This window comes from Hevea brasiliensis, chromosome 18 (assembly GCF_030052815.1).
Source record: "Hevea brasiliensis isolate MT/VB/25A 57/8 chromosome 18, ASM3005281v1, whole genome shotgun sequence".
Lineage (NCBI taxonomy): Eukaryota > Viridiplantae > Streptophyta > Magnoliopsida > Malpighiales > Euphorbiaceae > Hevea > Hevea brasiliensis.
Window position 1 is genome coordinate 3,386,394 of NC_079510.1, and position 72,089 is coordinate 3,458,482.

The 72,089-nt window shown below is 33.5% G+C and overlaps 2 protein-coding genes and 1 non-coding gene across 3 annotated transcripts; 1 reads left to right on the forward strand and 2 right to left on the reverse strand.

The window, feature by feature from the left end:
- Positions 1-14,423: 14,423 nt before the first annotated feature.
- On the reverse strand, positions 14,424-14,530 carry LOC131176199 (small nucleolar RNA R71). The gene has a single exon (XR_009146324.1). It is a non-coding gene; the product is annotated as a small nucleolar RNA R71 (small nucleolar RNA).
- A 14,033-nt stretch (positions 14,531-28,563) lies between these two features.
- LOC110657621 (uncharacterized) lies at positions 28,564-29,730 on the reverse strand. The gene has a single exon (XM_058141098.1). It carries the CDS (start codon positions 29,551-29,553, stop codon positions 28,654-28,656), a length of 900 nt encoding a protein of 299 aa, XP_057997081.1. The 5' UTR covers positions 29,554-29,730; the 3' UTR covers positions 28,564-28,653.
- Positions 29,731-32,096: 2,366 nt separating this feature from the next.
- On the forward strand, positions 32,097-33,528 carry LOC110657650 (tetraspanin-8-like). Its single transcript, XM_021814957.2, has 2 exons — positions 32,097-32,609; positions 33,217-33,528. The coding sequence occupies exons 1-2, from the start codon at positions 32,097-32,099 to the stop codon at positions 33,526-33,528; spliced, it is 825 nt and encodes a 274-aa protein (XP_021670649.2).
- The last annotated feature ends 38,561 nt before the right edge of the window (positions 33,529-72,089 follow it).

A 72,089-nucleotide genomic window follows, 5' to 3' on the forward strand; every position in this document is an offset into this window, starting at 1 on the left:
AATTATATGGTATTTTGACAATAAAAATATGGATGTGAAATGGTCGGTTTAATTTAAAATTGAATTCACAAATTAAGTTTTATTATATAAAAATTGAATCAAATTAAAGACATTAACCAAATTAAATCAGATCGAAACAAATTAATCTAACCATATTGATTTTGCAGTTCTATCGGTCGGTTCTGCAATCCGAAAAAGAACAGCCATTCTAGTGCTCCTCCTCAGTACATGAAAGATGAAACTCTTGCCCGCCATCCATATCATCACTAGCTATGAATTTTTTACTCATATCTACATATAAGTGAACCTAGGTAAATAATTAAATTCAACACAAAAATAATTGAAGACACGAGCAACAGTTTGTAATAATAATAATAATAATAATAATAATAATAATAATATAAGTGTGCATTCTTTTGGGGTTTAATGTTAAATTAGCAAGGGGTTTTAGCACATAGGTGTCTATGTTGTGTTGGAGAACTATAGGCAAGGCCTTCAACATCATATGGATGGTTGTGAGTAAATAATTTTGTCATGCCACATCGATGCTCGAATGTGGTGCAAAATAGGCAAGAGTTCCTGCATCTTTGATGGACTAGTGCAGGCATAAAGGCTGGTCCAAGAAAATATGGTTCATCTAGATAGTTGGAATATTGGATCATTGACTGGAAGTCAATAGAGCTCGTGGATGCTATGATGAAGAGCAAGAGAGTTGACATGGCTTGTCTTTAAGAAAATAAGTAGATAGGGGAAAAGACAAGAGAGAAATGGTAACAGGAGTTATAAGTTGTGGTACTTCGGTGTTGAGAAGAATCAAAATGGATTAGGCATCATATTAGAACCAGGACTCAAAAGATAATGTAGTGAAAATGAAGAGAATTAGAAATAGGACTATCTCTTTAAAATTAGTATAAGAAAATGAAACTATTATCATCATTGCTGCAGATGAACCTAAAACAGGCTTGGATGATAAAGCTAAAAGTAAATTTTGGGAAGATATCATCATCGGTCCTCATATATTGCTACTATTTCAAGTTTCATCCCTTCTTATTTCTCTCTCTCTCTCTCTCTCTCTCTCTCTCTCTCTCTCTCTCTCTCTCTCTCTCTCTCTCTCCATATTCGTGTCTCTTTCCTTCTTTTTCCTTCCCCCTCTCTCCCTCCCGACTTGTTTCTTAAGACTCTATCTCTCCTTACATTTCTTAAAGAAATTCCTAAAATCCAAATTAAATTGTAGAATTTACAAATTCAAAATAAATTCATAATTCCAACAAAAAAAATTTCAATTTTCCAACAAATTACAGATTTCAATCAATAATACATAAACAAATTCACAATAAAAAAAATTCTCATGGACACCAAAGTTAGTCCATTGGAAACTAAAAAAGCAAAACAGAAGCTCAAAAAAAAAAGATGTAGAATCTTAAGCTACTTCTTAGATGGATTGGAGGAAAGAAATGCAATTGGGATTGAATTAGAGGAGGAAAGTGATTATACACACTTATTTTTAGTACCCTTGAGCATGTGCATATGTGGAGTCATTGAGAAGCCATATGATGATAAATTAATAGATTCAAAGGCATTCTAAGATACCTTAAAGACATCTAGAATAGTTGCAAACTTATTTAAAATTATTTAATGTGAAAATGAGTAAAAATATAGTTAAAATGCTTTAAAAAAAAATAAATAGAAGAGTGGACTTAGACCAAGACCTGGAGCCTGAGCCATTTGATTAGGCCACGGACATAGTCACTGAACAATAGGCAGCACTAGCTTCTCCAAAATAATTGAATCTCTTCTCAAAACTAGTAGAACCCAAATCTATTCCAGAATTTTAGAATCCTAGAAAAACTCACAATACTTTCAAAACCCACGATCTATATGCAATCAAGTCACCAGTATAGCATTAGAAAAACCAAAGCCAAATTAAAACTCAAAATGATGAGATTACAAAGGCCCCACAAAGGTCCAACATCTTGAACAAAACATATAATCCCACCATCAATTAGCAAAGCACAGATGTGAGAAGCTAGAAAGATTAACACAAAAAGCAGTAATACCAAACCAAAAGCTCAATTATGAACAAGATTATTTAGAAAAATAAATCAAGAAAATGAACCAAATTTCTTTCCCCAAAAGCGATAACATGACAAGGCCAGAGCAGGATGCAAACTGCTAAAGACAAAATGGCCCAACTTGTCACATGTCAATACCAAACAAATTGATGAGACCCAACTTGTGCCACCTGTATAACACCCCAATTTAATGATCCTGCTCTCCCATATACACATTAATGCAACTCTAATAAAATATGATTTGAGCAATAAAGACACTTTCAACAACCAGTTTCATGAATAAATCCATATCGACTTCAATTTGTTCTATAAAGAATTTCACCATAGTGTTATCATCCTTAGAAAAAGTAAGGCCTAGTTGTTTACCTATTAATAGAGTTTGCAAGGCCTCCTCCTTGGCATAGAAAGGATAGTACACTAATTTATTTGTGACTTTCTCTTGCAAATTCAATGGCGTGATTGGTATATTGACATAGGCAGGTCTCTTCAAATCCAGAGCATTCATTCTTCTAATATCACTATCCAAAGGTTTAATGATCTTTCCCCCCCTTTTTTTTGGTTCTTTTACCTCCTATTTCGAATTTTACAGAAAGATATGAGAAAACCCCAATCAATTTGCTCTTAGTTCTTCGCTTGAGGAGTCTAGTGGACTTAATATGATGTCATAGACTTACTGGATAGCTCAAGTATATTACCCCCCTTTTGAAATTTCCCCAAATATTTCCATTCTATCAAACTTCGACTACTGAAATCAGTGAAGTTTGGCTGAACTTCATGAGTCAGACCAATATAATAAGAGGGTGAGAAACATTCCTCCCATCAACCTTTTTTTATTTTGTAATATAAAAGAAATTGCAATTTACTATTATATTAAATAACTATTTATATGAATTGTATGAGTTTTAAATGAGTTTGCTATGGGTTCTGGTGGCCTTATGCCTTCTAGTGCCCTAGCACTAATAGCAATTCAGATTCAGGTTATTACATTAAGGATACTAGGTAAACACTATTTATGGGTACAATTGTCAAAGGGTTCACCTTAAGTGGGGGAGAAAGGATATTATGGTCTGAAATTAGGTTAGACGGAGGATTAGGCTCAAATGAGTTAATTGAGTAATCTCATGGCGAACACTATTGAGGGGTACAATTGCTAAAAGGATTACCTTAAAATGGGGGAGAAGGGATATTAAGGTCTAAAATTGGGCTAGGCAGAAGACTACGCTCAAATTGGCTTAACTGAGTAATCTCATTGGTAGGAATAATGTCTGTGGTGGACAATACCAAAAAGCTAATATCGACAATTATTCTATGGATTCCATGTCTCCAAATTTGAGCATAGTAGGTTGGGGTGGGGCTGGATCTCTCAGAAACATTTTAATTTCAAATACTTGCTCTTTAGTGGAATAGGCATCAAGCATGCAACTATCACTCCTATTTTCCGAAACTACTAGTGAGCCTTGGAGATTAAAATTCAGCATTAAGGTGGGTGGCGTTCAGCTATGAACTTGATTTCTAGTGATTGAAGCTATTTCATGATTACAGTAATAATTAGATACAGGAGTTTCAAGCGCGATGTGTGGGTTTACCAACTGATTCATTCCTTCAATGGTTGTGCCTTCAATTTGTTGTTGTGGTTCAAGAGGGCTAGGGACTAAAGAAAGTTGGTTCTCAAGTAGATTGGGAGATTCAAAATTTTGATCATGCAATGGTATAGAGTGATCTAGACGAATGGAATGCCACTTGCTAAGGAGATGCCACCTATGGGTCTACTAAGTGCCACATCAGCTAGCAAATCTTCTCTATGGCTAATTGTAGTTTTGTCAACCTTTTTCAAGCTTTAGGTTGAAGCTCTTTGAGCCACATACTGAGATTATAGAGGTTTGAAGAGGTCAAGGCAAGGTTCTTTAACAATAGGAAATTTTATACCTTATGCTATCCATATCAACAGCCACTACCTGATTCACTAGACTAGTGGAATCAATAATCAACAAAATTCTTGCAAAGTGGAACCTCACCTTATTATGGGTATTAAAGCACAATAATAACAAGTTACCTAGCCATTGGAAGAAATCTTCTAACCATACATGGAGAGGAACTCCATATATTCTAAGCCAAATGATTATTTGAGTTGGAGATAGTAAGGCATCCCAAGGTTTCATATCAGCAAGTACTTTCAAACAAAAATCTATCTATGATCTCCTTAGTTTCGATAGTTAGCAGCACTAATTATCCCCCCAAAAGGCGAGACCTTGATTGTGAAGATGCCTGCAGCTAAGAAGTGGTCCTCTAGGTTGGTAATGGAGCAGATCGTTTAAAGAGTGGCCACTGTTGATCTTGAGAGCAAGATCTTGTTAACCTCGGCCACTTACTCTAGAGTTCTGTAACAACCACCCATCATAAAGTAATCAAACTGAGGATGTTCATGGGGCCCGCCTAGACAAATATCGAATCCTTCCATGCTATGAGTATTCGTTGTAGTGTGATTGGAAAGGCATTGTGATAATTGACTACGAAAGTTTGGACCTATGGGTATTCACTGTATTATCCATCCTATTTTGCATGAACATTATAGACCTGAAAGCATTACGATTAGGATTCTCACAAAGGTCTCCAACTTTACCTTTTTGTTTAACACCACCTATTGCTATGCTGTTTTGCTTGAACTCATTAACAAGTGATCCTCATTGTCTTGAGTTTCTTGAGATAAAGGCATGTAATTTATAGGATCCAATCCAAGGCTTATTAATGCCTTCCAAAATTAGTTGTAATTGCTACAATGATGTGGTTTTAACAAATCAATATCTTTGACCTCTGTGATCAATCTTCTAGGAATGAAGATGTTGACTATCTCCCTAAGCTGAGAAAAAGGCTTACAAAAAGACTTGGAATCTCAACTTTGAGGAAAATTCTCAAAATAAATTGTTAGAGGATTCTTATTCGTACTTAAACGTTAAGGTAGGAAAGGTTTAGTGTGATGATCTTAGCACTGGTATACGGTAGGGGTATTGGTTGAAAGGTGATGTGGATAGGGGTTGGATCATTTCTTTGGGGTAAATGTTTTCTCCATATGCATGCTATTTAATCATTTTAGGTCAATTTTAATTTTCATGATGTAGACATCCCTTTTAGCATCTGTAATATTTTTTTAATTACCTTTTTTAGGCTGTTTTCATATGGTTTAACCTTTTAAATCACTAAAAATATATTTCATTAGTAAGTTTAGGAGACGATTTTTACAAAGATTTTTAAGCAGAAGGGGTTACATCACCATCATCCCACTGCCCATCACCACCACCATATCTCCCCAAGGCCTCCTCGCCCTCATCGCCCTCGAGCGCATCAACCCCGGAGAAGTCATCCCTTGTGTAGCATTTTTCAAGCTCAACAATATTGTCATTTTGGGCTTTGACATAAATGTTTGCCATCTGGTTATCAGAGGCGACAAGCTCATTCTCTAATTCTTTAATTTTCTACTTACGCTCAGCTGCATCAACTAAGTGACTTTCCTTTTAAGTAGTAAGCTTGAACTCTAAAAGCTTTGATTTCTCCTTCTCAGACTGCAGCTTACCCTCAAAATCCTTTATTTTCGCTCCAATTTAGGAGACAGCATTGGTTAGTAGAGAAATTTTGATCTCCTGAACATTAACATGTCCCCTTAAAGATATAACTTTTTCCTTCAAAAGTTGGGTACAGGCAATCTGCTCCATTTGCAAGCTAAAGTCTTGGAGGGCAAGGTCTTTGTCATGCTCATGCTCTAGTCTAGCTCGAGCTAAGGAAAGAGTATATTTCTTACCGAACCAACTAGTAAGATTGTAATTATCAAAGAAGGATTGAATGGCGAGCAATTAGTCGGGGATTTGTATGGTCGATTGTGATGCAAGAACAATCTCTATAACAATCTCTATCTCTCTCTTTCTTCCCTTCCCTATATTTGGAATCAGTTAGATCAGCCACAGTTTATCTCTTACTGAAGATAGACGGGGTCAGTGGAGTTGCACTTTTAGCCCTTTTGGTGGTAGGACATCAGTCTCCTTTGTGCCAAAAACTCAGCTCGCCCTTTTCTTCTGCTTGATAAGCTTCTCGATATTCTTCGCTCAGCTTACCATATCTGCACAAATGAAAAAATCTTAGTAAGTAAAAAAAGATACAAGGTTAATTAAAAATTCTTACCCTCTAGCAAATTGTCGTTATAATGCTCGGTCACTACAGGATCCGTAGTCATGTGGGTGGCATTCCACCAATTGGACTCTGATTTAATTGGCTCCTTGATTGAAATTTTTTACTCCCCGATTGAAATTTTTTACTTAGTGAGCTATAGCTTTCGGTTCTTTTATCACAGCTTTCTCTTCAGCAGTCAGTTCTAATCTGCTTTTCCTCTTGTCCACGAAGCAATTCCAGTGTGTTTCCATTCACCACCACAACCCCCCCCCCCCCCCCCCCCCCCCAATGTTTGCCCAACTTATTTTCTATAAGGAAAAATTTGTCTTTCCACTTCTTCAAGGACAAGGGGAGATGTGTAAAAAGTCCTATTTGCTTCTGAGCATGAAACTACAAGTTCTCCTTAGTTTCCCTAGTTTTTAGCTTGAAGAAGCTCGTAAATACACAAGGAAAGGCAAACAAGTTCCTTCTTCTGCACAATGCTCGGAAAAGTAGAGAGCATACTCCGTGAGTTTGGATGAAGCTAAGGATAGAAAGCCAGTAATAACATAGAACCTCCTCATCAAAAGGGTTAAGTGGTAGTCTCAGCCCAGCTTTCAACTGTTTCTCATAAACGGCAACATAGACGGGGCAAAGAAAAGTCCCATTGGCACGTCCATGCTAGCCCCCAAGGGACAGTTGGAAATTGTTCATATTGACGCCTTATTGTTTGCTTATCCTCAAAATTTCCCAGTTTTTCAAATGAGATATGATATCACTCATACCAGTTGGAACTTTCGAAATGGACACGCTCACCTGCATGCCATTTGTAGTGCCAGCACCACCCTTATCTCCTGCACCAATATGATATCACTCATACCAGTTGGAACTTTCGAAATGGACACGCTCACCTGCATGCCATTTGTAGTGCCAGCACCACCCTTATCTCCTGCACCAATAGTTTCATTGCCAACCCCAACATCAACACCTAAGGGCCCCACCATGTCAATGACATCTTCATAAATATTGTCAAGGTCACTAGAGACAGAAATTACAAGATCCTTACTTGTATCACCATTGTAAACCACCAGTAGCACCTCTATCCTCACTATTTTCACTTATTATGCAAGAGAAAGGAAGAAAAAGAGAAGAAATGAAAAATTACTTGGAAATGGAAACTGGAAACACCCACTGGAGATGCAGAAAGTAGTCATAGAAGAAACTCAACTCAACTCAACTAAGCCTTTATCCAAAAAATTTGGGGTCGGTTATATGGATTCGCTTTTTCCACTCTGAACGATTTTGGGTTAAATCCTCAGAAATGTGTAATACTTCTAAGTCATGTTGTACTACTCTCCTCCAAGTCAATTTAGGTCTACCTCTTTTTTTCTTTCTATCCTCTAACCTAATGTGCTCTACTTGTCTAACTGGAGCCTCCGTATGTCTACGCTTCACATGACCAAACCACCTTAATCTCCCTTCTCTCAATTTATCTTCAATTGGCACCACTCCTACTTTTTCTTTAATATTTTCATTACGGACTCTATCTAGTCTAGTATGAGCACTCATCCACCTTAACATTCTCATCTCTGCAACTCTTAACTTAGATGCATACGACTCTTTCAGTGCCAAACACTCACTACCATATAACATAGCCGGTCGTATGGCTGTACGGTAAAATTTTCCTTTTAATTTATTGGGAATCTTACGATCACATAAAACTCCCGTGGCACGTCTCCACTTCAACCATCCAGCTTTAATCCTATGACTAACATCCTCCTCACATCCCCCATCTACTTTAAGGACTGAGCCTAGACATTTAAAGTGATTACTTTGGAACAGTACCACTCCATTCAAACTAACTCCTTCCCTATCACCAGTTTGGCCTTCACTGAACTTGCAATGCATGTATTCTGTCTTCGTTCTACTTAACTTAAAACCCTTTGACTCTAGAGTACTTCTCCAAAGTTCTAGCTTCCTATTGACTCCTTCTCGTGTCTCATCTATCAGAACAATATCATCCGCAAACATCATGCACCAAGGAATACTCCCTTGTATATATTTCGTCAGTTCATCTAAAACTAATATAAAAAGGTAAGGGCTTATGGCTAATCCTTGGTGTAATCCAATTAAGATCGGAAAATCTCTTGTGTCCCCTCCCACTGTGCGCACAATAGTACTTGCTCCTTCATACATATCTTTCAATACTTGTATGTACTTAATAGATACCCTCTTTTGTTCTAGCACATTCCATAAGACCTCTCTTAGAACACTATCATAAGCCTTCTCCAAATTAATAAAAACCATGTGTAGATCTTTCTTCACATCTCTATATTTCTCCATCAAGCTTCTAATGAGAAAGATCGCTTCCATAGTTGAACGACCGGGCATGAAACCAAATTGATTGAGAGAGATAGAAGTATCATGACGTAGTCGATGCTCCACAACTTTCTCCCACAACTTCATAGTATGGCTCATGAGTTTAATTCCCCTATAGTTTGAGCAACTCTGTATGTTTCCCTTATTTTAAAAATATGTACTAAAATACTCTTCCTCCATTCATCAGGCATTTTCTTTGAGTTTAGAATCTTATTAAATAATTTAGTTAACCATGCCACTCCCATATCTCCCAAATACTTCCACACTTCAATTGGTATTTCATCGGGTCCACAGGCTTTACCCACTTTCATTCTCTTAAGTGCTTCATTTACTTCTAAAGATCTAATCCTTCTAGTATAATTTACATTCTTTTTTATTGTTCTAAAATCTATATTTACGCTATTTCCATTTTGACTATTATTAAAGAGATCATTAAAATAATTTCTCCATCTTTCTTTAATGTCCTCATCTTTCACCAACACTTTTCCTTCTTTATCCTTAATGCACCTAACTTGATTGAGATCTTGACATTTCCTTTCTCTACTCCTTGCTAATCTATAAATATCTTTCTCCCCTTCTTTAGTTCCAAGTTTCTCATATAACTTTTCAAAGGCCTGTGCTCTTGCTTGACTAACTGCCTTTTTTGCCTCTTTCTTTGCTATCTTGTACTGTTCATATGCCTCATTATTATCACATTTAGGTAATTTCTTATACCATTCTCTTTTTCTCTTCACTGCCTTTTGTACTTCCTCATTCCACCACCATCTCTCTTTTGAGGGTGGTCCATGTCCTTTAGACTCTCCCAGTACTTTTCTAGCTACTTCTCTAATCTTTGATGCCATCTGTATCCACATATCATTGGCCTCCATATCTAGCTTCAATACTTCGGACTCGAGAAGCTCATTTTTGAACTTCACTTGCTTTACTCCTTTGAACTCCCACCACTTTGTTCGAGCTACACTATTTCTTCTGACCTTACTTGAATTGTTCCTAAACTTGACATCCAAGACCACCAACTTATGTTGATTTGTTAAAGCCTCTCCTGGAATGACCTTGCAATCCTTGCATAGAGCTCTATTTGTCTTCCTGGTTAAGAGGAAGTCGATTTGGCTTCTATGTTGCCCACTTTTGAAAGTCACTAAATGTGACTCTCTTTTTATAAAGTAGGTATTTGCTAGTATTAGGTCGTATGCCATAGCAAAATCCAGGATGCTTTTTCCCTCCTCATTTCGACTGCCAAAATCAAAACCTCCATGAACATTCTCATAACCTTGCCTATCACTTCCTACATGTCCATTCAAATCTCCACCAATGAAAACATTCTTTTCATTCGGTATGCTTTGCATTAAATCATTCATATCTTCCCAAAACCTTTGTTTACTCTCACTGTCTAGTCCTATTTGTGGGGCATAAGCACTAACTATATTTATTGTTTCTCCTTCTAGTACTAGCTTTACTAGTATAATTCTATCTCCTACTCTTTTCACAGCTACTACTGCGTCTTTCAATGTTCTGTCTATGATTATACCCACTCCGTTCTTGTTCCTCTCCTTTCCAGTAAACCACAGTTTGTACCCTGAATTACCCACTTCCTTACTTTTCTCTCCTACCCATTTAGTCTCCTGAATGCAAGCAATATTCACCCTTCTCCTTTCCAAGGTATCCACAAGCTCCATTAATTTTCCTGTAAGTGATCCAACATTCCAAGTACCAACCCTAATCCTCCTCCTATCCTGCTCCTTCCTAATTGGTCTCCTTCTATGATATTTTCTATTATTTTCTATATATGTATATCTTTCTACATATACCATATATAGAGAAGCAAATTTGAGTATTAAATGCCTAAATTTTGAAATGAGGCCACCAAAATCATACTGTCTAAAAGGAGTACGCGTGATCAAGGCATGAATTCAATGCATGCCATTTAAATCAAGGTGAGTCTTTGGTGTGACTATGCCAAACAGCTATTCTTTCTAGCCCCATGGACATTTAATACATGCCACATGATGCAATGAAATCCTGACACAGAGATAGAGCATCCAGACATCACGAACCTAAAGATTCAAAGGAGTCAAAGGGGGACTAATGATATAGCCTACCAAAAACTGAGTCAAATGGTCAACAGACTTGGTCAAAGAGTCAATGTAGTGGTTAGAGAATCAATCTGTTAGAGGGCTCGATTAAAAAGTCAATTAGCAACGACGATTAGTGAAAAAAGACAACATAATGAATAAAGGGATCATAAAAGTCTCAACCTAAATATTAGATGGCTCAGACTGCATAATGAGCATTCCAAGCTATTTGATGATCCGATGCTTAGACTTGTCGCCCCAACAACAATAAACCGAATGCCATTAGCCAACAAAAAGGGCAAGTTTATAAGGAACATGCATCTAGTAGTAGTCATGCTCACTGAGAATCTTAGGATCACAACCGAACAGCCTAAAATTTTAAGAGCTAATTCCAACAGTTATCTAGGGTTTTGATGCATGCATTTTAGATCATCATTTAGGAGTAATTTTTGCACATAATTTACCCTTGTTCATAGCTATTATTATAGATATTAGCATATATTTAGTCAATTTTATAATTTTCACACTTCTTAGTTTAATTTTTGGAATTTATTTGTTTTGTAGGTTAAATTTGGAGAAATTTAGTGTATTTTGATCAGAGTAGCCATTTGGAGGAGATTAGAGTTGAATTGCAAAAATTTTTGAAATTGAGTAAAAAATGGCCGAGAGTTACACAACCTGCAACACAACCAATTTAGCTTATATCGCAGGTTGTGTCGAGCGTCAGATATTCAGGCAGATTGTTACACAACCCGCGACATAACCGATTCAGCTTATGTCATTTTTACTGGAAATGGCTGACGTGGCATTTCCGTTACTCTGATTTTATACCTCACTTTCTCTGGAATCTTTCACTTTTTTACCCATTCTAGGGCAAACCCTTAACCCATATAAAGTCTCATTTATCATTTTCTTTCCATAAGGAGGAAGGGAGGCAATTTTGGCAAGAAAAGAAGGAAAGAAAGAGGGGAGCACGTCTGTCCATTTTCCAGCAGCTGCAGAACCCATTTTCTGCACTCTCCAGCAGCAGATTCTTCTGCATTTTTTTGGGTTTTTCTATTCCTTAACTTATATTTCCATTATTTCTTCATTTATACATTTGGGTTTGTCTTTAAACTATGATTAGTGAGTAGTTGTTGGAGATTCTAGAGATGGGTTTGTAAATATTGCTTTGTAATATGGTTTATCTCTAATTTAGCTAAACACATGAGAATTGCAATTTTGAGGGAAATCAATTCTTAAATTTTTGAAACCTTTTTCAAGCATCTCAAAGTTGGTTTTCATTAAATCAAACCCTGTTTTCACGGTATTTCAAACCTAACAAAAACCCAATTAAAGCTCTAATTGATTTTGGAAAGTCCCCTTAATCCTCTTAGCTTATCTCTAACACCAAGAAAACTAAGTTTATTGCAAGATTATCTATCCTAAATATTCACTTTTTAGTCCATCTATTAGGGATTAAAGCTTAACTTAATGAGGGCCCATTCATCAAGCAAGGCAACAAGCTCACAAGCAATAAATCAAAATGTAACAAACCTCATTTAAATGACTAAATTAGTTCAAAACCACAATACAAAGCAATATTTACAAACCCATCTCTAGAATCTCCAACAACTACTCACTAATCATAGTTTAAAGACAAACCCAAATGTATAAATGAAGAAATAATGGAAATCTAAGTTAAGGAATAGAAAAACCCAGAAAAATGCAGAAGAATCTGCTGCTGGAAAGTGCAGAAAATGGGTTCTGCAGCTGCTGGAAAATGGACAGATGTGCTCCCCTCTTTCTTTCCTTCTTTTCTTGCCAAAATTGCCTCCCTTCCTCCTTATGGAAAGAAAATGATAAAGGAGACTTTATATGGGTTAAGGGTCTGCCCTAGAATGGGTAAAAAAGTGTAAGATTCTAGAGAAAATGAGGTATAAAATCAGAGTAACGGAAATGCCACATCAGCCATTTCCAGTAAAAATGACATAAGCTGAATCGGTTATGTCGCGGGTTGTGTAACAATCTGCCTGAATATCTGACGCTCGACACAACCTGCGACATAAGCTAAATTGGTTGTGCTGCAGGTTGCGTAACTCTCGGCCATTTTTTACTCAATTTCAAAAATTTTTGCAATTCAACTCTAATCTCCTCCAAATGGCTACTCTGATCAAAATACACCAAATTTCTCCAAATTTAACCTACAAAACAAATAAATTCCAAAAATTAAACTAAGAAGTGTGAAAATTATAAAATTGACTAAATATATGCTAATATCTATAATAATAGCTATGAACAAGGGTAAATTATGTGCAAAAATTACTCCTAAATGATGATCTAAAATGCATGCATCAAATTCCCCCATACTCAAACTCTTGCTTGTCCTCAAGCAAAATTTCATTAAAACTCATTTGGAAGGGAACAGAATCAGTTTTTGAAAACACAAAAATCACTAATCCAAACTACCAACTTACCTCTAGCCACCAACATTCCAAATTCCCACCAGCGAAGCACAAAGAATGAAGCAATCACTCTCAACAATTACAAAATAGCTAAGAATTAACCAATCAACCCAAGCAACAAATACCAACCAGCTACAAGAGTCAATTGTGCCTAAACAAACCTAAATGAAATAGATAGCCAATGTGTCTCGAATAGATGGTGAGTAATGTATGGAAGATTATATTGTCAAACCCATATGCAAGCATAAAAGATCTAACTCCACTAATGTAACAAGCATTTTTCAAAGAATCATTAGGTCTTTTTAAGGGTTGTAATGGGGTCAAATAGGGTAAAATTGTGGTTAAACAAGAAAGGGAATAAGGTAAACAAAATATGAGAATATTAATCATGAAACTCAAAGTGCATCCAATACTTTTTTTTTTATATATATATATCAAGAGGAAAGAAATTCATGATGAATCTCAAGTGCTATCACAATGATTATATAAAGGGACTACTTTTATACCCTTTTTTTTATTTTTTATTTTTTATTTTGTATGTGTCCCTATTTCATGTTACACCCAAAATTACCTTTGGGATATTTTGGTGACCTCTTTTTTTTATTATTATTATTTTGTTTTTAAGTTGGATTTTAATTGTTTTAAGCTAATTAGAATTTTTATTTTGTTTTATTTTCACTATTGTTCCTTGTGTTTTTCAGGTACTTTTCTTGTTTATGAGACGATCGAAAAGCACAAGTGATACTAAATTGTTGTTCAATCCTGAAATTGAAAAATTCTGTCGAGCCAACAAAAAGGAATACAAGAGAAGAAAGGAAGCAGAAAAAGAAGAACAACAAAGATTTGAGCAAGAGGAGACAATTGAAAATATGGAGAATCAAAATAGAGCTATTGGTGGAGATAATGGAGGAAATGAGCAAAATAGGCAAAATGAAGTTGTTAATCAAAATGATCCTCAGAGAAGATCCATGTTAGATTATGCTTTTCCTAGATGTGCTGATGTGAGAGATAACAGACCTATTATTGGAGCTAATCAATTTGAGTTAAAGACTGGTCTCATTCAAATGGTTCAGAATTCACAATTTGGAGGTAGTCCACTTGAAAATCCTCATTCTCATTTGAAGAAATTTTTGATGATATGTGGTACACAAAGACAACCTGGAGTTTCAGATGAAGTGATTCGGCTCACCTTATTTCCATTCTCTCTTCGGGATTCAGCATTGGAGTGGTATGACTCACTTCCACAAGCTACTATAGCTACTTGGGAGCAGCTATCTCAAGCTTTTCTATCTTAATTTTTCCCACCTGGGAAGACTACTCATTTGAGGAATTTGATGGTAGCTTTTAAGCCAAGGGATGATGAAACTTTGTATGAATCTTGGATGAGATTTAAGGAGCTTGAAAGGCAATGTCCTCATCATGAAATACCCAAATGGATGATTGTTCAGAATTTTTACACCAGAGTTACTCCAGCCATAAGAAACAGAATTGATTCACAAGCAGGAGGAGATTTCATGAGAATGACAAGTGAAGAATGCTATGATTTATTAGAGAAGATTGCTCATAATACCCATTTGTGGGGAAATCCTAGAGCACTTGAGCCAAAGAAGGCTGGGATTTATGAACTTGACTCAGTTAGCTACATGAATGCAAGATTTGATCAGTTGACTCAGCTTCTTAGTGATTTTTGCACAAAGGCAACAACCTCAACTCCTACAACTATGCAACAAGTTGCCTACACAGATGGAACCCAAAGTTGTGGAGTTGATTACTCTTCTTATGGTGATGATTATTTACAAGAACAAGCTGCTTATGCAGAAGGTTATCAACAGAAACCTATGGGAAATTCTTACTCTAATGTGAATAACTCAACATGGAGACCACAAGCAACTTTTGCTCAACAAGGTCAAAGCTCAAATTATCCTCATAACCAGCAGTATATGCAGCAGAATAGGCCTCAATTTCAGCCTCAATTTCAGCCCACAAGGCAGCCACAACCTGGATATCAAGCAAGAGCACAACAATCCCTTCCACCTCATGAACCGAAGCCAACCTTGGAAAGTATGATGGAGAAATTTTTTGCTGAACAAAGTAAGATGAATAGCAAATTGGAGGAAGAAATGCAAGACATGAGATAAACCATGGATCAATTACAAGTCCACAGCCGCATGTTGGAGACTCAATTGGCTCAACAAGCAAGCTCATCGGGAAGCAAATCCTATGGCAAGCTACCTAGCCAACCACAAAACCCTTATGAACAATGTAAAGTTGTGACCTTGAGAAATGGTAAGAAAGTTGGTCAAGAGAGTGAAAACAAGAGAGAAGAAAAAGAGAGCACAAAAGAAAAAAATTCAATTGAGAGCAAGAAAAATGAAAAAGAAGAAGAAAGCAAAAGTGAGCAAGATGAGGGAGAGAAACCATACATCCCACCTGAACCTTACAAGCCCACCCTTCCCTACCCTCAAAGATTCATCAAGCACAAGCTAGACAAACAATTTGGCAAATTCCTTGAAGTACTAAAGAAGTTGTATATCAATGTGCCATTCACTGAGGCACTATCCCAAATGCCAAGTTATGCCAAGTTTTTGAAAGAGATTCTTACCAACAAGAGAAGGCTAGAAGATTATGACACCATCAACTTGGGAGAGCAATGCAGTGCTATAATTCAGAAGAAGTTACCTCCCAAACTCAAAGATCCGGGTGTGTTTTCCATTCCTTGTCATATAGGTGATAATTGTGTGGCAAATGCCTTATGTGACCTTGGAGCTAGTGTTAGCCTAATGCCTCTTTCAATATATGAGAAGTTGAATATGGGAGAGTTGAAGCCCACAAACATGTATCTTTCATTGGCTGGCCGTTCAATTAAGTATCCAGAAGGCATTCTAGAAAATGTGCCTATCAAGGTTGGGAAATTCTACATTCCGGTGGACTTTGTCATTTTAGATATAGAAGAAGACACAAAAGTTCCTATCTTATTGGGAAGACCCTTTTTGGCAACAGCTGGTGCATTAATTGATGTGAAGGGTGAGAAATTGACACTTAGAGTGGGAGATAATCAAATGATATTCAACATCAATCCAGCCATGAAAAGGAAACATGAAGAAGTTGAGTCTTGTTTGTGGGTAGACATTATTGATGAGATTGTTCAAGAGCATTTTAGAAAAAGCTATCCACAAGACCCTTTTGAAAATTGCTTAGTCCATGGTGGGAGCATTGATCATGACAATCACAATATAGCTGCTTTTGCACAACACTTGGAGAGCTCTCCACCACATCCTGAAGCCACAAATTTTCAACTTGAAGAAGTGCAAAATTTGGAGATTAAACCACCATCATTAAAGGTAGAGGATGCCCCAAAGGTAGATCTTAAACTCTTCCTTCCAACCTCAGGTATGCTTTTCTTGGACCCAATGGAACATATCATGTTTTAATTAATGCATCTTTGACTGATATTGAGAATGAAAAATTGTTGAGAGTTTTGAGAGAATATAGAAGAGTTTTGGGTTACGCAATTGATGATATAAAGGGAATTAGTCCAACAGTTTGTATGCATAGGATTTTCCTAGAGCCAAACAGTAGACCTTCTATTGAACACCAAAGAAGATTAAATCCTACAATGAAGGATGTTGTGAAAAAGAAAATCCTAAAATTACTAGCTGCTGGAATTATTTACCCCATTTCTGACAGTGAGTGGGTTAGTCCTGTGCATGTTGTACCAAAAAAAGGTGGGATGACAGTTGTTAAAAATGAGAATAATGAATTGATACCCACTAGAACTGTTACAGGTTGGAGAATGTGCATAGACTATAGGAAGTTGAATAATGCTACAAGAAAAGACCATTTTCCCCTTCCTTTTATGGATCAAATGTTAGAGAGATTAGCCAATCATTCATTCTTTTGTTACTTAGATGGATATTCTGGTTTCTTTCAAATTCCAATCCACCCTGATGACCAAGAAAAAACTAACTTTACATGTCCTTATGGCACCTTTGCCTATCGAAGGATGCCATTCGGATTGTGTAATGCGCCTGGAACATTTCAAAGGTGCATGATGGCCATTTTTTCTGATTTTATTGAAGAAATTATGGAGGTCTTCATGGATGACTTTTCAGTATATGGCACTAATTTTGATTCATGCTTGACTAATTTGTCTAAAATCTTGCAGAGATGTGCTGAAAATGATCTAGTGTTGAATTGGGAGAAATGCCACTTTATGGTCCAAGAGGGGATCATTTCAGGGCATTTTATCTCAAATAGGGGAATTAAAGTGGATAGAGCTAAAATAGAAATTATTGAAAAAATGCCCCCTCCAACCACTGTCAAAGGAGTGCGGAGTTTTCTTGGACATGCTAGGTTTTACCGGCGATTTATTCAGGATTTTTCTAAACTTGCTAAACCCTTAACAAATCTTTTGAATCATGATGTTAAATTTGATTTTAATCAAGATTGTATGGTTGCTTTTTGCAGGTTGAAGACGGCCTTAACAACAGCTCCTATCATGCAACCCCCAGATTGGACTTTGCCATTCGAAATCATGTGTGATGCAAGCGAGTTTCTTTGTTGGAGCCGCCTTGGCAGTGAAAGATAGAAAACCTTATGCCATTTACTATGCAAGCCGAACCCTTGATGAAGCTCAAGTTAATTATGCTACAACTGAAAAGGAGTTTCTTGCGGTAGTATTTGCACTCAATAAATTTCATTCTTATTTGGTCAACTCAAAGGTAATAGTTTTCACTGATCATGTAGCAATAAGGTATTTAATGAGCAAGAAAGAAGCTAAATCTAGGCTGATTAGATGGATTTTGTTACTTCAAGAATTTGATTTAGAAATAAGAGATAAAAAAGGTATTGAGAATGTGGTGGCTGATCACCTTTCTAGGATAAAAACTGAAAATAAAGATGATGAAATTGTGCCAATTGATGAGTTTTTCATGAATGAGCAGTTGTATGTGTTGAATTCTGCACTTCCATGGTTTGCTGATATTGTGAATTTCTTGTCTTATGGTGTCTTGCCACCTGATTTCTCTTGGCAGCAAAAGAAAAGATTCTTGCATGATGTTAAATTTTATTCTTGGAAAGAACCTCTTTTGTTTAGGAGATGTAATGATGGAATAATTAGGAGATGTATACTAGAGGAAGAAATAAATGATGTTCTTTGCCATTATCATTCTTCTGAATATGGTGGTCATTTTAGTGTCTCAAAAATTGTTGAAAAAGTCTTGACATCAGGTTTCTATTGGCCAAATATGTTTAAACATGTGAGAAAATTTGTAAGCAAGTGTGATAGGTGCCAAAGGGTAGGCAACATTTCCAAGAGAGATGAGATGCCCCAACAGTCCATATTAGAAGTCGAATTATTTGATTTGTGGGGAATTGATTTCATGGGGCCATTTCCATCTTCTTATGGGAATAAATATATCTTGGTAGGGGTGGATTATGTATCTAAATGGGTAGAAGCTATTGCTTCACCTACCAATGATGCAAAAGTTGTGGTGAAATTTCTGAAAAAATTTGTTTTAACTAGATTTGGTGCCCCACGTGCCATAATCAGTGATGGTGGTAGCCATTTTTGCAACCACCAATTTGAAAAATTGATGAGAAAATATGGGGTAAAGCATAGGATTGCCACACCATATCACCCTCAAACAAATGGCCAAGTAGAAATCACAAATAGAGAAATCAAGCAAATCTTGGAGAAAACTGTCAATAAGTCCAGAAAAGATTGGTCCCTTAAATTAGATGACACTCTTTGGGCATATAGAACAACCTTTAAAACCCACATAGGAACTACACCTTATAGGTTAGTTTTTGGGAAATCATGCCATTTGCCCGTAGAGTTAGAACATAAAGCTTATTGGGCCATAAGAGCAATCAATTTTGATTTACAAGCTGTTGGACATAAAAGACTTTTGCAACTTGATGAATTAGAAGAATTGAGACTTGATGCTTATGAAAATGCTAGGATCTATAAAGAAAGAACTAAAAAATGGCATGATAAGCATATCAAGAAAAAGGACTTTAAAGAAGGAGATTTGGTTCTCTTATTCAATTCAAGGTTAAAATTTTTTCCAGGAAAATTAAAATCAAGGTGGTCCGGTCCATTCAAAATTGTGAAAGTTTTACCTCATGGTGCTGTGGAAATTTTTGGTGAAAAATCGAGTAATTTCAAGGTAAATGGAAAAAGGTTGAGGCACTATTCAGTCGGTGAACCAATTGAGAAGATAGCAACCTGCTATCTTTCTCATTCTCCATAAAATCTTGAGTGAGTATGGTCAAGCTAAAGACCTAAACTTAGCATTTTTATGCATAACTCATAATTTTTCATTGATTCTTTATTTCTTTCATATATATATATATATATATATATATATATATATATATATATATATATATATATATTTTTGTTTTAGGTTTTTCTATACTCCTTATTTAGAGTTTAACATTGTTCTAATTTCCTTGTGCAGATGGGATGCAATGCATTACAAGCAAATGAGCATAAAAATTTTTTTTTTTGTTTTAGTTCTAGTTTTAAATTTTAGTTTTAAACTTGTTCACTTATAATTTTCATCTTTCTTTTGTCGATTATTTGCTGTTGCATATTGCTGGATTCATTGCCCTTTTTGTTAATTTTAAGAGAAAATTTTTCCAAACCTTGTCATCTTGGTCTAAAAAAAAGAAAATTATTTGAATGTGGATGTGTGAATTGGTGCTTTGAAAAATTATTTTTTATGAGTATTTGATGAACATAACAAGTTGAACAATTAGAATTCATGTTATGAAGGTTTAATCATTTGAAATCTAATTTGTTTCAATTTTTTAGGTGCTATGAAATTTGGTCAAATTTGGGCAGCAGATTACACAACCTGCGACATAACCAGTTTTGCTTGTGTTGTCGCTTGTGTTCGCTGGGCACATTTTGGGCAGATTGTTACACAATCTGTGACATAACTGGTTTTGCTTGTGTCGTTGCTTGTGTTCGCTGGGCACATTTTGGGCAGATTGTTACACAACCTGCGACATAACCGGTTTTGCTTGTGTCGTTGCTTGTGTTACACAACTTCTGACACAACCCCTCTATCCTTATGTTCTAACTTGTGTCGCCTGTTTGTTTTGCAGGATAAGGACTCACTTCACCAGAATGGGCCAGCAGCTACCCCAAGCCCAAAAACCCATTAACCCATTTTGATATAAAAAAAATAAATAATAATAATAAACCAAATCCAAAGCCCAAAAACCATACCCCATAAGCCCAAGCCCGAAACCCAAAACCTAAAAAACCAAACCCATAGCCCATGCCTTCACCTTCTTCCTCTCGGCTTAGCCCCGACACGACCCCCTCTTCACCGTCACCTTCGTCCTCACAGTCACCTCCACCATAGACATTTTTCTTCGACTTCTTCCCATTCTTCTTCTTTCTTAGTCCCTTCCCTCCATTTCGCCATGCCCGACTCCCCACTCTCTTTCAAAAACTCCCCTCCCCATTCCTCACAGCCGCTGCAGCCCCAAACCACTCCACCCATGAATGCCGATTCACTGGAAGCCCATTCTGGTAACGCCCCCATCGCTTCATACAAGAAGAAAAAGGCCAAAAGCATTAAGCTGCACAAATCAACAAGCGGCTTCAAGAGGAAGCGACTCGAACCGGCCACACAACAACTCTCAGTCCCGCCCCCAATGCCTGCTGCACCTGATGTCCAACGTAGCATCCCAAAATCGGCGGTCAAGCGCCCAGGTATATCAAAAGGTAACTTCGCAATTCCCTCCTCTTTGCCTGCTGCTAGACATTGGGTATTACCTACTGCCGAAATGAAAGAAATAAGGCAAGAGTCGACGCTCGAAAAATGGTTCAAACTCAGTATTTGGATGTGTTTACACTTAAATCCTTGAAGATATATGATGAAATGCAGACTCTGTTAGATGCTTTAGGTTGGGTGCGATTTGCACATAAACAAGAACTGGTTTACCCCATTTTAGTGCAGAATTTATGGCATCCCTGTCCACTAGTAAGCATAAAAATGCCTTGGATAATGACTTGACAATCAATTTTAGATGCCTTGGTCAAGATAGGGTGCTGTCTATGGATAATTTTCATCATATATTCGGCTTTCCACCTGATGGTTTGTTCAAAATACCTACTAGCCAAAGGGACTATAATGGGTATGAATTTTGGCAGCAAATTGCACCTTCAGCAGGTACTTTCAAACCGGGGCACAGTAAGGCCTCTAAGATTGAGAGTCATGCCTTGAGATTGCTTCAGAGATTAATTGCAAATACAATTTTAGGAAGAGGAACTAGTGTTGGCACAATGTCTCAGTATGATTTATTCTTTTTGTGGTGTGCAAAAACTAGTAAAAAAGCTTAACCTGGTTATTATTTTTGCCGTCATGTGATCCGCCAGACTACTAGGGGTACTGGTAACATTGTGTTTGGAGGTTTGGTCACACCCATTGCACATTATTTTGGCTTTAATCCTCAAGTTCACAAGTGTGCTGCTGTTCCAACTGGTTTGCTACTTTTGGATGGACCTCATTTGGCCAACCAAAAATTTTGTATTAAAAATGAGGCTACCAAGCTGTATGAGATTCCTACACCAACCGCACCACCACCTGGCTCTCCCACTGCAATTAGCTCCTCCTCCGCATCTGAGAAACCATCCGAGCAGCCTTTTACACAACCTCCACGCCAGGCTCCACCAGCTGCCCAACCTGCTTCATCAACAGCTTCTGGACCATCCATGGCAACCCTTCTGACATTCATGGAGAATTTCAGTGATGAGATCTATTCTTTTCGGCAAATGACGGATGTCTCTTTTCAAACATTAAGGGATTTAGCTGATATATATTTGGATAGAAGTGCTGAAATGCAAGACGAGTTGAAAGTCATGCGAGCTAAGCTGGAGCAGATCGAAACAAACCAGGCACTGATTTTGAGCATCATCTCTCCACAGCCACCACCAAAAGCACCACCACCTCCACAAGATGGCAAGGGCAAAGAAATTCTCATACCAGACTGACCAGCTTTTATTCTCAATTTACATTTCATGTCTTTATTTTCGTTGCTTAATTAATTAGTGTTTTGAACTTATTTAGTTAATATTTTGCTTGTGTTGTTTTTCTTTTACTTGAACCATTTACTTATTCAGTTTTTTTTTTAGTTCCTCATAAAATACATTTTTCTTTTATATCTTTAGTACTTTGCTCACTTGCTTTGATTTGCTACTTCGGATTTACACTTGATGGCTATATTTTTGAGCTTAACTTCCCTATTCCAAATTTTTGAGTTTAATTGATTTAATGGATTCCATTGCACTGTTTCTTTTGCAATGAGTGCAGCAGCTATCCAAATTTTATTTAATTAAATTGGCTGCACTTCAATGAGGTAACAATTCTCATCTCCGCTTATGTCATTTTCAACACAAGTTGTGCTATCGCTTATGCAACAGGGTAATAATTCTTTATGCACATATGAGCCACCCATTTTCTGCACATATAGCCAAATTATCCCATTCCTCGCAATCTTTTAACATTGAGGACAATGTTCATTCTGAGTATGGGGGAGAGGGTAAACTTTTTGCAAAAATTATTTTTCCTTTTTCATTCGCATATAGTGAAATACTCATTCATTACTTCATACTTGTACATATTCACATATATACACTTGCATATAGCTTCATACACTTAGTTATGCATACTTAGTTACATATAAGTTGACTATACATTTATACACTCATGCATTTCATTAGTTCATTTAAAATTTTTGGATCTTTAAACCAGTCTTTGAATTCCATAAGCCACTTATTCAAGCAATCCAACTTGTCTTTAGATGGTTAGTGGAATGAAAGTTCCAGCTCGGTACAAAGTCTTAAGCACTATTCTTTCTCTTACTTAATAGCTGAAAATTAATATATTTATCTAGGTATGCAGATTCTGATTAGTTATTTTGAGTTTTGAGTGTCTGAATAAGCCTTTAAGGAAGAAAATGGTCATTGTCGTCTCACCATTCCTAGAACAAGCATCTTAGATTTTTGAAAGCGAAATTTTTAACTTGCATTTGATAAGAATATGATTTAGGTATTCCTTCATATTTTAAACCTCGCATTTAGCCTTAACCTACCTTAATTTCATTTCAACCCTTGCAAACCCTCTTGAACCTTAATTCCCTAATTTCTTTGGAACCAAAATCATTTACCTAGCCATTAAACCTAAACACTACCACCTATTAATGAGAATAATATTTTAGCAATTAAGTGCATAAAAAAATAATAAAATAAATAATGATTTAAAAAAAATAAAAAAAATAAAAAAAAGAGGTCACCAAAGTATCCCAAAGGTAATTTTGGGTGTGACATGAAATAGGGACACATACAAAATAAAAAAAAATAAAAAATAAAAAAAGGGTATAAAAGTAGTCCCTTTATATAATTATTGTGATAGCACTTGAGATTCATCATGAATTTCTTTCCTCTTGATATAAAAAAAAAAAAAGTATTGGATGCACTTTGAGTTTCATGATTAATATTCTCATATTTTGTTTACCTTATTCCCTTTCTTTGTTAACCACAATTTTACCCTATTTGACCCCATTACAACCCTTAAAAAGACCTAATGATTCTTTGAAAAATGCTTGTTACATTAGTAAAGTTAGATCTTTTATGCTTGCATATGGGTTTGGCAATATAATCTTCCAGACATTACTCACCATCTATTCGAGACACATTGGCTATCTATTTCATTTAGGTTTGTTTTGGCACAATTGACTCTTGTAGCTGGTTAGTATTTGTTGCTTGGGTTGATTGGTTAATTCTTAGCTATTTTGTAATTGTTGAGAGTGATTGCTTCATTCTTTGTGCTTCGCTGGTGGGAATTTGGAATGTTGGTGGCTATAGGTAAGTTGGTAGTTTGGATTAGTGATTTTTGTGTTTTCAAAAACTGATTCTATTCCCTTCCAAATGAGTTTTAATGAAATTTTGCTTGAGGACAAGCAAGAGTTTGAGTATGGGAGAATTTGATGCATGTATTTTAGATCATCATTTAGGAGTAATTTTTTCACATAATTTACCCTTGTTCATAGCTATTATTATAGATATTAGCATATATTTAGTCAATTTTATAATTTTCACACTTCTTAGTTTAATTTTTGAAATTTATTTGTTTTGTAGGTTAAATTTGGAGAAATTTGGTGTATTTTGATCAGAGTAGCCATTTGGAGGAGACTAGAGTTGAATTGCAAAAATTTTTGAAATTGAGTAAAAAATGGCCGAGAGTTATACAACCTGCAGCACAACCAATTTAGCTTATATCGCAGGTTGTGTCGAGCGTCAGATATTCAGGCAGATTGTTACACAACCCGCGACACAACCCGCGACATAACCGATTCAGCTTATGTCATTTTTACTAGAAATGGCTGACGTGGCATTTCCGTTACTCTGATTTTATACATCACTTTCTCTGGAATCTTCCACTTTTTTACCCATTCTAGGGCAGACCCTTAACCCATATAAAGTCTCCTTTATCATTTTCTTTCCATAAGGAGGAAGGGAGGCAATTTTGGCAAGAAAAGAAGGAAAGAAAGAGGGGAGCACGTCTGTCCATTTTCCAATAGCTGCAGAACCCATTTTCTGCACTTTCCAGCAGCAGATTCTTCTGCATTTTTCTGGGTTTTTCTATTCCTTAACTTAGATTTCCATTATTTCTTCATTTATACATTTGGGTTTGTCTTTAAACTATAATTAGTGAGTAGTTGTTGGAGATTCTAGAGATGGGTTTGTAAATATTGCTTTGTATTGTGGTTTTAAACTAATTTAGTCATTTAAATGAGGTTTGTTACATTTTGATTTATTGCTTGTGAGCTTGTTGCCTTGCTTGATGAATGGGCCCTCATTAAGTTAAGCTTTAATCCCTAATAGATGGACTGAAAAATGAATATTTAGGATAGATAATCTTGCAATAAACTTAGTTTTCTTGGTGTTAGAGATAAGCTAAGAGGATTAAGGGGACTTTCCAAAATCAATTAGAGCTTTAATTGGGTTTTTGTTAGGTTTGAAATACCGTGAAAACATGGTTTGATTTAATGAAAACCAACTTTGAGATGCTTGAAAAAGGTTTCAAAAATTTAAGAATTGATTTCCCTCAAAATTGTAATTCTCATGTGTTTGGCTAAATTAGAGATAAACCACATGCAAACAATATTGAAAAATCCAATCTCTAGAATCACTTTAATTTTTATTGAATTTAGATTTAATTCCTCCAAAATTTATAAATAGCAATTTCAATTTAAATCTTGGTAATCTAGTTTAATTAATCGTTTGATTTAGCTTAAATTTTTCAAATACCAATTTTAATTTCAAATTTCATTTTACATCTTTAAATTTTATCATTCTAATTAGCTTATACTTTTTATTTCCAATTTAAGCACAATTCCCTATAGGATCGATATCATTTTTTTTTAAAACAATACTACTGTGACCCGTGTACTTGCGGATTACACAACAACATCAGGTTTTAACTTATTAATATTAAGATAATGCACGTACCAAGTACACTTACTCTGTCAAAATTACTACTAACTTCTACTTTTATTCTTCAAATATTCTCAAATAGATTTCTAACTTGAATATTAAAATGATTGGCCAATAGGCCCCAACCTCACCCATTTCTTTTTGCTTGGAGCCTCAAATCACAGTCGAGCTGGTCAAAGGAAACTCACAAAAGTATTATCATTAAAACCATTAAAATAACATATATATATATTTTTTTTATTACTATAAATTGTGTTTTAAATTTATTTGCTTGAATGCATGTTATAACTGATGTATTGATAAATTATATAAAAAGAATGAATCTAAGTAAATTAGTAATAAAACCAAATTTTAGCACTTGAAGAAACCTTATTGGAAGATCTTCAATTGACATACCGAGCAGCTTTGCTATCACAACCGGATGCTAATTTTTTATTAAAAAAATAAAAATAAAAAATAAAAAATAAAAAATAAAAAATAAAAATAAAAATTATAGTATAAAGGCAACATGAATATGATAACTATTTCTATAACATATATGGTCGTCCCAATTTAGAAATAAACATGAAATAAAATCAAAAGATCATTCAAATTTTGCTTTTATCATCATCATCTTCGTCACTGAGTTCATCTTCAATCCCATGAAAGTCATCCTATCTGATGCCTGTTTTGCCCCTTTCACAATCTTCTCTGCCTCCCTGCTATCTTCTCTTCCTCTTTCATTGTTTTTCTTAGAATCTTTTCTTGCTTTTATTGATGAAAATGTGTTTAAAACTGACAAGAACTCATCATTCTTGCTAACCAATCAATAATATTCCAGTTTTCTTTCTTCTTTTTCTTTGAATCCTTCTTCGGGGGACACCATAAGCAGCCAGTTTTCCGAGGAGGAGAAGGTGAATCCATGGAAGAGTTTGGCGAACCCAAAGGAGAATTAAATGACTCAGATTTCAATTTATAATTAAACGAACTCCTCTTCCTTGAGTTATGTTTGGATGGCATGGAAATGAAATTTTCAATCCATGAATTGGAAGAATCAGAAGGGGAGAAAAGTGATTCATCTTTGGATTTCTCCTCCAAACCCTTTTCTCCACTTGGGTTTTCATCCATAGGCGAGAAAATCTGTTCTCCTGTTGAAGAATTCTAGGGAAAAGAAACATACCCTTTACTTGGGAATTCCTTCTCTTCAGGATCCAAGAAAATATCTACTATATCCTTCATTGAATTTGTTTTCCCAACTGAGTCAGTTTTGTTAGGAGAGCCATGACCTATTTTGCCTCTGAGAGAGTCAAAATCGAAGTGGGCATTTGAAGATTTAGGTTTGGATTTGAGTTTGATGTATCGGGTTTCCAAATCAGAAGGGAGTGCGTTATCATAATTGCAATGAATTGTACCGGAGATAACCGGAATTGAAGTGCACAAACATAATAAAATTCTGCATTTTTTTTTTTTAAGGCGTATAGTGCTATTCAAATGGAATACTTTATAAAATCTGTGTGAGATTTAAAAAATTATATTGATATTAAGATATTCAGAAGTCAAGAGATTGTAATTTATTTATTTTTATTATTATAGTAAAGCTTTTCAATCATATTTTACTCATATAATCGCATTATACACTACATTTGATCTGAAAAGGATATCCTGCTCAGTCAGGCCACCAGCTACCACTTAAGTCCCTCAGTCCTTGGCGGACCCCACTGAGCCATACCCCACCACGCTACGCCTTTCAGCGCAGACTTACAAGAACGGGATTCGAACCCGAGACCTACCACAGGACCGCATGGCTCTGATACCATTTTATCTGAAAAGGATATCCTGCCCAGTCAGGCCACCAGCTACCACTTAAGTCTCTCAGTCCCTGACGGACCCCACTGAGCCCTACCGAAATATTTTTTATTACTATAATTTATGTGTCTTAAATTTGTTTGCTTCAACGCATGTTATAATTGCTATATTGATAAATTCTATAAAAATTTGAATCACAGAGCTTACTCTTTAGAGAGAGTGTAGAGCGGTCCTATCTCTCGAACTCAACTGAGCGTTTTGAGTTTGGCATTGGTTTCTCCTACCCTTTCGAGTAGAGGAGGCTTTGTCTTCCAGTCTGAGTGCGGGCTGTCATTCTCCCTAAGCTCAATTTGCCATGTATATATATTTTTTTGTTTAGCTTTGGTTTGTTTACCTCAAGGCTCAGATGTGGGGCGGTTTTTTTGAAGTTATTTGGAAGAGGCCAGTGGACTAGTTGGGTATGGCATAAGCTAAGTCAGAAGGGTGGTCTCCTTTAAGTGATGTGAGGTACTTTCTAGGGTCTAAGGGCAAGTCAATTATGATGGTATACGACCCGTGAGATTAAACGAGATTGAAATGCTGTGGGGAGCTCTGCTTTGTGTCTCCCTCTAGAAGTCTCCGACGATAGCTCTATTCTTGTGGTTTCAAGCTTATATGGCTGGCTAGGGTAGGGCTTCATTGGATTGTTTGTGCAAGGTTTGCCATTATGTTTGCTCTTAATGGCAAAGCTTTGCTTGCCGTTGGCTGATTATGAAGATTCAAGCATGGGGAGATTAGCGGCAGTGTTTGTTGATGCTCCTTGTGGCCTTTGGTTCAAAGGGTTTCTAGGGAGAAAGAGTTGCGAGCTCAGTTGCTGAGCGTTTAGTTTGTTATTTTGGCTATTAGGAGGCCTTGGTCTAAGCTATTTTTGTATAATGTTGTAATGCCCAATAGGCCTTAGTTTTTCAATGTATCTTACAATTCAATATGTATATATATAGAAAATAATCAAGTAAATTAGTAATAAAATCAAAATTTAGCAGTTGAAGAAACCTTATTGGAAAATTTTCAATTAACATAGTGCAGCTTTGCTATCACAATCGACTCTCCTGGTACTATCTTTTATTAAAATAATAATAATAATAATAATAATAATAATAATAATAATAATAATAGTATAAAGACAATATGAATATGATAACTATTTCTATTAACATATATGGTCAATCCAATTTAGAAATAAACAAGAAATAAAATCAAAAGATCATTCAAATTTTGCTTTTATCATCATCATCACTGAGTTCATCTTCAATCCCGTGAAAACTCATCCTATCTGATGCTTGTTTTGCCCATTGAACAATCTTCTCCGCCTCCCTGCTAATTTTCTCTTGCTCTTTCATTGCCTGTCTTAGAATCTTTTCTTGCTCCTTCGATGAAAATGTGTTTAAAACCGACAAGAACTCATCATTCTTGCTACCCCATTCAATAATATTCCAGTTTTCTTTCTTCTTTTTCTTTGAATCCTTCTTCGGGGAACACCAAAAGCAGCCGGTTTTCCGAGGAGGAGAAGGCGAATCCATGGAATAGTTTGGCGAACCCAAAGGAGAATTAAATGACTCAGATTTCAATTTAGAATTAAACGAACTCCTCTTCCCTGAGTTATGTTTGGATGGCGTGGAAATGAAATTTTCAATCCATGAATTGGAAGAATCAGAAGGGGAGAAAAGCGATTCATCTTTGGATTTCTCCTCCAAACCCTTTTCTCTACTTGGGTTTTCATCTACAGGGAAGAAAATCTCTTCTCCTATAGAAGAATTCAAGGGGAAAGAAACAAACCCTTTACTTGCTGATTCCTTGTCTTTAGCATTCAAGAAACTATCTACTTCATCCTTCATTGAGCTCGTTTTCCCAACTGAGCCAGTTTTGTTAGGAGAGCCATGAACTGTCTTGCCTCTGAGAGAGTCAAAATTGAAATGGGCATTTGAAGATTTGGGTTTGGGTTTGAGTTTGAGGAATCGGGTTTCCAAATCAGAAGGAAGGAGTGAATCAGAAAAAGCAGCACAATTGATTTTAGAGACTTGTTCAAGAACAGAGAGGTCTTGTGCTTGGGAGATAAGCTCCTCCACTGCTGAATCGTCAGTGTCTGAAAGGTTTCCAAAATCGGCCATTTCCACAGAGAGAGAGAGAGAGATTTTCGAAGTTTCGGTGAAGGAGAAGGACGATTTCGCAGTATCGGTGAAGGAGAAGGACGATGTCGAGGTGGGACTAGGAGCTTCTTCATTCGTCACACCACTAACGGCTAGCTCATGCTTTTTTGCACTTTCAACGCGTGGGACCCAACTTCATTCTCTCTCTGAGGGTGTGGAACCCTATCGATTTCCTTTTTCTTTTATTAATTATTTATTAGCCTTTAGTTTTGAATTAAATTTATTATTAATTTGAGTTAATAATTCATATTAAATTATTTTAAGAATTTATATAATAAAAATGTAAATATTAAGAATTTTCTTAAGATTTTTAAAAACATAAAATTTAATTTTTTTTAAATGAAGTATTATAACTAATTATTTAAAAGATTAAGTACTGTATTGAAAAAAAAACTTTTAATTTATTATTTTATAGTGAGAACAGAGTGAATTATTTTTTCTCTTTAAGTAAAATTACCCAAAAAAATTGAAAATTTTCTTTTAAAAAAAATGCAAGATTACATTAAGAAAAAAGAAACCTGCAACATTATACCATTACAAATGTTTAAATAATAAATAATAAATATAAGTCAAAATTACCAAGAAATAATAAAAATAACTCAAACTATTTAATTAGGATTTTGAAATATTAAATAAACAACATGATATTGATGACATTATCTATTAATTGTTTAAAACAAAAATACTTATATTTTCTAATAAAAATATATTTCACTAAGTGAAAACAGAATTTATTAATAAACTTAAAATTTAAAGAAAAGGTTATGAGTTTTTCAAATGGTATAGATTAATTAATATATAAATTTTACCTAATCTTAAGGACTTCTTAGTAAAATACCTTTCTTAATGAGGTGGATGATAACTTCTAAAGCTGTCACGTCACCTCCATCAAATTAACCAGTTAATCAGTTTTGGTTTAATTTCCAGGAAATAGATTTCTTTTTTTTTTTTCTATTTCATAAAGTGGGAGAATTTGAATCAAAATTAAACGTTAAAAAATTTAAAATTAAATTTATAGTTTATTTGACATTAGTCTTAAAAAGTATTTTTTTAAATATAATTATTAAAAATTAAATTTAATATATTTTAACTAATAACAAAATAGAAAATTTACTATTTTTTCTTTATATTTTAACAAAATTAATTATTTAATCTATATTTTTTTAAAAATATACTATTTAGTTCTTATATTTTATTTTTATTAAATTATTTAGTTCATTTATTAAATTTTTCATTAATAATGCTAGTAAAAATTATTATTTAGTACATTTATTTTTATGAAACTAATTAATTAATTCTTATATTTTGAAAAATATTACTATTTAATATCTTTATTTTAGTGAAATTAATTAGTTAGTCCTTATATTTTAAAAAATTCAATATTTTAAAAAATTCAATATTTTTAAATAAAAATAAAAATTTTGTTATGTGAAGACTAAATCTAAATTTACATTTTTTTTAAATTATTCAAATATTTTCATCAAATTTCTTGGATATCATTTTTTTTCTTTATTATGAAACAATTTTCCTTTATTTCTTAGAGTTCTAAGAAATTGATTAACCTTTTTTGCACCGATAGCTTGTAACTTTTTTATTAAAAGATGAAAACAGAAAGAGAATAAGCGAAAAATGTGTGGATAGAAAGGAGAAGAAATACAAAAAGAGAGAAATTAGAAAGAGAATATTAAGATAATTTAGGTATAAAAAATAATTATGAGATTAAATAATTAATAAAATTAAATTACAAGAATTAACTAATATGTTTTTTAAAATACAAGAATTAATTAATTAGTTTTACTAAAATAGAGCAACTAAATAGTTGCTTAACTGGCATTAACTAATAGAAAATTTGATGGAGGGACTAAAAGTTTAATGAAAACAAAATACATTAACTAAACATTATATTTTTCAAGATATAAGAATCAAATAATTAATTTTGTCAAAATATAAGAACTAAATAATAATTTTTCTTAACAAAATAACAAAACGACCATTTTTAAATTATTTTTTAAATAATATTTAAAATAATTTTTTAAAAAATAAATTTTTTTTATGAAAAACGTTTTTGTTTTTATTTTTTACCTTCTAATTTAATGCGAAACAAGGGCTTTAAATCTCACCCAATACTAAAATGGCCACGTATTAAATTGCTAAATTGGGTTCAAAACATGGTGCTCTTAATTCTATACTAGGAAAACTATGATTTTTTTTTTTTTAACTGTAAAACTAATTGATTTAAAAGCCTAAAAAGAAAGAGTAATATAATTAACAAGAAGGCTAAAAATAGGCTCAATGGCAATAAGGCCCTGCTGGTGAAGGAGAGGGAGAGGAAGATAAAACTGAAATTGAAACTAAATACAGTAATAAATAATGAGATAAAACAATGAAACCCATTGAAATACAGCTCTGAAACCCTCTCTTTCAGTTGATCACAACAGCATTCTAGTTAATATTAATATATATATATGTATTATCTAAAATTTTCATTTTCCAATGTGATTAGAATGGCAAGAACAAGCTATTTCATCCTTTGTGGTATGAACATCGTAACACTCTTCATTTCAATGACCATTGTAGCTCATGTTTCCAATGCCTGGAAATTACCTATGCAAATCTATGGCACTGGAGCTTATGCAAGCTTTCTTCAAATTCCAGTCCTCATACTAGGAGCTGCCCTTTTGATCCTTTCAGTTGTGGGATTGATTGCTTTCTTTTGTCAACTAATCTTTCTTCAAAGAGTGTATTTGTGGATTATGCTTTTCATCATGATCACTCTCTTAATCTTCATTATATTTTCCTTGCTTGTAACCAATAAAGGTCCCCAAGAGATTGCTTCTGCAGGTAGACAGTTTAGGCTTGATGAATTCTCTTCCTGGATGCAAACTCATCTTGTGGGTCAAAATCATTGGTCTGGAATCAAGAATTGTTTGCTTGATTCTGGAGTTTGCGACAGCTTTCAAAAGAAGTTGGATGCCTTACCTGCTGCTGTCTTATGGGAGGTCGTGAACCCTGTAGAGGTAGGTTATTATCATTTTTTATCATATATCTAAGACACTATATATATATATATATATATAGTGAGACTCAGTCTGACATGGCTTATGGTTTGCTCTGAATTAGTTTTGATTCAAGGATTAAGGCTAATCAAGATTGGACTAAAAGGTCCACCTCGATTCCAATTTTGATAGTGTTTAAGTTCTAAAATTTTTTTAAAATGAAAATTTGATTTTGGCTTGAAATTAGCTAAATCAGTTTTAGTCCAGTTCAAAGTCAATTTTGATCAATTTGGATTTGATAAATTTTGGTTTCGAATTAGATTAGTCTAATTTCAAACTAAATTATGACTATGATTTTTTTTTATTGGTCAAAAGTATAGGGGAATGAGGGATTGTAAAAGTCGAACCTGAAATCTGCCAACGAAACTAAGCCGTGCTAGGCAATCATAACCATGATTAGAAGAATCTCACATATTTCCATTTTTAACAAATTGAATCCAAACAAAAAATTCACAAAAAATATTAAATTATTATATATTTCTTAATTGATATCATGTTAATATATATATTTATTTGTCCACCGGAAAAAAAATATTTATTTATTTATTTTTTCTTGTTTTTTTGACAGTTAGGTTGCTGCAAGCCCCCATATGGCTGTGGTTACAAATTCAAGAATTTGAGCTATTGGGAAGTCCCAAATTCAGGATTTCAGACAAAAGACAAGGATTGCTATTCATGGGGGAATGATAAGGAAACATTATGCTATAATTGCACTTCTTGCAAGGCTGGATACCTTGACGATATGAGAGAAAATTGGATGGCCTTAAATATGTTCAACATATTTGTTGTCATTTACCTCCTTGTCCTATTTCCACTTGGACGTTTCTCCTTACAAAACCACCCAGAAACCACTTATAATAGTTATAGGTCTGCGTGTTAATTTTTTTCCCCCTTAGATTTGATCACCATGGATCATGGATCAAAGAAAATATGTAGGTTTTTTTTTTTTTTTTTAATAGTGAATTGGATATAGATAAAAAAAAATTTTCATAAGTATTTATACAAAATCAAGCTAATCCAGTTGGTGTATATATATATATATATATATATATATATATATATATATATATATATATATATATATATATATATATAGAATTAATTAGTTCAAAAGAAGATTTTAAGATGATAAATAATTAAAAAAAAAAAAATTAATGAATTCAGTGGTATTAAAGTCATCTTTAAATTGTGAGGTCTTTGATTTAAATTTCAATCAAAATCAATTTAAAAAAAATTGTTGTATAGATTAACTTAATATTTTCAAAAAAATAAGTACAAAAAAATCATGTGATTTTACATTTTAAAAATATCATGACTGCAGTATAAATAATTATTACACATAAATAATTACGAATGTTAGAAGAGGTGTCATAACAGATGTATTTGTTAATAAATGAATATAGTCACATTTGTTAGAAAATATATCGATTTAAAACAAATAGTCGTATTTGTTGAAAATAGACAGATGTGTCTGTCTAGAAAAGATGTCATGACTTTTAATTATCTATAAATATGGGTGAGTTTTTTAATTTAGACATATACTATTTCTGTTTCTTTTTCTTCTCTTCTAGTCTCTCTAAATTCTATTCGTACAAAAAATTCTTAAAGAAAATCTTCAGAAGTTGCTCTCCGCAGATTTCAAGCTTTATTGTATCCTAGAGTTATATTACTATAATCTTACAGCCTATTCTACACTCATAGCCTCAACAATTTTAATGTATTAATCGCAATAGAGTTAAAGGTTGTTTTTGTGATGAATCAAACTGGATCGTTTTGAACGAACAAATTATATTCGCTGAAAATGTGAAAGCAGAACAAAAAAAGCGTGAAGAAGATGAATTATTGTGTAAAGGTCATATTTTCAACAACTTTTCAGATAAGCTTATGATTTGTTTATCTCAATCAAATCTCCAAAAGAAATCTGGAATTCTCTAGAGTTCAAATACAACACAGATAAAACTAGGTGTGGATAATTTCTCATCATGAAACATTTTGAATTCCAAATGGTTGATAATGTATCAGTTATGGATCAAGTCCATGAGTTACATATCCTTGTTTCAAAATCTTATGGATTTAAAAGCGGTAATTCCTGAATTATTGCAAATAAGAGAGATAATAGCAAAACTTACTTCTAGTTTGAATGTTAGGAAGAAATTATTGCATACCACAAAAGTTTTTTCTCTTAAATAGATTAAGAAACACTTACGCATTCAAAAAATTTTTGATGTGATAATTTGTCTTTATGTTGTTGACATGCCTATGACTGGAACAAATAGAAGGCTATAATATGGTGCTAAAGCTCAAGGTGAATGTGTTAAAGAAGTTGATAAGATTTATATGTATAAGTCAAAAGATATCTTTTTGTATGCACAAATCCTAATTTATGTTGATTGTGTTTATCACTAACCAAGTGGAGGATATTATTAGAAATAGTTAGTGACAGAAAAAGTTGTCCTATATTGAAAGAGTTATGTTTGTTCATTAAAAGGTATCAAAATGAACTTTCTTACCAATAATCATATATGTTCTAAGACGTATAAGTGAATAGATATAATTGATCAAAGAGATACAAAGTGAACAGTTGTGTCTTTTATAAGAGATACAAGTGAAAATATATAATTGTTCCAAGAGATACAAAGTGAACAATTGTATCTGTTCTAAGAGGTATAAGTGAATAGATGTAATTATTCTAATAGATATAAAGTGAATAATTATATTTGTTGTAAAAGATGTAAGTGAATAGATATTGTTTTAATAGATACAAAGTGAACTATTGTACATGTTCTAAGAGGTGCAAATGCTTTATAATTAGTAATTTGGAACAAAAATCTATTAACTTTTCTCTTTTATCTCTTCTCTTCATTTCTACCTACAATCAACATAATTATTCTTTAATTCATTCTTAGGAGAATTCTAAAATTATTGCCTAGAATTCTATTTTGGTTGTTATCCTAGAGGGATCTGATTAAACTATCTAGTAAAAATATAGTAGGGGTTTTGCTCTTTGTCAAATCTTATTGTATTGAGGGAAACAAATGCTCTACATGGTGTTTATTTGAAATTGTTTGAAAATTTTGGTAGAATAATTACTTAAATTGAGTATGCTAGTGCTATTGATAGCTTAATATATGCTATGCATTGCACTAGACCTAATATTTCTTTTGTAGTACGTAAATTATTAAGATATACTAGCAACCATAATATTAAACCTTGGAAAGAAATTTCAAGGGTTTTTTTGGATATTTAAAGGAACTATAAACTATGAATTGTTTTGTGATAAATTTCTAATTGTGTTAAAACCATATAAAAGGATACAAAGAGTTGTTTCCATTAGCCAAAAGATACAACTAAATGAAAAGATGCAATTCTTCTTAATAGTTACATGTATGAAGAGATGAACTTGTTGACCAAAAGGTTGGTACATTTTGAGTTGTAAATATAAGAGCCTTACAAGTCATTTGTAAGGCGTGACAAAAGGACAAATGAGTGTGCATTTATGGGTGCAAGTTTGGCTTGGTTCTTAATCTTTGGAAGCTCTTATTTTAAACAAGTTATGGCTCAATTTGTTTTTATAAATAAGGTGCACATCTAGAATGCGAGTTATCTATGTAGTTCACATTATAAATATGTGATTACATAGCAGACTAGTGAAACAAATATGGTTGAGATCCTAGAGTTATATAGATGCTATTTGGATAACTAGTGCTAAGGATAATAAGTCAATCTTCGATTAGGTGTTCACCTTAGGTGGAGGTGCTGTTTCTTAGGCATCAAAGAAACAAACTTATATAACTTATTCTACAATGGAATCCGAGTTTATAGCTTTAACAGTTACAAGTAAAGAAGTAGAATAGCTAAGAAACTTATTACCGGATATCAATTTATGGCCATAACTAATGTCATTTATTTCTTTATATTGTGATAGACATAAATATGTGAGACAATTAGTCTCTGATGGTATTATTATCATATTTCTGATAAATTTTGTAATAATCTAGCAGATCCTTTAATAAAAGTCTCTCGAAAGTTATGAATAAGTACATGTGCTAGATTAGAATTAAGAATATTCCATTAAAGGATGAGTATGTGTACTCTTAATGAAGTTTAATATTGTTACAAATGAATCACCTGTATGAACATAGAATGTGATGCTGCTTCAACAAAATGTTAGAATAACTTTTGTAAATATTCACAAAAATAAGAGGTAGCACAAGGCCATATTAGTATTAAAATTTTGATGAACTTTTAATTCGAACTAATTGATTCATGTATGTAGTATTTTCATTCTATTTAATAGAAATTTAGTTTTAAACTAAGGCCACCATGATTTCTTTAAAACTTTGAAATACTTACACTGAGAAAAAGTTTAAATTGAAAGATATTTTTCATTATGCATGAAACTATGGGATCCAACAATATAAGTTAAGTGGGGGAATTGTTATAAATAGCTTGAATGTTAGATAGTAGAATTCAAGAATATTATTCTTAGCTTTATATTATTACGAAAAAGTGCATTTGTAATGTTTATTTAAGTTATATTTCTATTGCTAATCTTTTTATCATTTCATTCAGTACTTTCTATTAAATAACTATTCTTATTTATTTTAAGTCGTCTTACTCATTTATTTAATTTCTAATATTTTTAATTGCTAATATTCTTAACTTATTTCAATAAAATTCACTGCCCAAGTAACCTATGACAGGCTGACTAAACTAGATAAGAGGGTCGTTGGCACTGGATACCGCGATGCCTCAAGCCGTCATACCATGGGACGTGAAATGCAGAACGTCAACCACGTATGCAGTCAGTATGACTAAAAAGCCATGATAACATATCAGTATGGCTAAAAGCCATGATAACAAGTAATCAGGCATAAAAGCTATGAGTGCGGGCATAAAGCCATAAATACAGGCATGAAGCCTTATGCAGTACTGCTAAAACAATACCCTATTGGCATGTTAATCTATCCAATCTGACACATGTGCTTAGGCAATACATGGGCACATTATTACCATTAAGCATTAATATGTATTATTATGTCATTGTTTCATTATAAGGTTCAATTACAATTGATAAATTTTTATTCTATTTCTAGTAAAAACATAAATTTCTTAATCACAATTACACATAATTCATGCATTTCTCGTAGTTTATACATTCATTATTCCATTCATGATAATTGTGATTCACATCGATCAATTTTCGTGTACCATTTGAACATCAAAATATTTTCTTAAGGCACTCAAAATGGGTTATTCCTTTATGTCTTAGAGTCACTAAAGTTCAAGAATTTTTAATTCACTAATTATACTATATATATTAGTACTCATAATAGCTTTTTTAATTCCTTTTATTATTCCTTATGTTTTTGGGGTTACTATTCACACATTACTATTCACTCAATTTGTTGACTTTTTCATATATAATAGTTACATGAGTTCTAACCACATGTGATTATCACATTTTGGTTCACAAAAGTGCTGACATTGGTTGCCAATCAATACTTCAAACTAATAGAAAATAAATCAAAAATTTCAGTTTTAAGTGCTAGAGTTCACTGTTCCATTAGGCAATTCCACAGTAAGAATTTGGCCAAATGTTCATAATCAAAGTTGTTCTTTATTGTGTCTAGTTAAATTTCTCTTTTTGAATCACTCCATTTAGAGTTTTGTATCTCAAGTTATGGTCATTTTACCATAACCGGCAGGATTGGTCTTTACCCAGATTTTCTGAGCAAATTTGGTTATGCCAGATTTGGTGTCCTAATTTGGACTAGCAATTTGAATTGGTTAGGATCAGAATTTGAGCTTCTATTCTTCATGAAAGTTGTTCTAAATTATCTAAGCTTTCCATTGATTTAAAATCCAGGTCAATTGGACCTTTCTATACTGAGTTATGAGCAAATGAACAAATACTGTTCATTTGATCACTTTTACCAAGTCCACAATTGGTTACTCGGATTTGGCTAATTTTTAGGTTATTCTAAGTCTGTTTTCTGGGCAAGGTTGCTTCATCAAAGTTGTGTCAAATTGTCTTAGGTTTCATCTCCAATTGGTCTCACACCAATTTGAGTAACAAAACTCTATCTATGGCCTAAAAACCATACTGGACTCAAGGTCCAGGAAATCCTACATAAACACAACACTCCTAATACCACCATTCCACACTACTACCAACCTCAAATCACATTCCATGCACTTCAAATAGTCCATAATTGATCTCAACAACATCAATTTATTAACATATCATCAAATTCCCAATTTTCATACGAAACCCTAACTTATAACTTTTGTAAATCTCATGCAACACATATACAACATCATCTAACTCAATATACACATCAATTAACATTAATCTACAAGTTTAATTGCAACTAAACCTTCAAAACCCTAACCCTCTCATGGCTGCCAAAAATTGATCTTTCAACTCCTCCTCATATTCTTTTAATTCCATAAGATTTCAACTTAGTTTAGCATACTTACAACACTTATAGAAGAGAGAAGACTTGGATAGTGCACTAACCTTGTGAGCAGAATTTTCCCTCATCCAATCTTCAATTTGCCTTCACTTTCTTGGCTTTTCTTAGCAGCCAAACGCTTTCCCAATAAGTGCAGACAAGTTTTAATGAAAGCAATTTAGGGTTTAGTGGTGTGAATCATGAGAATGGAAGAGAGATGAAAGAAAAATTTTCATGGAGAGAGAGAAGAGATTTTCGGCCAACAAGGGAAAAGAGGAAGATGAAGTAAATTTTTGGTCCAATTAACTTGTTTTTATCCCTTTAAAATGTTTGTCTAATTCCTATCGGTTAGAATTTCAATTTGTTTATTTATGACATCATGCTTATGTTAGGCTTATGTAAAAATTAACTTTTTCAATTTCATTTCCTTTTCTTCCTGTTCCTACTCATTTTTAATTTAATTTTTAGCAATATTTATTCACATTTTTTGTATATAACTTATTTACTCAATTGGACAAGTTGGTCAAAAATCATCTCTGAAGGTGAAATGACTAAAATGCCCTTCGTTTAACTTGTTAAGCTAAAATTGTCTGTACCGATTGATAAAATTCTCCTAACATTTTCTTGGCATTCTAATACTACCTAGAGCGCCGTAACTCTTCTTTGGCATCCTAGAAATTATTTCACTGGGTTTCCCTCAGGTTTAGGGCTACTAGCTGTGAAGACAGCAACTTCCCGTTAGGTCACCCATCGCTAGGGCACCGACTCATTTAACTTTGTTATATTTTATTTCTAAATTTTTTTTTTAATTTTTCTTACACTTATTTAAATTATTTATGACTCCTCACTTTAGTCAAAATACAATTCCAGACATCCTAACTGTCCGGACAGACCTTAGTCACCGAAACAGTAGAACATACAGACTAGCTAAAGTGAGTGCGTTACATAAGATGGCACGGTTATCTCGTATATAGGTGGTCTAAGTTTAGTACTGCTTATATGCTTATACTATGTATGGGTATATCAGCATGTGTCTTATTTGACTAGTTATATATGGAGATAGGTGTTCAGTCAAGATGGGATCTATTACCCCAAATGAATATGTAACACCCTTACTGTAGCAATTATGTACATTCTACTATTCCAGTGACCGGTGTCGGTCTGGACAGCTAAAACATCTGGAAAAATATTTTAGACTAGAGTGAGGAGTCATAAATAACTCAAATAAGTGTAAGAAAAATTAAGAAAAAATTTTAGAAATTAAATACAACAAAGTTAAATAAGCCGGTGCCCTAGCGATGGGTGACCTTGACGGGAACTTGCTGTCTTCACAGCTAGAAGCCCTAAACCAGGGGAAAAATTCATGAAATAATTTTTGGGACTCCAGTTAAGAATCATTGAGGTTTCGATAGACTTAGAATACTACGAAAATACTCAAAAAATTTTATCAATTGGTACAGACAATTTTAGTCTGTTAACCAAAACGAAGGGTATTTTAGTCATTTCGTCTTCAGAGATGATTTTTGGCCAACTTGTCCAGTTAAATAAATAATTATTATGACATAAAATGTGAATAAATATTACCAAAAATTTATTTAAAAATGAGTAGAAAAGCAAGAAAATGAAAAAGAAAGAAATGTTAATTATTACATCATGCTTATGTAATTAAAAGGTGTTCCACCACTCAAATGAAGACAAGCCTTTATAAACCAACTTAAATTAGAGTTAAATGGGCTGAAATTTAAGAGAAAAATCTGCTTCTTCTTCCTCCTTGAACCTAGCCGAAACTCCCTCTCTCCAATCCACTATTTTTCTTTTCTTTAGCTCAATTTCCCTTAGGTTTTCACCATAAAAACCCTAAGTCTCAACACTAAAAATTGTCCTAGAGTTTTGCTAAGGTGATTGGTTGCCAAGAAAGTGAAGGAAAAATTGAAGTTAGCTAAGGGAAAATTTTGCTCACAAGGTTAGTGCCATATCTCTTCCTTTTCTCTTTAAAATTGATGTTAGGAGTATGAAATGAGTTAGAAATTTAAAGAATTGAAAGAATATGTTGAGGAATTGAAAGCCATAAATTTTGACAGCCATGAGAAACCTTGAGGAAATTATGATTTTGATGGAATTAAATTTGATTAGTAATGTTCTTGATGAGTTGTATATGTTATAAGGTCTTATGCATGAATTGAGGTATTGGAAATTAGGGTTTTGAGCTATATTAGGGTTTGGCTATATTGATGGTAAATTGAAGTTTTAATGGTCAATTAGTGACCATTTGGCTATGTTTGATTAGGAAATGAAGTGATTTGTATTATGGGAATTGAGGTTGGGTGTGCTACCTTGAGTAACCTGCAGGACTAGATGTGAGTCCAGCAAGTTTGGGCAGCTATAACTTGAGTTGTATAGGTTCAATTTGGTGCAAGGCCAATTGGACATGCAATTAGACACATAATGGCACAACTTTGATGAATGAATCCTGTCCAGAAAACAAACTTAGAATGTCCTAAAAATTGACCAAATCCGGGTAGCATTAATTCTGCCTGGGCAAAATGACCAAATGAACAGTATTCATTCATTTGGTCATAACTCAGTGTAGAAAGGTCCAATTGACTTAAAATTTATATCAATGAAAAGCTTAGGAAAATTAGAATAACTTTCATGTAGAACACAAACTCAAATTCTGGACTTAACCAAATGAAACTGCTAGCTAAAGTTGAACTACCAAATCTGACAGAACCAAAATTGCCCAAAAATTCTGGGTAAAGGCAATCTGACCAGTTATGGTGAAATAGCCATAACTTAAGTTAGAAAACTCCAAATGGGTGATTCAAAAAGTGAAATGTAATTAAATACAACAAGAAACAACTTTGATGAAGAACATTTAGCCAAATTCTCACTGTAAAATAGCCTAATGGAATAGTGAACTCTAGCACTCAAAACTGAAATTTCTGATTTATTCTCCATTGGTTAGAAGCAATGATTGGCAACTAATGGTAACACTTTTGGGGACCAAAATGTGGTAAATCTATATGATTAAAACTCATGTAATCATTATATATGAGAAAGTCAATATTTTGACTTAAATGACGAAATGAATAGTAACCACTAAATTATGTGAAGTAGAAAAACAAACTATAAGAACCATTGTAGTTGTTAATATAGGAGGTGGTAGGTAAATTGAGAATGGTGATGTTGAGTGACCCCAATGATATAGGAAATGGTATAATAAATTAGGAAGCTATTGTAATGGTTAAGATATAGATAATATAAATAGTTGATTTAAATTTTCGAATTTGAGTGACACTAGGATTTAAGGAAAATTTAACTAAATTTGAAATCCATGAAATATGTATGGACTACTTGGAATATGAATAATAATTTATATAAATAGGGCAATGAATAAATGAATGTATAAATAAGACTTTAGTTCTCATTATGGGAGAAAGGACAAGAAAAAGTATTTTGAATACAATGGTGCATGATAATCATTGTTTTGAATTGTGATCATTATGGATAACATAATGAATATATAAATTACGACGAATGCATAAATTATGTAAATATTAGACTTAGAGATTTATGTTTCTATTATGAAAAGGATTAAAATGCTAGAAATTATAATTAGAACCTATAATGAAATAATGAAATTTATGAACATTTAATGGTACTATGTGCCCATGTATTGCCTAGACACGTGTGTCAGATTGGATAGATTAGCATGCCAATAGGGTATTATTTTAGCAGTACTGCGAAAGTCTTTATGCTTGTATTCATGGCTTTATGTCCACACTCATGGCTTTACACCCGTACTCATGGCTTTTATGCCCGATTATGTGTTATCATGGCTTTTTAGCTATATTGACTGCATACGTGGTTGACGTTCCGCGTCCCATGGTATGACGGCCCAAGGCACCGCGGTGTCCAGTGCCAACGAACCGTTATCTAGTTTAGTCAGCCTGTCATAGGATACTTGGGCAGTGAAATTTATTAAAATAAGTTAAGAATATTAGCAACTGAAAATATTAGCAATTAAATAAATAAGTAAGAATATTTAATTATTATGAAAGAATTGAGCGCTTTTGAAAAGGAATAAATTAGAACAAATGATAGTTAATACTAAAAGTATTATATGAAATTAGATTAAATTCCAGAGTATCCAAATTTTGATCCATTTATTTTTTTTTATTGTATATTATTTTCTTGTTATATTATTGCACCACTAAGCAGCAATGCTTAGCGCGACGGATTTGTTTCCTCATGCAGGTACTGAAGGTAAAGCCCAGCGAATATTAAATAGAGATTTTGAAGTTCTGATCTGTAGAAGTGTCTGAAGTATTTAAGGTTGTCACTCCTCAGTAATGCATGTAGATAGGGCCCATATAGATCATAATTTGCATGTTGTATAAAATGCTTAGTTATAGTATTGTAATGTAGATTATGAAAAGGTAATTATTAGGAATGTGTTGTAAACTAATAAATTAGCTTTTTCATATGTAATCAATTTATATATCATGTATTAATTTATATATCATGTAAATTATGAAATTATGTAATTATTTTGTAAATTATGTAATTTGAGCATGAATGAGATTGCATAGGTTTGAAGACATAATTGAAATATATAGACGATGCATGAAATGATGAGGTGATTATGAGAATTTTTGATGAGATTTTATTTTGAAAATATTATTAAATTTCAAGCAGGTGAATAGTGAATCACATCAAAAGTAAATAAAATAGGGGAAATTCCATTAGTTTCTCTATAGAATATGAATTATTTTAAAATATAACGAGTTCAAAATTATTAAAGAAATAAAGTAAGATAAGTTAGGGTGTTTCGGCACCGAGTGTGACATGCCTTGCTCGGCTACATTGTAGACGGGTTAGGGGTCTCACAGAATATGGATAAAGTCTTATGCTATCTAAATTATTCGTAATAAACAAAGTTCCTGGCCAATACGTGTGGACTTAGTTAGAAAAGAGTTTCTAATGAAAAGTCATATTAATTAAGAATTAGAATTAAGATAATATATGATCCAAAGCAATTAGGTTTTGACATGTATTGTGGCCCCAGCTACGATCAGGACTTTGCAACGGATAGACTTTAATGCATGATATGTATGATTAAGGTTCTATGGAATGGGATGAATTTCATTCATCACTTCATCGCTGATTGGGTAATCAAGACACAATATACTAGGTGTCAATCATGATTTATGAGAACCAAGAGTATAAAAGGGAATTTTAATCCAAGTATGGAAAGAGTTCCAACGGTATTAAAGAGTTAATATCATTCTCATTGCCAATTAGTTATGAATCTAAGAAGTTACATACAATAGAACTTAAGTGATCAAGCTAATATTAATTTGATTGATTGATTAAAAGGTTTAATTGATTAATTAAATTAATGAATTTAGTTTACAATAAAGTTACAAAGTCCCTAATATGACTTGAAACTAGATTCAAAGAATTGGGTCAATTATGAGAAAATTAGCTGATATTTAAAATGTTTAAATATGAGCTTAATTAATTAAAGGAGTTTAATTAAAGAATAATTTATATGTGTGATATAAATTATTAAGGAAGAAGAAATAAATATGGCTTACCGAGAAATGCTACCTTATGGCATGGGGCATGCCACCACCAAAGCAAATGTTGCATGGGGCATGTAACAATAACATGAGGCATGCTGTACCCAAAAAAATGTTGCTTGGTGAATGCAAGTGTTGCATGGGGCACATTGGTATGGCATGGGGCATGTCATACCTTATGCCTTAAGAGAAAGAAGAAAGCTTAGTGGGTTTTAAAGTCTCTTGACATGTGATATCATGAGGCATGGTGAGTGGGAGACCAAAGAAGAACTTGTATGACAAGTGACAAAGTTGTCTCTTAAAAGGACAATATTCTTCCTCCACACACATGGTTTAGGGATTTAGAATCCCTAAATTAGAGAGAATTCCCTCAATTTCAAGGACATGGAAATCCATAAACAATAAATAGGAAACCCACATGTAAAAGATGCTAACTTTAGAGATTCGAGTTTCTTCTTCTTCCTCATTTTCTCTCAGAAGCCAAAGAACTTTCTTCCTCCATTTTCTTCCAAAGAAAGTAAAGAGATATTTGAAGTTGCTACTTTTGAATTTGAATTAAAGAAATTATTTTTCTAATTACCCATGTAAAACCTAAGACCTAGAAACCCCAATCCTTGTTCTTGGTTGGACGAACAGAAGAAAGGACAAAAGTAAGGGTTTATGGCTCAAAGGTTGGGCTTCTTGATCACAAGGGTGCGTGTGGACAAAGAAGAGGGCTTACACTTGGAGGCCTTGCTTCCCGGAGGGTGGAATTTTATTTTGCGCCCCAACGGGTAAGAAATTCCTAAGCTTAGTTTAGGATTTTTCTTTTTAAGCTTCCTAATTCCAAAATGGGCTTGAGATCAATTGAGGTTACAAGTGTTGTAACCACTTGTTTAATGCATTTGATGCTTAATAATAGTAAAAATTAGATTCGCATATGATGCATGTCACTTAGGTTATTGCCTAATCGCGTACGCTCCATTGTGGTGTGCCTTTCAATGATTAATGCCAATGTATGAAGTAAAATTTATTTAATATAAATAAAGTCATTTCAAGTTATTATAATAATAATTAGTATAAAGCTAATAATTAAATATTTTTAAGCTAAACAAATAATTAAATGAATATAAGAGAAAAATAAAATGGGAAAAAATTGAATGGTTATATAAGTCATGTTTCAGTGGTTGAAGAGTTTTATTTATTTATTTATTTTTTGATACTTGATGCTGCTGTGTATTCTTGGTCATAAAATGAGAGTCACTGAATTTTGAATAGCTTATAATCATAAGAAACAGTGAGGTTGACAACCACTCTGATGCTTAAGTTAAATGGTGTTTTAAGTCGTGTTATCAAGAGTAATGTAAGAATGGAAAATGGCTAAGAGTGTAAACGAATGTACTTAAGTAGGTACTGAAGACCTATTTATATGGTGATAAGAGGCAACTAGTGCTAATCTTAGAATTCCATTGGCTAATCCCAAGCTCTTGACTTGCCATATGCAACGAAATTTTATCATCTCAACATGATTCCTGGTGAAGATCACACTAACCCAACATAATGGCATTTATCTTGTATCCACGTGCTTCCAATCCTTGACCTATAGTGCCGATTTCCTAATCACCAACTTATCATAATCTGATCTGCTCTTGGTGGAAAGGTCTAAACAATCTCTATGAGTTCAGAGATGATTAGACTTGAACTGTCACTTGGTTTGTGAAATGATACGATCTTTCCAAGTTCAGATCAGGTAAGTCTAACCCACTAGAGATCAAATTTTAGGCTGGACTATATCAATACTAATCAGAAGACTAAAACATCAAAGAGGAAAAGAAATAACATCATTTGTAACTAAATAGACAATAGCTAGTGAAGTTTCCTCGACCTACACTTGAGTATTAAGCATTACTAAATCCATCTGAGCTAATGCATTAGCTAGTTTTTTTACCTCCATGAGGGATGAACAACCATAATCATTTGCAAAACTATCGCTTCAAAGCCGAACAATAAAAGATCATAGTACCAAGGCTATCACGATGAGTAACCTCTGACTATAGAAGATCTATGTAGAATTTATGATCCAATTCTACCATAACTAAAATGAAAGAAAAATTACTCACCAATTACAAACCAAAAGCCATAGCAATAGCTTTTGAAACATAAGAAGACCAATTAGCAACCATATGACGTGATGCATAAGCTAAAACATGGGTCACAAAATTTCTAAAGATCACACCCAAGCCAACATAACCATCTCCCTAGCAACTTGCATCCAAGTTCATCTTAATCATGCCTGGGAATGGAGTGTAGGCATGTCCAACCGATCAGTTTGGGTTCCAACCAAATTGAAATACTCAAGTGCCAAATAAATGAAATTTAACCAAACAGAATGAAAGACCTAACTAAACCAAACTGAATCAAAAATTTTCAATTCAGTTTCTTTTCTTTTTTTTGGTTTCAGTTTCAAATGGGATTAGACTTTGGCTTACAGAGTCAAAAAATTTATGCATCAAAGAGGAAACATAAGGTCAAAATGCAAAGACAGGAAATACAAGAAATTCAAAGAATAAAATTGATCAACAACCATCTTAAAAATTAAGAAAACTTAATAACAATTCAGTGCAGAATAGGATTAAGAATTCATAAGCAAACAAGAGAAATACAAACCCAACTCAAAAATTACAAGCAAAAAAACCTAACTCGATAAGGTGAAATGCAATAACAAATTCAAAAGCATCAAAATTACATGCAAAGGAAAAAAAAAAAAAAAAGAAGAAAATTTTTGAGAAAATCAAAGGGAAAAAGTACAAAAAATTACAACATATTTTAGCATAACCCATAGCTTAAAGAAGGAGAAGATGTAACACCCTCATACTAAGTAGTCCTGTACATTTTACCGTTTCAATGACTAATGTCTATCCGGATAGCTAGAATGTCTAGAACTATACTTAAATCATATAGAGAAGCCACAAATAAAATCGATAAAGATCGAATAAAGTTGGATAAAAATAAAAGAAATGGAGCACCAACAGGTTAAATGAGCATAGGTCACAGTGATGAGTGACCTACATGAGAAGTGACTATAAGTTCAGTTGCTACCCTAAATTCGTGCTGGACCCCATGACATCCTTAGTTGAGGGTTAATTGTGAAACTACTGGGAATTAGAAAATCAAACAAATAAAGAGGGAATAAGTACAATTAAGTGAATCAAAACCTTAGGACTCATCGGGTATTATGGAAAAAGATGGATTATAACCCGATGAGGGGCATTTTGGTCAATTCACTCTAAGAGTTGATTTTTTACCTAAATTTCCATTAAAATGTGTGAGCTTAAAAATATTGAAAAAAGGAATTAAAAATGGGAAATGTGTATAGAAAAGAAAAGAAAAGAAATGAAAATTTCTAATTTTAATTACTATTATGACATCATAATGACTCAAGCATGACACAATTAAAAATTGTAGTTTAAATAATTAAAATTAGACAATTATCTAAATAATTATAAGAAGACAAAATGGGGAATTAAAAAGGAAACAAATCCATTTCTTCTTCCCATTGTGGCCTGCTCCATTCCCTTTCTCTCTCCCTTTTCTTTTCATTTCCATCATTGATGACCACTTCAAGCTCTTAAAACCCTAGTTTTACTTCATAAACTTCATAGCCACCAAAGTAAAGTCATGCTATTTGACCTTGGTAGGAAGATAGGGAATAAGAAAAATCAAAGAAAGTGAAGATTAGAAGATATAAAAATCTGCTCAATAAGGTAAGTAGGCAATCAAGTCTTCCTAATCCTATAATTCATTGAATTAAGTTTAAATTTAGAGAATTGACATGGAAAATGGAAGAAATATGGTATGAATTGTGAGAGGGAATTTTAGCCAGCCTAGATAAATTAGGGTTTTGAGTGAGTTGATGAAATTAAACTTGAATTCAAGCTAAGGTAATGATGTATGCTTGATTGGTGTGTTTGAATTGCATGAGTTGCATAAATTTGTGACGAAGTGGAAATTAGGGTTTTGGGAGAATTAAGGTTTTGTGATATGTTGCTCAATGGATGTTTATAAGGCCAAATTCTGGTCATTTGGTGTACTTTGGTTGTGAATTGATATTGTTTTGGGTGAGGGAAATGATGAATTAGTAGGGTGCAAGTGTGCTGGAATTCTGGACACTTGAGTCTAGCACACTTAAATGCCCATAAGATGAGCTACACAACTCTAATTGGTGTGAAACTAACTGGAAATGAAACATAAGACATAGCGCTAGAATTTTCAAGGAGATACGCTGCTCAGAAAATGACCATAAGTTGCCCTAAATTTGGCTTGAATCCGGATTGCAATTCTGGACCTGACAAAAAATGACTAAATGAACAGTACTTAGTAAATTAGGCATAACTCACTTTAGAAAACTCCAAATTAGGTGATTTTTGAACCAATGGAAACTTGAGACATAGGAGAACAATTCTTATGCGGATTATAGAGCCAAATTATGACCCTAAGTTTATCAAATTACTAGATAAATTTGGTATAGTAAATCTGCCCTAATTCTGGACTGAGCTGGAAATCCTCAACAATGAGCCATCTGCCCAGTTTTGGCAAAATTGCCATAACTTGGGCTACAAAAATGCAAATTAGGTGATTCTAAAGCCAAAATTCTCATAAGGCATAAAACTAAAAACTTCATGTTTTGACCAAAACCCAGTTCTTAGGACAAGATAGGGGAATTATTGGGATAAATCAGGAATCCTAAATCTGAAATTCCTGCTCCTTAGCCAATTGGCCTTATGACCTCTGAATGGTTATTAGACCATAACTTCTTCTACAAAACTCCAATTGAAGTGATTCAAAATGATTTGGAAATCTAAGACAACTATCTTAAACATTATTTTGGGGACCAGGGCTAAAGTTTGAGCTTGAGATGCCCAGATATAGAATGCAAAGTTAGGATACAAATCTGGAAAACCTGAAATCTCAAGATATGACACCTAAAATAGTGTTCAGTAATTTGGTCATAACTTGAGATCCAGAACTTCAAATTGAGTGATTCAAATTGAAAAATAAACTTAAGACATAGAGGAAAATTTTTCATTAAGATCACTTTCTCAAATTATAACTGGAACTAGGTTAAAATGGGGTTGTAAAGTCAGGGTTCTAAACTGTCCTGAACCAGAATTTATTAAAATTGTATAGCCAACTTAGAAAATTCATTAGGAATTCATTGAATAACTTTTAGAGATAATTGGGATGAGTATTGAGACATTTTAATTGTATATTTCAATAGAAAAGGAGACATTGAGAGACAAGGAAAAGTAAATTAAGAGAAAGGAAATCCATTGAGGTTTGTGTGCAACTAATCCTTTTTCTATGTTTTAAAATTTGAAATTCATTTGAATGGATCATATGAATGAATTATGATTTTTCCTTGCAATTGTGAACTTTAATTTTATGAAATGAATTTGTGAATGTGGAAAGACGGATGTTGGCCCTTTTATATCATTGTAGCAAGGGGGTGGGCCAGTTTTGAATGAATTTAGAAGTGTTTGAGAAATTTGTGTTTTGCCAAACCTTTGTGGGTTTTATGATGATTTGAATTTGATTATTGTTTTGCAAATATGATTATTGATTAAGAAATCTTCGAAAATTATTTTTAAACTACGGTTAACATGACAGTCCTTTTCTATTTTCCCCAGTAGTAACAACTATTTGGGGTTTGATAATTAATTACGATTGTGTCTCCCATTAATAACGGTTAGTGGGGTAAGACTATATGAGTACTCATTAGCTAGCTAGCCCTTCCCTCATTAATAATGATTAGTGAGGTTGATTTGCTTTATCGTGGTGTACAACACGACATTAATCGTGAAATTTTGTTTCATGGTCTAAACTGTGCATTCTTGGCAATATCTATTCTTTGTGAATTGTGAATTATGAATTCTTAAATGAAATGTGAGTTTAAGTAAATGATTATTATTGATTTGGAATTATGATAATATTTATTTAGTTATGGAAGTTTTGATTTATTATTTTTGATAAATTATGCTTTATAATGTATTTTAAATGCTTAGTTGTGCACCACTGAGTGTCATACTCAGCGATGGCTATTTCATGCTATCGCAAGTAAGGAGAAAGAAAAATCTGCAGAGTGAGTAGCGTGGAGCAGTACGAGATATAGTTTCGGGTATATATTAGGTATACCCTTTTGTAGATTTATTTTGATGTAATTTGACATATATGTATATAGCAGACAAATGAGCAGCTGTACAAATGAAACTGTGATAATATTTTGTTAACTTTTGGTTGTAAATTTGTATAGAACATTTATTTTGATTTGTATATGAGAAATATATATTTCTTTGATGTTGGTTGAATGAAAGAAGATGACTTGAGTTGATTGAGTTTTAAATTGTGTACGATATATTTCTATAAATTGATTTTTGCAGGTTTAGAAGAAATGTTTTTACCTAGTTTTAGCTGTCACCACCTGAATTTTTTGCAAAATTTTAAAAATGCTAAATTATTTCTAAATAAATTTTAGAATATATAACCAACCCAAAGACCCTTTAATAATTCTTTTCTCATCATTTTCATTTAAATATGAAATGAAATTATTTTAAAATCCCTTGCAGTACATTTAACGGGTTATCAGTAAGTGAAATTCGGTGATTCATTAGGTATACTATGGGATAATGTTATGCCTTACAGAGGGGAAATGTGTGACAGAAGATTGAGGTGATGACAATGGAGACTGCATTTTATAAGACTGAGGGAGATGGAGGACATCATAAGACGAAGAGAGAGGGAGATGGAGGTCTACCAGTCTGGGTGACTAATGGTGAGAGCCAAAGCTAGGTCGGCATGATGGACTAATGGAAATTGAGGCTGCAAGGGAGCAAGAATGCCAAAGCCTTATTGATGGCAACAACAGGAAGGTCTTACGTCAAAATTGGATTAGGTTGATGAAAAAAACAAAAATAGGGAAGAGAAGGGAAGGGAAAAATCTAGGCGAGGCTTGGCCTGTAGTGCATCTATACTTGCTCTTTCTGTTGGGCCTAAGCCTTCAAATTTTAGTTGATTAGATATGTATTTAGTTCAGAGCAGAAGGCATTCATTTCAGTTATTTTTATTTTTTAATCTTAACAACCAAACTAAACTTAAAAATTGAAAATCTCTTAAAATACTAATTAAAATTGAACAAAATTTATAAATAATCCAATCAAAAATCAATTTAAATTGATTTAATTTGATTTTTTAATTAAAACATATAAATGATCACTCCTGGTGTAGTGAGATGCTCGTTCGCACTATGTAAGTTGGCGTTCTTAAAACCTAGGAATTCACTAATTTAAAAGAAAATCAATCACATTAAAATTAATGAATAGAATTCACTAATTTAAAAGAAAATTAATCACAGTGAAGTTAAAGAATTCATTAGATTACATGAATATAGGAATGTGTATAATATCCAATACCCATAGACAGTAGTCCCATTCTTCTAAACTAATCACTAATTCAAAATGAAATTTAATAAAAGCATGGAAATATAAAACGAAAGTAAAAAATGAAATATTAAGAAACAGGCGTCCCACTGCACAGCAATACTCAGAATATCCATAAATTCCTCAGAAGCAGGCGTCCAACACACAGCAACAACATAGGGCAGCACAACTGCACAAATATAAAGAAAAAAAAAATTAAATAAATAATTTTTTATAAAAAAATAAATAAATTGCATGCAAATAAAGTAAAATTGTCGACTAAAAGAGAAGATTATAAAAAGCTTTCATTCAAATTAATTTTTTTATTCTTTAAAAAAATAAATAATCGTCCATTGCTTTAATAATTTTTTTTCTATAAGTTTGATTGCTCAATTGAAATAAATTTATTTTAATTTCTAAAATACATTATTTTGAATCGCATTTTAATGTTTGAAAATTTCAAATTATTATTTTTTATTTTTAAAACATAAAAATTGAGGAGAGAGATGTCATTTTGTCTAAAAACTAACGGACTCAAACTATAATAAAAGTACAAAGTTTTAAAAATATTTAAATTAATTTTAAAAAGGAAAAATTATATATATATATATATATAAAGGAGAAAAGTACAGAAATCAGTAAAAATTTTAAAATATAATTATTATATGTACAAAAATTTTATATTAATTATTAATCATGCATAATTAATTTTATATAATTCTTATCATAATCAATAATTAAAATTTATTTTGTATATATAATTATTGCATAGAATAATTTCTCAAAATTAGACAGAGAAAGAGAGAAAAGGTTATGAGGTTAATTACCATCCTTTCCAAAAGCCATCACCCCTGGATTTGGCTTGCAGTGGAACAGGCTGTTGGGTCTGAGTCTCACCATCTTTGGTTGGGTAACCAGCCGGTGGTGGTGCTGCATATGCATCTGCAGCAGGAGGATATGCTGCTTCCAATTCAACAATATGAAAAAGATAACTATATATTTGTGAAATAATATGAAGAGAAATACTATAAAAAATTTATAATTTTTACATATTGATCTAAAATTAACACCCATTAATTTGATATTGAGGTTTAATTTTCTTTATTATTAAATTTATAAAATAACTCATCAATAATATTAGTCTTCTACATATAATAAGCCATATCTTTCATATTTTTCAATTATATCATATCTCTTAATTATAAAAATTAATCAACATTATCATTTCCTTTTTGGCATAAAAAAGATGGTCATTTGCGAGATTTAAACCTGAAATATATTTCTGAAATTAAACAAAAGAATTACATATTCTCGAATGTATATTAGAAATTATAGAAAACAAATGAAAGAAAGAAATAACATATGGAATGGAATATGCACCTGTGGCTTGATTCTGACTCATTTTTGTATGAAAGGCTCTTGAGTATTACTTATTAGAAGAAGAAGAAAAAAAAATGGTTGAGATGAAAGACTTAGGAAATATATGGAAAATGAAGATAAAAATGAGTTGGGAAATTTGCAAATTAATGAGATATATAAATATGGAAGGCAAGGATCGGTTGCTTCGTAGAAAAGCTAAGCGAGGACGGCGACACAGCGTGGCGACACCGCGTGGCGACACCGCGTGGGAAAGAATTAATTAATATCTAGGATTTCCACAATCAACTGCTCCGGCGACTAATCTCTTTTGTTTGTGGGCAACAACTACAAGCAACTGCTGCCAAAGATGATGATCTCAATGACTACTTTATATAAAGTCATTTTCAGTTTAAAAAAAAAAAATTCAGTTCAGCTAATTTGTCCATATATAGAGAAATCAAAGACTTCTTAAATAATTTTATTTTTGTGGGCCATCATGTGCGATAATTGCGATTAAGCAAACGAGTAGATTTGTTAATTTTTTCCAATCAGTTTTAAATTGAATATTAAATTCCTATCCTTTGACAAACAACAAAAAGAGAATTACCAAATTACCCCTCTATCCTTGTGTGTATATATATATATATATATATATATATATATATATATATATATATTAATTTTTATTTTTTATGTGTTGTAGTCATATTCTGAAAATTTTTCTTTATTTTCTTAAAAATTAGTATATTATATAAAGAAAAAATTAAGATACCTCTAAATTAGAAAAGGCTATAAAACATACACATATATATTTATCAATCTTAGATTGAGATTACAAAACATATATAAATGCAATCACCCTTAACTTCTAATAGTATATATGACATGTGAATCTAATTATTTATTTATCATGTATATTTTATATAACACAAATAAATAGAAATTAAAATAGTAGAAATTATCTAGAACATAATAATTTACTACAAAAATAAAAGATAATTTCTTATCAATATAGATAAATTATAAATAATTTATAGATGTTAAATAATTATTAATTATTATAAATAAATTATCTTCTTTTAAAATATATTTATATCTGATCAAGTTAAACTATAATTTTAATATAAAAAGTCTTCTATTATCTCTTATTTTAATGATTGAATTATTTGTTTAATTTTTAATTTTTTTAATTTAATTGTATTTTTAGAATTAAATTTATAATATTATAATTAACATAAATAGTTTGTTTATTCGCACATTCAACTCTATTTTTATATATAATTATTATTTAACAAATTCCAAGATGAAAAGACGCATTGGATGTAACTAAGATGTTAACCAAGTGGCCTTCCGATCTAATATATATATTTTATTAGCCAATAGAATTTTATTTGATTTATAATTAATTAATTCATTACGATACTAAATTAGGGTAAGTTTTACCTTTGTTTTAATGTGGACGACTATATGATTATATTTTAACAAATGATTATTCAATTTGCAAAAAAAATAAATACTTAACAAACTTCTTCTTAGAATAGAGACTTCATAAAATATTCAATTAATGACAAGAAAGCAAAAATCCATAAATGAAAGTACCTGGGGTTAGTTTGCTAACCGCAGTAAGAGATATGAAATCAAAGAGTAGTAAACTTAGGCTGCTCAACTTTAGTATCCAAATAGCCTACCTTTCTATGTTCGCAAATTATGCAATTCCAACCCCTTCAAAATCATTCATAGATGGGGAAAAACATTTTATCGTATAATGTATGTAATTTAAGGCAAATTCACATAAAATAGCTTGCGCATATATCAAGAATTATGTAAATAAAAATATATTAACCATATTACATGAACTTCAATTCTAGACTCGCCATATGTATTAAGCATAACATAAAATAGCTCATTATATTTACACCAATGATATATCTTCAAGAAGAGTTAAATGCATCTTCTTTGGATGGTCTAACACTCACAATACTAAAAGCAACCAAATACAAAGCAGCTTTTGTATAAATATGAACCCAATGGAGCAAATAGATAATCTTCCAATGTCAACATTATAATCTCAATAAATAAATAAAAAATATTAATAATAACAATGTAATCTCAATTTAGAGTACTCATCAAACTAAAATAAAATTTCTAACATTGCTATAATTCTATGCCTAAAATATGCATGATTTATTTAATTTTTATCATAAATGTGTGATATTAAATTATAAAATTTTAAAATTTAGAATTATAATTATATTGGAATAATAACTATAATTATAATTATAGAATTATAATTTTACATATGAATATTTTGCCATTAATAATTTTCTAACATAATTTCTGATCGCAAATCAATTGGAGCAAATATGTAACACCTGCCACCCAAGGGAGGCCAAATACATGTTCAAAGTCAGGACATATACTAAAAGAGATGAGAGAAATAAGATTAGTAATAAAAGTAAGTAAAGGTAAGCAAAAAGGAGGAGGGGGGGGGGGGGGGTTGGGTGGTTTGCTGTAATAGGCAACTTCGACCATCGAAGTTCCTTTTTATATAAAAGGGGGAAAAACCCTACTTTTTTTCACTTTTCCCTCACTTGCCTCCCTAAACCTAACCACCACCTCCCCCAAAAGCTTCTTCTTCTTCTTGTTTTTCTTCTCCTTCTTTTCTCTTCCATTCTTTCAAATCTCGCATTCTCAAGGGTTCCCAACATCCAAAGTCTTCTTTTAACTCCTTATTGTGCTAGAATCCTTTCTTTTTGCTTGTTCAATATAACTTGGGTTTAAAGAAGGGCTACAAAGGAAGTTATTATTCTAGCAAACCCCAAGAGTTTGGAGTAGGTACTTATGCTCTTTACCCTTCTTTCTACTTTGTTAAATGTTACCTGGAAAAATGTAGAAAGATTAAAGGAAGTTTTGATTATATTTGAGAATAGTTAGGTTTAGGGTAAATTAATAAGAAATTGTAAATTTAAGTTATGATATGAAATTAAGTTATTTTATGGGTATAAAAGTGTATAATAGTTTATGATAGTGATTGGAACTTGATTTGGTGTTGAGAAAGCAAAATGGAACGAAACCTAGTTTGGGAATGAAGGTTGTAAAACCTAGCTTTGGTGGCTGAAGCATAACTTTAGCAGTGGAAGGCTGCATTTATAACGCCCTCACTATAGGTAGTCCGTACATTTTACTGTTCTGACGATTAATATCTGTTTGGACAGTCAGAGTGTCTGGAACTACACTTAAACTATAGTGAGGAGACATAAATTGATGGAATAAATATTAAGAAAATATAGGAAATAATTTTGGGACTTAATTAAAGGTTTATTTAGGTAAAAATGATATTAAAGATGTTAAAAAAAAATTAAGAGAATTTATTAATTGGTACAGAAAAAAATAACCCGATAAGCACTACAAATGACATTTTGGTCATTTCACCTCCAGAGATAAATTTTGACCTAAATGTCAATTAAAAATGAGAAAAATTAAAATAATTAAAATAAATTAAAATTACAAATTTATTTGTGGAAAGGAGAAAAGAAAAGAAAGAAGAAAAGAAAAGAAATCAAAGAAAAAGAAAGTAAAATGAAATTGTGACATCAAAAAAAAAATTAAGTACAATAATTATATATATATATATATATATATATATATATATATATATATATATATATATATATATATATATATATATATATATATATATATATATATATATATATATATAGACATAAGAGACAAAACCCACCTACCCAAGCCATCTTCTTCTTCTCTCTCCTCCATGGCCGAAACTCTCAAGCTTTCTCTCTCCCTCCATTTCTTCTTTCTCAAAGCTTGATTTCCTAAGCTTCCTCCCCATAAAACCTTAAACTCTCTTCACTAAAAATCATCCCCACACCATAGGGAAGCTCTAGGTAGCCATAAGAAGAAGGCAATTTGAAGTTTTGGAAAGTTTAAAGTTGGGTCACAAGAGGTTAGTGCAAGATACTACTCCCTCTCTTCTTTAAATCTTGTAAGCATGATGAAATGAGTGAGTATAACATGAAATTAAAAACAAATAATAAGAAATTTAAGAACCCTAATTTCGGCAGCCATGGAACTTCTTGGGGTTTGATGCTTTTAAATGATGAAAATTGGTTTCATGAGGATGTTTGATAAGTTGATATGATTAGAAATTTGAATGAGTTGAGTTTGTATAAATTGGATAATTGAAATTAGGGTTTGTGTACATGAATTGGGGATTTTGTGTAATTGTTGAAATTGACCTAATTGAGATGAAATTTTTGCTTATAGAAGTGCTATGTATGCCAATTGAAGTAAGAGAGTTGGAGGAAATTGAAAAATTGAGAGTGCTTTTCTCTACAGGTTTGGGACTCATTGAGTCCAGCTTGAGTTTTAAGCCATAACTGAACGTGTGTTGCTCCAATTGGTATGAGGCCAATTGGAGGTGAAACCAGACCCAAAACAGTCCATTTTCCATGAAGAAATTATGCCCAAATTATGTCCAAAACTAGACCTAAACACTGTCCCAATTCGGATGACCATGCACAGAACCCAGAAAATGACTAAATAAATAGTACGCATTCATTTGGTCATAACTCCCTCTATACTGGTCAAAATGACCTGAATTTTATACCATTGGAAAGCTTAGATATAGAGCTACAAGTTTCATGAAGACTATAGAACCCAAAAATGCCTCAAACCTAAACAAATTGCTGGCCCAAGTTGGATCACAAAACTGTCCAAAACTAGGTTGCCCAAAAATTGCTGGACATAAACTTACCCGACCAGTTTTGACAAAATGGCCATAACTTGGTCTACAAGAATTCAAATGTAATGAAACCAGTGGGAAAATTTCCACAAGACATAGATCTACAAAATTTGTACTTTGATAAAACCCAGAAATCAAGAGAACTAGGTCAAATTGCCAGAACAATTCAATACATCAAAACCTGGAATCTGACCAAACTTCATTTGACCCCAGAACAGTCTTTTAGTTATATCTCTCACTAGAAAAATCCAATTGGGATTAGCCATACTGTTATGAAAACATAAGAAACAAGGCTCCAACTTTGTTTTAGAAACCATCCTCAAATTATGAATGTAAAAACCTTAAAAGTTAACCTGCAGTCACTGACCTGGACTAAAATTCTGTTGGCATATGGTATATGACTCCAGGCCAGTTAATTGGCTCTAAATAATTTCAAAAAACTTGAAAAATTGTGATTAAAAATTCTAAGTGACCATAATACATAGGGCAACAATTTCTATAAAGATCACTATGCCTAAAAGTGACTGCAACATGTTCCATTAATTAGGTAAACTCTAAGTCCAAAAGCTGCCTAGTTAAGGAACCAGAATTAGGAAATGAATCAATTATGGTTATCCGACCATAACTTGAGTTCTAAAAACCTAATGGACATGATTCAAAAGGGAAAATAAAGACAAGACATAGAGGAACAACTTCCATGAAGGAAGTATGGCCAAACAGTGGCTATAAACTGATCAAATGGATAGGTAAAAGTAAGACACAAAAACTAAACCTAAAAAAAGGTTCATGAGATAAATTATCTTATGGTAGGAATTTAATCCTAATAAGTCATTAAACACTAAATCACATGAAAGAGCTATGTGGGACCTATTTTCCCACTATAAAGTGACATGAATATTTCTAGTAAATAAGTAATAATGTTTAATTGCCCATAGTACACTTAGACTTATTTATTTAATTTGGATCAATTGGTATACCAATTAGGGACTACAGATAGCAGTACTGCCTATAAGAATAATCATTAGTAGATAAAATCTATCTGATACAATTGTTCTACAGGTCTTATGCCTGCCCATTAGCCATTATGCCTAATATTATATTTGGGTTAAATGCCTGCCCGCAAGCCTCATGCCTGACATGACCGACGTATACTGGATAGACATATGGTTGTCTAACTGGTATACTCCCATGTATTCAGCTTTTATAATCTGTTATAGGTTTCTTGAGCACTAATAATGATTAATTAAGACTAAATATATAATAAGTTAACAGAAAAGATCCCGACAAATTCAATTGTTTCCAAAGTGAAATAAAAATGTAAACGACCTAGATATTATGAATTGTCATATAGAATTATTATTATTTTTAATTATTTAGTTATTGTTATTTTAAATTATGCACCACTAAGTGTTACGCTTAGCGCATTGGTTTTTCCATCGCGTAGGTATTGGAGACCAGTCCCAGCAGCCGCAGCAGTAGTGCCATGCAGAGGCCGATCAAATTTGCCAGTGTCTACTAGTCACCTCGACAGTTGTAATTTTATTGGTAGGGCCCATGTATGTCTAGATTTTGTCTTTTTATTGATTGTACATAAACACATGATGTATTTCATTTTGAATTGCAATTAAATTTTGAGATTGTACATATACTTGTAAATTATTGTCTATGAATTTATACATAAATGCAATAGACGATACCCTTTTGAGATCTCATAAATAATTGTGAATGATATGATACAATAGAATATGATATGGAAAAATTTGAAATGAATATGAACATGTTAACACGTAATTAGTGGAACCCGCCAGATGCTAACAAAACAGAGGAGGTTCTGTCCAGGTCTTTATTAAAAAAAAAAATTTCTACACATGGATTACCTGTTTTTAAATGATATTAAAAAATTAAAATGGACATGATAAGATAAGATAGGGTACTCCGGCACCGAATGTGGCACTTCTTGCTCGGCTATACAGTAGACGAGTAAGGGGCATTACAATTAGTGGTATCAGAGCAGAGGTTTAGGCGGTCCTAGACCTAGATAGTTAGAAATAGATAGAGTGCATCACATGCATGGGCCTTTAAATAGAGTCAAGGTGACACTAATGCAAATCTATTCTTTGTCTATTTTATAGGATCAATGGCATCTGATCCTTCAGTGCATGGACCTCCAGGACCGATAGAGGAGGAGGTAGAGAGTCACGCACCCGCACCTGCTCCTAGTAGGGAGCGAAGCAGTAGAGTAGGGAGAGCACAATAGGCCTTCCTGGAACAGATGACTCAGCTACTCCGTTAGATCACCGAAGCCATCCCTCAACCACAGCCACCTCCACCTCCACAGCCACAGCCACCACCACCACCACCACCTGTACAGCCACCATCGCCCCCACAGCCGCAACCTGCACACAGATCCCCACTAAAGAGACTGCAAAAGTATGGGGCAGTTGACTTCAGGGGTAAGAAGGAGGATGATCCAGCCATAGCAGAGTATTGGCTGGAGAGGACAGAGAGGGTATTGCAGCAGTTGCACTGTACCCCAGAGTAGTAGTTGGAGTGTGCTCTATCATTGCTATAGGAGGATGCATATAGATGGTGGGTGACAGTATCGAGAGTGGTACAACCTGCACAGATCACTTGGGAGTTCTTTCTGGTTGAATTCAGAAAGAAATACATTAGCCATGTGTACTTGGAGGCTAGAAGGAGAGAATTCCTAGCACTGAGGCAGAGGCAACTTACAGTCTCCGAATATGAGCGAGAATTCATAAGACTTAGTGGATATGCATTGGAGATCATGCCTACAGAGGTTGATAAGTGCAGAAGGTTTGAGGACGGACTGAATAAGAACATCACGCTGATAGTCACATCTCATCATTTCACAGACTTCTCCCAGTTGATAGCATCGGCCCTTAATGTGGAGAGAGTCAGAAATGAAGAGTAGTCCAGAAAGGACAGGCAACGTAAGAGAGGTTCTAGATCTGGGTAGTCTGGTTCAGCAACCACTGGTAGTAAGAAGCCCAAGGAGTCTCAGGGTCAGACTCAGGGTCGAGGTAAGAAGCAGAGATCCCGATTTGCTCTGAGGAGAGGAGGAGGACAGTCTGGTGCATTAGTGGAAAGTTCTCTGGGTACAGCTACACGGGGATCAGCCCCACTACCAGCTTGTACACATTGTGGGAGGCCCCATAGAGGAAAGTGCGGATTGTTGACTGGTGGGTGTTTCAGATGTGGGTCTACGAATCACTTCCTGAAGGATTGTCCACAGAGGAGTACTAGTGTTCCCACTACTCCACCCTAGGCAGAGAGACCTGCCCTAGCAGCACAGAGGGGTTGAAGACCTGCGAGGCCGGATACAGCTGGTACATCACAGAGGCCTACCGCAGAGACAGTTCAGAGGCAGGAGATTAGAGTAGCACCTCGTGCCTATGCTATGAGAGCTCGAGATAAGCCGGAGCCAACTGATGTCATAAGGGGTACTTTCTCACTTTATGATCTATCTGTATGTGCATTAATTGATCTTGGTTCCACACATTCTTATGTGTGCATTACACCACCTGTTGGTAGAGGAGTACAAGTGGAGGAGCTAGAGGAGGACATATTAGTCACAAACCCTTTAGGCCATAGTGTCATGGTGAAAAAGGTCTACAAGGGTTGTCCTCTGAGGATACAGGGTTATGAGTTTTCAATTGACTTGATTGAGCTACCATTCCATGAGTTTGATGTGATATTGGGAATGGATTGGTTATCACATCATCAGACGATGGTAGATTATCGGCTGAAGAGGATTTCACTACAAACAGCAAAAGGGGATGAGATTATAGTTGTGGGTGAAGGAACGGGTTGTCTTTCTACTATCATATCAGCCATAGCAACCAGAAGAATGATAAGAAAGGGCCGTGAGGCTTTCTTAGCACATGTGGTTGACACCAGGAAGACTAGCCCAAGCATACAGGAGATCCCCATAGTATGTGAATTTTCGGATGTGTTTCCTGAAGAGTTTTCGGGTTTGCCACCTGATAGAGAAGTGAAGTTTGCTATAGAAGTTATGCTGGTTACTGCACCGATTTCTATTGCTCCATATAGGATGACACCCACTGAATTGAGAGAGTTGAAAGTTCAGTTATAGGAGCTACTAGATAAGGGTTTTATACACCCTAGTGTGTCACCTTGGGGAGCACTGGTGCTATTTGTGAAGAAGAAGGATGGTATATTTTGGCTATGTATAGACTACCGGCAGTTGAATAAGGTGACTGTGAAAAACAAATACCCTTTACCTCAGATAGATGATCCATTTGATCAGCTGAGGGGAGCTGGAGTATTCTCCAAGATAGATCTTAGATCAGGCTATCACCAGCTGAGAGTAAAGGAGACAGATGTTTCTAAAACTGCTTTCAGGACTCGCTATGGACACTATGAGTTTCTAGTGATACCATTTGGGCCGACGAATGCACCAGCAGCTTTCATGGACTTAATGAACCGTATCTTTCATCCTTACTTAGATTGGTTCATCGTGGTCTTTATAGATGATATCTTAGTGTATTCTAAGAACCGGGAAGAGCATAATGAACACCTGAGAGTAGTACTACAGACACTACGGGAAAAGCAGTTATATGCCAAATTGTCCAAGTGTGATTTCTGGTTGGATGAGATATCCTTCCTTGGACACATTGTGTTAGCAGATGGGATCAAGGTAGATTTAAAGAAGATTGAAGCAATAGTGGAATGGAAGCCTCCCAGAAATGTAACAGAAGTCAGAAGCTTTTTCGGGTTAACAGGATACTACAGGAGATTTGTAAAGGGATTCTCCCTTATAGCAGCCCCACTGACTAAGTTATTGCATAAGAATGCAAAGTTTGACTGGAATGACAAATGTCAAGCCAGTTTTGAGAATCTGAAGGCTATGCTTACAGAAGCTCCAGTGTTGACACAGCCAGAGTCAGGGAAAGATTATGTGATCTACAGTGATGCCTCTCACAATAGGCTTGGGTGTTTTCTGATGTAGGAAGGGAAAGTAGTTGCCTATGCTTTCAGACAGCTAAGGCCACATGAAAAAAATTACCCAACTCATGATCTGGAATTGGCGGTAATAATATTTGCATTGAAGATATGGAGGCATTACTTATATGGTGAGAAATGCTACATATATACGGATCACAAGAGTCTGAAGTATTTGCCAATCCAGAAGGAACTCAATCTATGACAAGAGATGATTATTAGTTATTGTTATTTTAATTTATGCACAAGAGATGATCTAGAATTATTATTATTTTTAATTATTTAGTTATTGTTATTTTAAATTATGAACCACTAAGCGTTACGCTTAGCGCGTTGATTTTTTCATCACGTAGGTACTGGAGACTAGTTCCATCAGCAGCAGCAGTAGTAGTGCTCATACAGAGGCTTATCAGATTTGCCAGTGTCTACTAATCACCTCGACAGTTGTAATTTTGTTGGTTAGGCCCATGTATGTTTAGATTTTGTCTTTTTGTTCATTGTACATAAATACATGATGTATTTCATTTTGGATTGTAATTAAATTTTGAGATTGTACATAAACTTGTAAATTATTGTCTATGAATTTCTACATGAATGCAATAGATGATATCCTTTTGAGATCTCATAAATAATTTTGAATGATATGATACAATAGAATATGATATGAAAAAATGTGAAATGAATATGAACATGTTAACATGTCCGGGTCTCTATAAAAAAAAAATTCTACACATGGATTACGTGTTTTTAAATGATATTAAAAAATTAAAATAGACATAATAAGACAAGATAGGGTGCTTCGGCACTGAATGTGGTACTTTTTACTCAGCTATATAGTAGACGGGACGTCACAACATTAATAGTCATGTATATAGTGCATGGGAACTTCAGTCACCAAACTTCTTATAACTTAATAAATCATGCTTTCACACATTCTCGTTTATTAACCATAGTGATTGGACTATAGAAAAAGCTAAGGACCTTAACTAGAGAATGGGACTATTGTATTAGGTTTATTGTAGGCCTCGGATGGGCATTTTAATTATTGTTGTGGTCCTGAGGCCCTGTGTTGTGTTGCTTTATAGGAAGATAAGCTTAGTTATAGGAGAGACTCTACTGGATTTTTGGAAGGATAGCTAAGCAAATTAAAGTAATCAAATAATTAAAGTCAATATATGAATAAGTCTCTAATAAATGTTAGTATATCTTTATAGGTTCTTTCAACCAAAGGAGTTGGTAGCTTTAGTAGAATTAATAGTAGTAAAGGGTCACCCAATCTATGAGTAGAACTTACTCCACTATTTTTAATTAAATTATTAAATTTTTTTTATCATGCTAATGCACGTTCATGCATCATAGTGGTCATGTGATATATTATAATTATAATTGCATAATTTATTATGTATTTTTAGTAATTGCCAATCACAAATATGCTGAATTTTTAATTATGATAGGTTGGCAGTTCTTAGAAAACCCATTGGTTCCTAATGGGGAAATAAAGGAAAAGGAAAAGGAAAAGAAAAGGCATTCAATGCTATGAGTGAAGAAAAATGGTTAAACCAACTTTTATTTCTTATCTTTTGATGAAGATTACATAGCTCTTATATACAAATAGTGTATCTGTCTAGATCCTAAAGTTTTGCTATTACAATTAATTTTAATTATACAAAATCAATAAAAGATGGTAAGAATCCATATGATTATGTATACGTAGTAGGAAATCTAGTATTTCCTCTTTTGAATCCACATCCATATCCCGTATTACTCCCCCTTAAGTTGGAGCATAGAGAGTGGAAATGCCCAACTTGTCTGGCAATTGACGAAAGCAATCTATCACAAGAACCTTGGTGAATATGTCTACTAACTGATGTTGTGATGATATGGATTTAGGTGTGATGAGTTGGGATTGGATATGCTGCAGAATGAAGTGACAATCTATTTCAATGTGTTTGGTTTTTCATGGAAGATTGGGTTTGCTGCAATGTGTAAAGCTACAAGATTGTCACAAAACAAAGGGATAGGTGAATTGCTTGGAACTTGGAGATCTCGTAGCAATCTTTTATGCTAAACAACTTTACTAGTGGTGGTGCCCATTATTCGATATTCAGCCTCAACAGATGATTAAGATACCACATTTCGTTTCTTAGAATGCTAAGAAATGGGAGCTAATATAAGAAAGACAATATAATTTATGGTTGAGTGGTGTCATTGGGCAACCAGCCCAATCAGCATCACTATATGCTTGAAAATGTAAGGTGCTATTAAAAGGAAACATTGTGCCTTGTCCAGGATTAACTTTTAAATAACACAGCACTCGATAGGCTGTATCTAGGTAAGGCTACCTTAGAGCATGTATAAATTGACTAAGAATGTGCACAACATAACTGATGTCTGGACAAATGATTGTGACATAAAGTAAATGTCCTATGAGTTTGTGATATTGTCTTGGGTCTTTACAAATAACACTGGAGTCAAATGAGAGCTTATGCTATTGTTCCATGGGAGAGGAAAGTGGTTTGCGTCCTATGAGACTGCTTTGGGATAAGAAGTCAAGAGCATATTTGTGCTGACTTAAAGCAATCCTTGATGGAGAATGAGCAACTTTGATTGCAAGAAAATATTTGAGCTTCCTAAGGTCCTTAATGTGAAACTTTGCATTCAGGTAGTTTTTGAATTTAGCAGTGCAAGTAGAGTTTGTTACTTTGGCTATTACATCATCGACATATATAAGAATAGCAACATAAGATTGTCCTCGCATGAAGGTGAACAGAGAATAATCAGCAGCAAATTGTTGAAACTTCATAGCAAGTACGGCGGTAGTGAATTTATGGTACTAGTTTCTAAATGCTTAGCGAAGTCCATATAAAGATTTTTGTAACCAAGAGACCTTGTACTCCCCCTACTTTACAAGCCCTTGAGGTATCTTCATATAAACTTCCTCTTATAAGTCTCTGTGTAAGAAGGCATTATTTACATCCAACTGATGTAATTCCTAATTTTGATTGGATGCAATAGCTAATAAATAATAAACAGTGACTAACTTTGTTAATAAGAGCAAAAGTTTCATGGAAATTAATTGCCTCAATTTTAGTTTATCCTTTGGCAACCAACCACACCTTATAGTGCTCAATGCTTCCATCTGGTCTATATTTGATTTTATAAACCCACTTAGAGTTGATGGCTCATTTGCTAGGCAACAGAGATTTTAAAACCCAAGTGCAATTAGCCTCCAAAGATGTAATTTTTTTTATCATGGCATCTCGCCAATGCTTTTGTTTAACAGCCTGGAAATAATTTCTTGGCTTATCATTTGAAGAGATGGCTGATAAGAAGGCAGTGTGAGCAGTAGAAAATTTTAAATAAGAAATTGAGTGAGATAAAAGATATACCATCAAGTTAGCCAAAGGAGTGGTTGAGGAGCTCTAGTCATTTGGAGGACTAAGAAAGGGAGGCAAAGTGTAGCGATAGTCAGACAATAGGCAAGATACCTTCTACTACCTTTTGCTCAAAGGTGATTGATTTGCTTTAACCATATTTTTTGATACTTGTATGTCAGTGGATGACACCATTATAGAAGGAGCTATCTCGTGTAACTTAAACTCGACGTGAATGGATAAAACATTCTCATTCAGAATAGGAGATTACACAACACTATATTGCAGTCCATCCAATGGTGAATTTGGCTTTGCTCAAGTTTCTTCAATTGGCATGAGGCCATCTAAGGAATTTTGTCCATATTATTGAACAGAATGTCCATTGTAGTAGTCCTGTCTATACTAGTTAATGAGTTACTAGAAACTGTTGGGATGAATGCAAATGGAAAATTATCTTCTAAGAAGCTGACATCTCTGGAAACATAAATCTTATTGTCTTCATTCATAAATCTTGTAAAATTTCTTACCATTTGGATATCCAACAAAAATCCCTGGTCTAGCACGTGGGGCAAATTTATCATGTGACTTATCATTCACATGACCATAACAAAGGCACCCAAAACCCCTTAGATGGTCATATGTTGGCTTCTTTCCAATTAACACTTGTGCGATTCTACAAAATTGTGAGTGGCATGCAATTAATTAAATATGTAACAGTTAGAACACACACACCCCAAAAAGACTTGGGAAGGATGGCCTTAAACATTAATGCTTGGGCAACTTCTAAAAGATGTATTTGCTGACGTTCAACCACTTCATTTTGTGATGGTGTGTACACGCAACTAGTTTGATGATCTATTCCATGATTAGAATAATAGCTTCTCAAATATCCATGGCTAAATTCTAGACCATTATTTGTTTATAAAACCTTAATTTGTGAGTTGAACTATGTGTTAACCCAATTAAAAAATTGTAACAAATATCCCTTAGTTTTAAACTTGTGTTTCATGAGAAAAAACCAAGTTGCTTGACTAAAATCATCCACTATTATCAAATATATTATGGGCCAAAAAAAGATTTCATTTTATACGATCGCCAAATATCACAATGAAACATATCAAAAGCATGCATAGTTTTATTTATGCTGATAAGAAAAGATAATCGCATCTATTTAGCCTTATAGCAAGCATCACAAACCAAAGTATCTTTACTATTGAAAGAAACACACAAATTTAGAACTAAAGAAATCTGACTTATTGATAAATGCCCTAAACATAGATGCCATAGACTCACAGTAGCTGATTGAGTTGCTATTAATGCCTTCCCTTTTGCTCTCCACCCACTCTAATCAGTTTTCTTAAGTTTAAGTCTTGAATAACAAAGAAATTAGAATTAAAGGTTAGTGAACAATTTAAGCATCATGTCAACTTGCTAACTGACAGTAAATTGAAGTGAAAATTTGGTACTCTAAGAACTCTTTTAAGAATCAATCTTTTATCAGTAGCAGCACTACGCAACACATGCACGGCTACCATATTGCCGTTAGGAATCTATACTGGTGTACATTAGGGGAAATATATCACGTTTGACATTGAGTCAATATTTTGTGTTATGTGGTGTGTAGCCCTCGTTTCAATAATCCATGCATCTTTCGTCTTACCAGAGAAATTAGAGGTTATTGCCATGTTTATAGATGAATTACTATTTGGTACATCTTGTCCATTTGGCAATGCCATCAATTGTTGATGTTGTGCATGAGTTAATCCAGGAATGAATGAGTTAACACCATCCACAATAGAAAGAGCTCTCCCTAATGATGCTTTTAGGGTTGGGTTATTCCATTAATGCCCATTTGATTGTTGTTGTCGACCTCTTTACTTTTCATTTCATTTCCCAAGTTGACACCAATCTGATGGATAGCCAATTACCTTGTAATAGAACTCCTTGCTATGATTTGTCTTTCCACAATGTGTGCATGGTGGAAATTAACCACAATTTCCATCCTCATTTTTCTTTATCAACTATCATTTCTTTTGGATAGCAAAGTAGTAGCATTGATGTTTAGAGCATGATACGCTACAACCAAATGTTGTTTCTCCTCTTGGGCAGCTATGCCATGTGCCCTTCCAAGATTTGGTAATGGATCAATGCTCAAAATTTGAGATCATACAATAGTATATGCTTCATCAAGTCCCATTAAAAAATCAAACACCTTTTCTTCCTCTCACATGGCATGCATTTGTTTTGCTTCTTTGCAAACACATTCACATGTGCATACAGGAACTAGACTAAGCCCTTATAATCCCCCCCAAATGGCATTTAATTTACCATGATAGGAAAACATTGATGATTTCTTTTGTTGCAGAAGTGTGATGGTATGTTTCAACTCATAAACTCTCGGAGCTATTCCTTGAGTAAATCTTTCTTCCAAATCCTGCCATATCTCCCTTATTGTCTCAACATGTACTGTATTGCCTTGAAATTCCTTGGTAAGTGCATTTGTGAACCAAGAGATGATAATTGAATTGCATTGGATCCATGACTGAAAATCTGGAGAACTAACATTTGGTTTCTCTAATGTTCCATCAATAAAACTGATTTTATTTTTAGAATAAAGAGCATTTGTGAAGCTTTGTCTCTATGCGAAATAGTTATCACCAATCTCACTTAGAGGTTGTGTCACAAAATTTAGCCCTGGATGATCGGATGGATGCAAGTAGTATGGAGAAGAATGATTGGCACTCATAACCAATTCCCCAACACGTTTGCCACTAATCATTGTTTGAATTTTCTTCTGCCTTAATAAAAAAAAAATCAAGCTGTGATTTTGTAACCTGCTCTAATACCATGAAGAAAAATGGTTAAGTCAACTTGTATTTCTTGTATACAGCTAGTGTATATATCTAGATCCTAAATTTTTGATATTATAATTAATTATAATTATACAAAATCAATAAAAGATCGTGAGAATCCCTATGACTATGTATATGCATTAGGAAATCCAATATTTCCTTTTATGAATCCTCATCCATATCCCGTATTAATGAGCTAATTATACTATGTTAAAAGATACAAAGTGAAGTAATTATGTGTCTCTAACATCTAGGTACCAAGGTTATGTGACCCACCTCAGGTAAGATAAGACTTTTGTGTCCCTAGTATCCATTATGTGTATGAATGTTAAAAGGAATTTATGAGGAGCTTTTTTAATGGGCTAGACATATTGGAAATGTAATGATGATTATTATGATGTGGTTGGGGAACCACTGGTGACATGAATTACCTTGTTATGAATTATTTGTGTTGTGTAAATATCATGTGATTGCTACATTTCATGTGCTTGGATATAAATATTTTATATCTTGTTTTATTCCCCTAAAGTATGCTTTTACTCATTGAGCCCCTAACTCATTGAGCCTCTAGCTCATTCTTTTTTTCTGTCTTCGCTTTTAGGGACAAGCATAGAAGATATAATTAGCAAATTTTGGTTAACTAAGTTCTAGAAGCCATTGCCTCAATTTTGCTTAATGATAAATGTATATTTTATGGGATTCTATTTATAATGACATGTAAATTTTGTTATTTTGGATATTATGCTTTGCCATATAACATTTTGTAATATAAAGGAAATTGTAGTTATTAATTATGTTAAATAAACTATTTATATGAGTTGTATGGGTTTTAAATGAAATTTTGATACAAATAAGGCTTTCTACGAATTCTAATGGCCTTATACCTTCAAGTGCTCTAGTTAGGGCTAACGAGAATTTGGTTCAAACCGAAATAACCAATCGAAACGAATTGAATTAAATTTTTTATTCGATTTATTAAGTAATTTGATTCATTTTTATTTTTTTAAAAAATCAATTTAAATGGCTCAGTTCGAGTTTTAAGGATGAAAAAATTAGTCAAACCGAACTGATCGAATAAATATGATTTCATAAGCTACATGATAGATATGTTGTGTTTGGCATACTGGTTTAAGGCGTAAGACCTATTAAAAGTTCTGGTGTTGTAATGTTTTGTTCTTTTATTTTATTATTATTTTTTTTAACTTAATACAACATAGGTTAAATCATGACAATTCATTTTAAATAATCTAAGCCATCCAAGTTAGTGTATATAACTAAAACATTCTCACCCTCCTCATATGAGGAAAAGCATGCATGCATATGAGCTCATTGTAGTATGTTAAAAGATATTGGGTAAGGCAATTATGTGTCTCTAAGGTTTGGTACCAGGGCTATAGAATCCACCTTATGTAAGATAAGACTTTTGTGTCCCTGTATCCATTATGCGTATGAATGTTAAAAGAAAAAAGTTATGAGGAGCTTCTTAATAGGCCAGACACATTGGAAATGTAATGATGATTATTATGATGTGGTTGGGAACCACTGGTGATATGAACTACCTTATTATGAATTGTTTGTGCTGTGTAAATATCATGTGATTATTACATTTCATGTGCTTGACATATCTATTTTATGTCTTTTTTTATTTCCCTAAAGTATGTGTGACACCCTTTACCCGTCTACAGTGTAGCCGAGCAAGGCATGTCACACTCGATGCCGGAGCGCCTTAACTTATCTTATTACATTTCTTAGTAATCATATTTAAATTTTGTTAATTTAGATTCAATTAATTATTCGGAGAAACTGACGGAGTTTCCCCTAATTTATTAATACTTTGACGATTCCCCACCTGTGTGAAACAATTATTTCTATGTATATTCTCAAACTCATTTTCTCATTCAGAACATTAATAAATTTCACTCACAAGAATCCATATGGAATTTCCATCACATTTCTATTCATACACAATTTATATATGAAATTACAAACTTCATTAATTTACAATAATGTACATGTACAAATTTTGATAATATACATTACATGTCCAAAATTTAAGCTGGTGGACTCTACCAAAATATGCACTGCTGAGAAGGTGACACTCGGGACCCAAATGCTGATAAAAAACCTCTAACTCCCAGTCTATGGTCTACTGGGCTCTCTGTCCTGATCTCCAGTACCTACACATGGCAAAAAGTGCCGCGCTAAGCATAAAGCTTAGTGGTGCCAATATAATATAAAAATAAACTAAATAAATAAATAAAAGAAATTTTACTGTTAATTTATGCAGACTGAAATTTTAGTAATTATTTATAATATCCTTAATTTAGTAATTTTTATGTTCATTATATGGTTACAAATTTTTAACACTTATTTTCATTGCCCAAGTAACCTACACCAGTTGACTGGACTGGATAAATGGGTAAACTAGCACTGGGTACCAAGTACCTCGAGCTGTCATACCATCGGTCACATAGTGTCTACCAGGTGTGCAATAACCAAGTATGTTAAGAAATGGCATAATAATCATCGGGCATAAAGCCAAGTATGTTAAGAATAGCAAAATGGCCATAAGCCATACTATCACAAAATGGCACTAAAGCCATGAATCACG

Coding starts and splice junctions, on each gene's coding strand:
- LOC110657621 (XM_058141098.1), bottom strand. CDS start 29,553: ATGGCCGATTTTGGAAACCTTTCAGACACTGACGATTCAGCAGTGGAG.
- LOC110657650 (XM_021814957.2), top strand. CDS start 32,097: ATGGCAAGAACAAGCTATTTCATCCTTTGTGGTATGAACATCGTAACA. Junction 32,610..33,216: donor AGGTCGTGAACCCTGTAGAG/GTAGGTTATTAT, acceptor TTTTTTTGACAG/TTAGGTTGCTGCAAGCCCCC.